Source organism: Hipposideros armiger, unplaced genomic scaffold (genome assembly GCF_001890085.2).
Source record: "Hipposideros armiger isolate ML-2016 unplaced genomic scaffold, ASM189008v1 scaffold_137, whole genome shotgun sequence".
Lineage (NCBI taxonomy): Eukaryota > Metazoa > Chordata > Mammalia > Chiroptera > Hipposideridae > Hipposideros > Hipposideros armiger.
In genome coordinates this window covers 655062-706734 of record NW_017731487.1, presented here as the reverse complement: position 1 = coordinate 706734, position 51673 = coordinate 655062, and the positions used below count along the sequence as shown (strand labels likewise).

Below are 51673 nucleotides of genomic sequence, written 5' to 3'. Positions count from 1 at the left end.
AGGAGGGAGGGAGGGAGAGAAGGAACTATTGATTAGTTCCTGAATTTAGGAAAAGTGTATTCTAGTTAGAAAGATACACAGACAAACCAATTATTTCAATATAATAAGATAGATGCCATAAATGATATAATGACTCACTGGTAAGATGCAGAGAGGAAGGACATTTAGCTGCGTGTGGGGACCCAGGGAAACTTCTTCAAGTCATAATACTGGAGCAGGGCTCGGAAGGCCAATAGAATGGGCAGAAGAAAGAATGTTTACATATTAAATAGTACATGTTGGATTGATTGAATAAATAATGAATGATTGATTAAATGGATGAGTAAGTAAATGGATGGAGGAATCAAAAATGTCTAAATGTGATTTCTCACCTCTAGACTTTTCATTGCTCATTGGAAAAATGAGACAGAGACACAGGAAGGTTGATTACTTTTCCAGAACAAATCTGAAGAGAACTTTTCTGTTAGAATGCTTTTGGCTGCATGTAACAGAATATGTGACTAAAACACAGCATAAGTAATAATGTTCACAAGTGAATCTAACCATGTGAATTCTCAACATTGGAGGCTGGTTATTTCACAGCTGATTCATTCCACCAGGTCTCTGGGCAGCTTCTCTCCAGTTCTCTTATGTAAAGGGAAAAAAATAACACTCCTGGTATGTATTTCCTGTACTCTTACACTATTCTACTATAACACTAACTTATTTCTGACTTTTCCACACATGGAGTGATTCTGTGACATCAGCAGAGTGTCGCACTATTTAACTCAATTCTGACACTACCTACCTACCTGGAGGTAGTCAGACCCCACAGGGTAAGGGCTCAGTCCCACCAGACTGGCCCCACTTTGGGTAATAATTGACGTTCAGGTTGTTTCCTGTGCTTCTGACCAATGACCATAAATTGGAGGCTCCCAAGAACCCTCCCCTCCACCCCCCCGCTAAAGTTCCATTACTTTGCTAGAGCGTCCCACAGAACTCAGGAAACCAGTCTGCTTCCCAGATTATGGTTTATTACGAAGGATATTAAGGGGTACAAATGAGCAGCCCGATGGAGATGCGCAGGGCGAGGTCCACAGGGGTCCTGAGTACAGGAGCTTCTGTCCCTGCAGAGTTTAGGGTGCAGCGCCCTCAAGGCACATGGATGCTTTCTGGCTCACCCACCGGGAACCTCTCTGAACCCCATCCTTGTGGGTTTTTATGGAGGCTTCAATACATAGCATGTTTGATGATACCATTGGCCTGTGGTGATTACACTCAACCTCCAGCCCCTCTCCCTCAATGGAGGTTGGGGAGAGGGCTGAAAGTTCCAACCCTGTAATCAGAGTTGGTTCTTCTGGCAACCAGCCCCCATCCTGATGGGACTTGCCAAAAGTCACCTCATTAACATAAACTCAGGTGTAATTGAAAGGGGTTTGATGTGAATAACAAAATACACCATTTCACTTTTATTGCTCTGGAACTATTTCAGGAGCTGAGGATAAAATAAAATATTCTAATAAAAGGTGCCCCTATGGCTCTTATATAGGAAATTACAAGAATTTTAGGAGCTGTGTTCCAGGAACAGTGGAGAAAGACCAAATATAGATTTCTTATGATAAATCACAGTATCACGGCTTTCCCTTTGTGGCCTCAAGATGCTGTTAAAGCCTCAAGCCTCATGTCCTCACATAATTATTTCAAAGCAAGATGAGGCTTCCTCCCATGAAGTTCTCTCTCTTTTTTTTTTTTACGAGGTGGAAAGGAAAATCTTTCCCCAAATATTTGCAAGTCTATCTTCCTCAGTCCCATTGGACAGGATTGTGTCACGTGGCCTTGCTTAGGTGCAAGGAAAGCTGGGGAAAAACGTGTCTGGCATTTCAGCCTCTGTGGAGGGCACTGGATTTGACTGTCATAGAAGGAAGGTGGGAGGATGGCTGCTGGTTATACAAACAGCAGTGTCTGCACATGAGCTAGATGACTACAAAAGGGAACTGCCAACACACGCCTGTGGCGATTCTCCATATACTAAGATGACACATGTCAACATCAGTTCTTAAATATGAACGATAAGTGATAAAAATTTAGATGCATTCTGTAAATTTTACTATTTCTTATGCTTGTCTTACACACAGGGTTGTCCCCATAATAAAAGAAGTGACTTTCTTCTAAATAGCATATATATATATAGCAATGCAGAAAACATCTTTTCTTGTCCTTGGTCTTGCATGTTACATCAACTCTAGAGAAATCAATGACTCCACTAGCAAGACAGAACTGAGAATAGGTGAATGTCTAGTACATGGTGGGCTCTTGATAGGAACTTGACACACATCATCTCATTCAGCCCCTACACTGGCCCGACAAGGCAGGCATAAAAGTGAAGTGAGGCTCACTAGGTCAAGTACTTATCTCATCAGAGAGCTGAGAGATGGCGTGGTTGGGTGCCCACCCTTGGCCTGTCTGACACTGAAGAGCATCCCTTTGTTAGAACCTCTACATGTCAGGTGGTTTTGTGAGTATTTAAATATGTCACACATTCCACTTTTGTAAGCACGCTTGCTGGTAAACCTCAGCCCTGACGATAGGCAGGAGATGTCTCTTTTAAGCCCTCTCTTGCATATTAATTCACTACATCATTTGGCCTCACATTGGACCTATTTCCATAGTCCAGGAAATCTACACAGATTGTGCAATGACAACCATAAATCATATTTGAAGCAGCTATGAGAACAAAAATACCAAGGGTTTGCCTGAGGTTTGCAGAACCTTTCATCCAAAAGATGATGTAATTTGTTTTGAACCTACACATTCATTATTCATTCAACAGATATTAACAGAGCATCCAGCATACATCATGCCCTGTACCCTTGTAGGTGTTTAGAAATCATGATTTGTGATCATCTTTTAAGTCAACAAATATTTCCTGACTCTCTCCTATACGTCAGACATTGTGATAGATCCTGATGGGTTAAAAAACTAAGCAAAACCTCATCCCTGCCCTCAGGAACTCTTATTTGAGAATCATTCTTCAATCATTCTAGAAGAAAAAAAAAAAGTGTTCCGCCCCTTCCCCTAACATAGCAGCATAGTAACATATATAAAGTCATGGTGCTGGTGTTTTTGTGCTTTTGTTTCTGCCCACACCAGATGCATTCTCTGCCCTCCTTTGCAGTGCTCTGTGCCATGTGAGGCCAATCCCCACATCCTGCTTCAGCTGGGCTCCCTTGCTGATGGCGTCCAGTTGGGTTTGATCAATGAGAGGGAGCAGTGGGAAATTGGAGGAGAGAAAGAATGAGAAACAGTTGAGGTTATTTCTTCTCTGCTCCCACCTTGTGTCAGCACTGTGAACCTGAGAGGGGCTGCGTCCCCCCTCCCAGAACTGTAGCACCCACTGGGTGGCCTCCCCCAGAGTTCTGGGTGGGTCTCCACCAGAATTCCCAGCTCTCATGGGCTCCTCTCCTTTTGTCCTCTTGGCCATGGGAGTCGTAATGGGTTCCTGCTTTTGCTAGTCTCTGGGAGTCTTACTCTCCTTTACTCGTTCCCCTAACCTGGCACACACATGTGTAAGGAGTCGCTTTATTAAAATTGCTTTATTTGAACCATCTGGGGCAAATTCTCCTTCTTACTGGGACCCTGGCTAATCAGAATATCAAAGGTGACAAAGCTTCAGAAGTCATCTGATCCGTCCTTTTCGTTTTGCAGGGACAGAAGCCAGGTCTAGAAAGGGCACCCCTTGCCTGAGGTCACTCGTCTGTGGGAAGAACGGGCACGTGCTCACTCACCTGCCTCAGTCGCCCATGCTCTTGAGACGCGCGCCTCAGACCACCTCCCCAGTGAGACCAGTTTTCCTCTGTGGGGTCTGATCTTCCAAGCTCTGGACAATGGCTCCTTCTGCAAGTTTTTATGCCAGCGAGCCAGGGATATGAATGAACTGAGTCAACCCCACAGAGCTTCATTAATTTTAAGGCAATGTAAGATTTCTGAGTCATAGGTTTCAGTCATTTAGACTTTCCCAGCTGGTGCTGTACTTGCCCACACACATTTTTCTTTAAAGATTGCATCTGTGTCTAGCTGTGTGGCTCTGCCCACTCTTCAACAGCTTCTGAGAGGAACCGGCCTCGTGGAGGGAGCCGGCGGGGATGTGCCTTTTCCACTTGCAGCGAGCGTTTTAGTCTTTGCATGAGGGCGTCCTGGAATTAGCCGTCTGCAGTCTGATCCAGGCTCTACCCCCCCAGAGACATACACAACTCCCCATCCTATGCCCAACGCTGTATTTTACCCAGCCTTCCACGGAAACTCGGTTATACCATATGGTGACTCCGCCGACTGAATAATATTTAGCAACTTGATGAACGAGGACTGAATCATATCTAAACCATCTTGGCCAAATATTGTTTTATATAGCAACGGTATTAGTAATATATATGTTTTATTTTTTTTCCACGAGCGCTTCCTGCTACACCCACTAAAGAGGAAGAGTTAGACCTCACTGGAAGTAGAATGCACAACAAAAGCGTTCTTGCTCATTAGCGATCTTCAGCTCAATATTGCATTGTATGCATGATACATTCAGAATGTCTGCTTTTTCTTTTCCTCCACAACAGCTGCTGGGGTTGAGCAATAGTCTCCCAGGGTAACGCAGCAGGGAATCCTGGGGCATTTGCCAGACACTGCAAACAAAGGATATGTATCCATGGGGAGGGCAGGGCTTCAGCTCTCTCCCTCCCACCAGGACAAGTCCCATACTCTCAGGATGTGGGGGAGACTGTCAGCAAACCTCTGTGTGGGGCCCCCTGTGTCTGGGTGATCTTAAGAAAGTCACTTTCTTCTCTGAACCACAGTTCAATTATTCAACAGGGATAATAATGAACAACCTTTATAAACTGCAATGCAGTGTGCAGGGCTGGTTCCGTCATTTATAATGGGGCAAGCACTGTTTAAGCCTTATGTATGCCACGTTGAGTAAGACTCAGCCCATGCTTTCAATGAACAAACAAGTTGAAAAGAGGAATACGCAGAGCTCCTTTCCATAAAATATGGCTTAGCTAAGAGGTATGCACAGCGGGGAGACCGTTAGTTCAACCCCAGAGTTCCTGAAAGAGCTGGCGCACAAGATGATGCTTATAAGATTTATGGAGGTGAGAAGGGTGTTCCAGACAGTGGAGATGAGCATCAGTTACTAGAGGATATAATGCATTGCACAGAGTGCAGGAAATAAGGCCATGCTTATAAATATTAAGACATATTAGTTATTATGACAGCATCAGTGTCTGTATAGGATTTCCTACAGCATAGGAAATCAAGAAGGGGATTCCTGGGACTGTCTTCATGCTTTGGCAGCAGCAGCTCACCTCTCCCCACCCCATGTCAACTATCGTGCCCACCTCCACGAGAAGTTGTTGGCTGTAAAATGCTGAATTTATTAGAATTAGGAGAAAGGAGCCAGCCTACTTCATGTGGATGCTCCTTAGCATGAAGACCCCGAAAGAAAGGAATCTGCTATCTTCATTCTCAGAGAAACATGTGTTGTGTCTTCCATGTCCTAGTGACGTTTTCTGTGGCAGCTGGGCTACCGGTGTTTGCAAAATGAATAGGTAAACACACGTCTCATTTGAACACTGAGTGTCAGAGAAGGGTCTTGGGTATCATTTATAATCTAATGTACTTATTTTACAGATGAAACGATTGAGGTCGAGTGAGGGAAACTAGTTGGATCACAGGCATCTGAGACCTTAGTGGCAGAGCAAGAGCAGATATGAGCCCCCTGAATGACACCCAAGTGTCTTCTAAAGACTGAAGAATTTCTAAAAGCTTCTAGAACAAATGCAACCATTGTTTTCTTAATGGATCTGTAATCTCTCAGCAGGCATAGGCACCCAACACTGTGACAAGTGCAGAGCAGAGGGGAAAGGAGAAGCAGATGAGCTCCTTGCCCTCAGGGAGCCCTTGATCCATGAGAAAGCAGTGCTGACCTCCCACAACCATGCCAGACTAATGCTGAAGAATCCATTGTGCAATCATGGTCAAGTATGCTGTGCACATCAGGACAGGCGACGTCCCCTTAGCCAGGAATGTCAGGGGGTGGGGGACTCGAGATTCATTTAACCTATGTTTGCTGAATATCACCTTACTATGGGAATATTTTTGGTCCTCTGGGTAAGAGCCCTATAGGAACTTGCCTAGAACACCAGGTAAGATGCCTAGACCACATTGTTCCAGTTTTCTATTACTGAGTAAAACACTAACTCGATACTTGATGGTATAAAACAAGCGCCACTTTCTTGGATCATGATTTCGTGGGGCAGGAGTTTGGACAGATGGCATAACTGGGGTCGCTCGGTGTTATTCTGTTGGCTGCCGGCCTGGTCTGGAGGGATCAAGATAGCTTCATTCTCACGCCTAGAGCCTTGTCAAGGTTTGGCTGGAAGGCTCAGCTGCACTGAGCCTCTCTCCCTCTCCACGTAGGCTTGAAGACTTTCTGTGTGTCTCCATCAGGATAGTTGACTGGACTTACTGCATCGCAGCTCGGCCCCAAGAGACTAAGGCAGTCCTTTGGAAGGCAAGGCCAAAAACTGGCCATGTGTCATATCTGCCATTGTTTATCGGTCCAAGCAGTCTCAGATCAGTCCATGTTCAAGGGGAGAAGAATGGACCCCACCTTTTCATGGGAGGAGTGTCAAAATTTTGTGGGCATCTTTAACCTGGCACATGAATCTCTACTGTGTTCACTTCATGTGTGTAAGAAAATCTTGGTGACTTACGGCCCAAGTAAAAAATGTGACAGGAAAAAGAAAGAAAAATCTCAGATGAGAAAACAGGGCAGTGTATGAAAGGCTTCTGTCCTTATATTGTGAGTCCCTGTGTGAACCCCTCCACTCTGCCCAACACCTAGCATGGTGCTTGAAACATAACAGGTGATCCATCAACGGAACTGAGCTAACTGACAGGCGGTTGTTACTATATTTGTTGTTATGTGAGTGAATTTCTCACACTAAACCTCCCAGGAAAGGTGCCAGGGCAATCTTATTGCAAAACTAGCAGTTTATTGGGTTGACAAAGAGAACATTCAATTAAGGAGATTTTCAGAACACAATGGAATCACTTTAGTTGTGAAATGTGGACTTAAAAAATAATCATTTAGGAATGTCCAGGAGGCACTTGAAGACTAGATGACAAGGTGCAGTCCCTTCACTCAAGCACAGACTGAGGGTCCTGGGTGGGAACAGAAGTGCAGAGACACAGACAGATTGGTGTCAAACCCTGGTCTCTCTGTCCCCCTCCAGAGTCCAGGCTCTTTCCATGATGCCAGGCTTCTCAGAGAATGTCACCCATTGATTGATCCAGAAAACCATAGCAAGCACCACGTGCCCATCACCTACCTACCACATGGGTACAGAGGGAAATAAAACACAGCCCTAGGTCTCAAAGGCCTCCTTGTCTCCCGAATGGGACATTCTTTGCCCATCCTTAGAGTGCAGGGAAGTGTTTGGGTGTCTTGAGGTAGATCAAGATGGTGGGGGGCAGAGAGGCTGAGATAGCCCATTGCCCAGCTATGGAGACACGATCTCAGAGTGAAGGACCCATGAAGAATATCAGAGAGACATCAACTCTCAGCATAAGTCAGTAGCTCTTAGCTCCCACCCCATCCTGTTAAACATAATAATTTCCACAATATGATTTGGATGTGCTGCTCTAGAGAATGCCAAGACAGGCCACTTCTGAAATGGCTCCCATGATCCCTGTCCCGTGGTACTCCTGCTCTTGTGCAATCCTCTCCTCTTGTGTTTGGGATGGTCTGGTGCTTGCTTCTAATGAGTACAGTATTGCAAAGTGATGTGGAATGTCACTTCCAAGATTAAGCTATGAAAGACCGTGACCTCCCTCTGGCATATCCCCTGTCTCTGGCTCTTCTCACATGTTCGCTGTAATGACGCAAGCGGCCATGTTGGGAGCTGCCCAATGGCGAGGTCCATGTGACTAAGAGCTGAAGGAGGCCTCCAGCCAACATCCAGAGAGAAAATGAGACCCTTAGTCCAACAACAGTCAAGGACCTGAATCCTGCCCATAACGATGTGAGTGACCTTGGAGTGGAAGCTTTGCCGGGGTACCGTAATTTGTTATGCAGCACTAGACAACTAATAAAAGTACATAAAAGAAAACGAAAATGAAGCTAGCTCAGCATCTAGTCTAGTGCACTTTCTACTACATCATGAGATTTTTGGGCCAGTAAAGATCTTTCACTGGCCAGGGAAGCATCTGGTCAATAGAATGAAGTTCTAGCATTTTACTGCCCCCATGGTGTGAGAACAACCTCACCTCTCATCCCTTCAGTCTCTGCTTCCGTCTCAGGTTACCTGACTGCCGTTTCTTATCCCTCCAGGACCTGGCGCAGCACCTTCTCTTAGAAACACTCTTTTATCTGGACCTGCTGATATTCTGCTCAGACTTCAAGGCCAACTCGAAGGCTCTCCTTTCTTCATTTCCTGGCTGGAAAGATTTTTTTTTCTTCTCTCGAACTTCTAAACATATTTTAGGCATATGCGAGTATATCTTCCCTAGTTTGTGCCAAGGACTACTCTAAAGGGTAAAATGGCAAACAAATCCCAGTCTTTAATTTTATAATTGTAGTTCCTATAGTTGACTTTATGACAGGATTACTCTATATAAATCTTCTGTGCCTCAACTCAATTGTAAATCCTGAGGGCGAGATGTGGTCTGAGTGTGTTCTGGGATGCTTGTAGCAACAAAACTCCAGAGCACAGCACTGTCTCCTCTTATGGAATGAGTTGTACCCCACCCCCTCCCCAAAATGTATATGTTGAAGCCAAACCCTCAGTGTGACTGTGTTTGGAGATGGGGCCCTTAAGGAGGTGATTAAGGTTAAATGAGGTCATGAGGGTAGGGCCCTGATCTAAGAGGACTTGTGTCCTTATAAGATGATGAAGAGACAGCAAGTGAGCGCACACTGAGAGAAGGTCGTGTGAGGACACAGCAAGAAGGTGGCCACCTGCAAGGCAAAGAGAGGGGTCTCAGGAGAAAGGAAACCTATTGACACCTTGATCTCCAGGCTCCAACACTGTGAAAGCACAAATTTCTATCATGTCAGCCACCTAGTCAGGGGTATTTTGTTGTGGCTACTGAAGAAGAGGAATATGAGACAGTCTTTTAAACAAGAACTCAGCCAAGTGGTACAGTAGATTGAGTAGATTTGTTGTGTAAAAAAGTCCAACACAGTGGGCTCAGGCTTATCGGAATTTGAATTTTTGAAGTTTTGCAGTCTCTCTCTACCCTGTACTAGTCAACAAGAGCAACTCACCCTTGTAAAGATTCAGTTTTTCCTCGCTGCAAATGGCAGAATTTGCCTGTATTTCACTGCGGCCATGAAGAGGATGAGGCAGTGTTTGCAAAGTGCTTGTCACAAACTGAATTCAGAAAAACAAAATTGTTTTCTTTCTCTTCTCCCCTCCTCTAGGGAAAGACATGGCCAGCAGCAGGGCTGGCCATTTGGAGCCTCCGGGAAAAGGAAACATCAGAAATACTGAGTTACTCTTTATTGAAAATTCGGATATATTCCTCATCATGGTTTTTTCTATTTTTTTTTTTGCTTTCACTTTTATTTTTAAAAATATTATGTGAAAATATGATTTTTCTTAATTACCTTTGGTGCCCCTTTAAAGTTTGTGCCTGGGGTAAGCACTTCTCTCTCGGTAACAGTTTGGGCCCTGCCTACATACCTCATCAGGAAAGCATCCTTCAGCCTGAGTAGAAAGTCCATCAAGACTCTTTTTGAATATCCCTATCTCTGACATGACACGCACCCCAGGTTCTGGCAGACTGTGTCTGCAAAGAGCACGCACTGTGGTCTGCAGTGAAGGCTGACTCTCTTATCATCTGGGGACTTTAAGGCTTCTTATAGGAGTCAGGGTAAAAGGTTTTTATTTGCTTGTTTGTTTTTTTCCTGAAATGAACTAGGAAGAATGCCTGTTTGTTTTTTTCCTGAGATGAACTAGGAAGAATGCCCTCAAAGGAGGAATGGTGAAGAACTAAGTAAAGGATTTTCTTTTTTCTTTCTTTCTTTTTAATTAAAATTGATTGGAGTGACAATTGTTAGTAAAGTTACATAGGTTTCCGGTGTACAATTCTGTAATACATCATCCATATATCACATTGTGTGCTCACCACCCAGAGTCAGTTCTCCTCCCATCACCATATATTTGATCCCTTTTACCCTCATCTACCAAACCCTGCTCCCTTACCCTCTGGTAACCACTAAACTATTATCTGTGTCTTTGAGTTTTGTTTCTTCATTTGTTTGTCTTGTTCCTTTGCTGTTTTCAGTTTTATATACCACATATCAGTGAAATCATATGGTTCTTGACTTTTTCTGTCTGATTTATTTCACTTAGCATAATAACCTTGTGATCTATCCATGTTGTTGCAAGTGGCACTGTTTCATCTTTCCTTAGGGCAGAATAGTATTCCACTGTGTATATATACCACACCTTCTTTATCCAATCATCTATCCAAGGACACTTTGGTTGTTTCCATGTCTTGGCCACTGTAAATAAAGCTGCAATGAACATTGGAGCACATATATCTTTAGGGATAAATGTTTTCAGATTTTTTTGGTAGATACCCAGGAGAGGGATTGCTGGGTCATATGGTAATTCTATTCTTAATTTTTTGAGGAACCTCCACACTGCCTTCCGTAGCGGCTGTACCAATCTCCATTCCCACCAACAGTGAAAAGGATTTTCAAAATGTGTCCTTTTGCCAGTTTTACCTGTGTTTCCAGAGGAATTTTAATGAGCTTTGAGAAAAGGAATGTGTGACAGCACCTGAGTCTGAGATGGTGAGGCTTTGCAAGCTCCTGATGGCTCCTGGATTTCTGGCTGGGGGACCCACCAGTGTCTCTGTCTTATGCACCTGTGCCTTCAAGGTCCTGCCTCTGGCCACCAGGCTGAGAGCAGCTGGGAGGGAGGCAGGACCTTAGCATATCTTCCTGGCACAGGGTCAGTGAGGGGAGAGAGGAGAGAAAGACGCAGCGAGAGGAGTAGGGGGAAGAGAAGGGGAGGAGGAGGAGGAGGAGGCATTAATATGGGTAGTGGTAAGAATAGTGGTGGTGGTGGTGGTATTGCTGTTGTTGGTGGTGGTATTGCTGTTGTTGGTGTTGTTGTTGGTGGTGGTGGTAGTGGTAAGGGCTACTACCCTCACTACCTTCCAGGCACGATATTCAGCACTTCACCTACTGTTATTGAATCCTCACACCTCTGTGAGATCTGTACTAATATCATGCCATTTTGAAGAAGCAGAAACTAAGGTTTAGGGAGCATCTTTAATTACCTAAGGTCACAGAGACACTGAACTTCAGAGTTAGTGCTCCATAAACATTTTCTTGACCTGTTGCATGATGATTGGTTGACTTTCATATTTAACTCTTTTCTAGAAGCAGTTTTCTGAATCTGTCAGGGATCAAGCCCTGGGATCACTGAGCAATTGTACTGTTTAGAAAAGGGCTTACTTCCCAGTGGCAAAACCCCATAGAAGTCATATTTGTTAGCAGGCTCTTTTATGATGCAAATGAAGAGAATGAAGTCTGAGGCTCTAGCCTCCTGTTTAGAAAAAGGGACATTATGACATTATTCCCTGAACCTTTCCCCCAGTTTACACAACCGGGACTATACGCCATCCCCCCCTCCCCAACCCACACACATAAGGACTGTTTTTCTAAAGTGCTGGATTAATTGCCAGGAACTCTCCATCCAGTGAAGAACAAGCCTGAACCTTTCTGAGTACTGGGTGGGACCCAATTTAAATGACATAAAATTTCATGTTGTCCTAAGTGATACCAATTACACTTAGACATATATTTTTAATTGCCTAAGTGAAAAAAACAAAAAACAAACCAATGTTATGAAACCAGCTATTTGTTTACACTTTTGTATTTTATTAACCACAAGTGCATGTATGCATATTTGAAAGTGAATTGCATGGGTATGGGTGGCGCATATTTTTTATTCCATCTATAGCCTACTGAGCAGCTTGTCCCATGTACAGCTGCCTTTCTGTGCTATCTACGCACGTGTGACTGAACTCAAGGGGCTTGTTTTCACTGCCCACATCAAAGCCAAAGGAGACACAAGCAGGGGTTCTCAGCAAAGAAAGTAAAGGTTTATTTAAGGAAATGATGCCAAGTTTAGAGACATAGGTAAGCCAGTGCTCAAAAGCCCAAACACCCTGATGGCATGTAGGTTACAGATTCCATGCGGCAAAGTCACAGGACACCGTGGGTTAGGGGCTCGGGGTCGCGCTGGGAGCTGATTGGTCGGAGGTGATGTGAGGGTAACGAATCATCTCTGCAGGCCTTGAGGACAGTTCTGAGGTCTGTTCTGGAGTCCCTCTGTCCGGTCTCACGGGGAAAGCAGCCAGGGGGCCGCTCCACCTTAGGGCTCAGGAGCTGGAACGTAACTTCGGTGAGATGTTATCTCTGTCCCGCCAGAGGGCTCACCGTGTGACCATTAGTCAGGTCCGGCTACTGTCTTCTGCCGCCTCGGGGGTGCTGGTTATGGGGGGAAAGGCTAGATCTCTGGAGGGGTATATAGAGAGGGATATGATTTTTAGAGCTAGGATTTAAAACTAAATTTAATCAAAGTCATACGGACCCTCGGTTTCACGCCCTGAGCTCTAAGCCCACCTGAGGATCCAGGGCTCTCAAGTTGGAAACTATTATTCTGTAGATATCACACTTGTGTTCACACAAGTTTTTCTGGTTTGCACCTATTATTGTTGTATTTAAATGAAATTCTATGCAAGGAGCCCCAATGCATGACCCCCAAATTGGTTTAGATTTACAGTGATGTTTGCACACAGAAGGAATTAGAGAGGAAAGCGAGACGGGAGGAAAGGGGACAAAGCAGGCAAGGACACGGGGAGCTGGGTCACAAAATGAGCAGATTTGTGCTCAGAAATGCTCTGTGCCCGTGAGCCAGTGTAATTTAACTTCCTTGAGACGGTGTTTCTCCGACTGAGGCTAATAATGAAACGTCCTTCATGGAGCTGTTGTGAGGATTAAATGGGACCAAATACAGACGAGTGCTTTGTAAATCGGCAAGCCTGCTGCACATATTAATTCTTATTAACCTTAATCTGAGCAACCAGGGCCGTCCAAGGCCATGTTCCTAGCTGGGACCCAAATGGGATGGAAACTCAATGCATTATTGTTCAGAAACGGATCTACTGCTGACAACCCTGCTTTTCCCATACCGAAAGTTGGATCCTAAACGCTGAAGGGGGATGTAAGTGATCATTCGATTTCGCCTATTCCCTTTGTAAGGAAGGGATTATTATTTCCATTCCACAAAGGGCAGGGGAGTTAAGTGTCATTTACAGTCCTGAAGTTTGTGAAACAGAGGGGCCGAGGACCTGGACCGAGGTCCGCCTTCTCCCTCGAGGTCTGTCTGGGTGCCAGGTATGGAAACACACACTAGATTTCCCAGAACACCCTTCAAACTGAACCTATTTTTACAGTAATCGAGCACTCTAGATAATATGTAAATGTGCAGCACTTCCTGGACGAGCTGGTTCATTTTACCTGTTTTTACTTTTTTCTGTTAGCGGCTCAGCAATGCGTAACAGGATGGTAGACAATTTACAATACCCAGAAAATTCCTGTATGCTGAGGTTCCCACCGTCCTCTAATTTAAGGGCAACAAGAAAATGTCTCCTGCGTTCACTTCACTTGTAAGCACTCAACAGCTATTTCCCTGTATGAGAAAAAAAGCTACAAAACAAGCGCCTGGGAAAAACATGGGTCCACACGGCAATTTCTTCTGTATTTATATCCTGGACTTCTCCCAGTAGACTGGACCATTTATAAAAAATAAGGAAAACACATCTCCTGTGTATCCATGGTAAAACAAACAAACAAACAAACAAACAAACAAACAAACAAACAAGTGTCTTTTAATAGATCTCCTAGGAATCATCTTGTCAATAAACAACTACTTTCCAAACCACGAACTGTTTAAAACAAATTGAGAAAAGAATGACTGTTATGGGAGGGCTTTCAGTGGGCATAGCGGTGGAGACTGGAGTCCACAAAATGATGAGCAGCTGGTTGGGTGTGTAACTGAGAAGAGTGGGAGGTGAAGTTGTTGGGAAGTTTCTGAACTCCAGCTCAATGTGTCTATAAACTCAAGGTTCCACGTATGGCCAAGAAGATTGCGCTTTGCACCAGTCTGGGGGTGCCATGCACAGAGACCTCAATGGGAATGAAATAGCCTGGAGCTGTGCAGTCCACAGCCTGCATATCAGCATGAGGCACATTCTCTGCGTTTGTGCTGGAAGTTTGTTGCCGATGTTTGAGCCTAGGTATGGCTTGCTGTAGAGGTGTATAAGAAAGAATGAATGTCATCACTTGTGGTCCATATCAGCCTGAAGTGAAACAGTCGTCTTAGAAATTGTTCTCAAAAACCACTTCTTTGATCAACAAACCCAGAGCTTAGCTTAGAGATTTATACTTAGTAGATACCTATTGTTATGTTTGTTAAATTAATAAACTAATGAGAAATGCAGTAGATGAAGGGGCAGCTAAATACATTTCGAGATAGAGAATGATCTGGAAACCATGCACAGCAGGCCAGTGACCTAAAACAACTGCATCTGACTGTCCAATAGAGAGGACTGGTTTAAATGTTTCCTGTAATTATATAATTTTTGTTTTAATTGCCACATAATATTGTATCAGTTACATATTGTCGTTAACCATTCTTACAACACTGTGTTTCACAACTCCATACATTTTATTGATACTGTTAGAATTTTGTAAATTATTATTATTAGTAGTATATGGTGGATTGCTTTCTGTGGATGTATTCCAATATTAATAGCAATAATAAAAATAATGGTAAAAAAGTACCATATTTCCCCATGTATAAGACGCACCCTTTTTCAAAAAATTTGGGATCTAAAAACTGGGTGTGTCTTATACAGTGGTTGTAGATTTTTTTTTTACTTGCATTTCCTGCTTTTTTCACTCTGCTTTTGCGCTCATACAACCACTGTATAAGACGCACCCAGTTTTTAGATCCCAAATTTTTCGAAAAAGGGTGAGTCTCATACATAAGGAAATATGGTATTTATTTATAATATACAAAACATTGTGCTCTTGCTGTATACATTTTCCATAATTTTCATGTGTTCGGTAAAATTCAGAATACCTTAATTCTACTTTATAAATAAAATATTCTAAATGCACCTAAGGTCATATCGCTAAAAAGTGAATGAATGAAGATTCCCACCCAGATCTTCCTACTACGTGTTTGTTTGTTTGTTTGTTTTCCCAACCTGAGAGTTATGTCAATATGCGTAAAAATGTTTAAGGCACTTGGTGTAAATTATCTAATTCATCCTGCACTGCAATAGCTTCCGAAGGTCATACATTTGACCTTTGAGAATGGGCAGCTCAGTGGCTACTGTATAATTTCATCAGAAGTAATAAATACACTTCAGTCAGGGATAGCATCACTTTCACATCACAGTAAGTTTATAGTTTGTGTGATCTCTCCAGGCTACAGTGCTCTCTCTTTCTTTGGAACTCACTGGTATTTACGTTAGGTGACCTCCAGCGTGACCTTTCTTAAACCCCAATCCAACCATCAGCCTTGACCCTACTTTCTCCTCTGCTACTATGCCCATGGTGTCTAGCTGGTCTATCCAACCCTTCCCATTCTAACCCCAATCTGCTCTGCCAGCCACATGCTTCACTAACGCTCCGAAGCTGCCAACACTGGAGCCATGGTGAGTTACTAGAAATTTCAGAACATCCCACTCCTTTGCTCTTGCACATTCTTTCTCCCTGCCTGAAATGCCAACGACAATCTCTTATTCATGTTATTCTATGACTCAGAACTTTGTCAAGATCCACAAAGACAAATATATTTTTTAAATCATTCTACCTCTATACCCAGTGTCTGGTACATAGTAGGTTTCAAAAATATTTGCTCTGGATTAATTCAAAGTAAAAAAATAACATTTTCTGGGAAAACTTCCTGAAGGCCAGGAAAAGTTACTTCTCCTCTGTGCTCCCTTGATGCCTTGAAATTCTAATTGCCACATTGTTACACAATGAGATTATGTTTTTCATGTTTTCCTCTGGGGCTACACTCTGAGCTCCTGGGTGGCAGAGATCAAAGCTTACTCATACTTGGGTCCTTAACACCCAGCACAGGGCTCGGCTTATAGTAAGCCTTCATAGATTTCCTGGAATTGAAAATATAATTCTAAAGCAATCACGAGAGCTGAGCAAGGCTGGTGTTATGCTTCTTATTTTATAGCTGAAGAAATGGGGACCCAGGGAGGAAAAAAAAAAAGTGTCTTGACTCAATTTTCATTTGAGCTCAGGGACCCAGGTAGGGCTAGAACAAGGGTCTCCCAGCCCTACTTATAAAGCGTCATTGGTGGCCACTGTAGAGAAGAGGGCTGGGCCTGTCTTCTGAACCATCAGCAGAGGCTGCCTTAGGTCTGTTTCTGAGACAAACAGGAGCACATAATGTGTCTACGGAACACGATGGGATTCAGGGTCCCTGCTCAGCAGTCACAGTGATAGCTTGGGGAACAGATGACTGAGTCCTATGCAGATTTGCGAGGATAGGCTGATGAGCTGTGCCAGGAGGCATGAGGCCACTTTTTGACTTTCTTTTCAAATGTTGGTCCTGTGGCAGCAAGCTGTAGTGTCCTCTCTGGCTAACTTCCCAGGAACTCCTTATCACTAGAGGAACTTGGTTGTGCATAATTATAAATATGCAGGAGTGGGCATAATTGGAAATAGCTCTCCTTTTTAGTCAAACATGTCCTACTGTGGGCAATACATTTTATGGTCCCCTTTTTCTCCCCCGCTGGAAAATATGGATAAATGCATGTAAAAGCTGAAAGGGCTCCCAGTCTTCTGAACTCCCCGCCTCCCAGTTCCTGGCTGTTATTAATTAATTTATGTATGTATGTATGTATGTATGTATGTATGTATGTATGTATGTATTTATTTAGAGTCTGTTCCCCAACCAGATTGATTCTGATTTACCAGGATACATTAAATTAAGGCCTGGATGGAGTTCCATGCCTCTTTCCTGTTGTGTTTCTGCCCAGACCAGAGGACTGGGCCCTCCAGAGGAAGTTGAGAAAAAAATGGGGGTGGGAGCGGGGCGCGAAACATCAGCCTTACATGACTCTCAATGTGGACTTCGTTTGTGATCCATGTGGGTGTAGGGGTGGGGGTGCGCTGAAAGAAGAGGACCATGCATTCCCGCACTGGCTGGCAGCCAGGAGCCCTGGTGTGACCTGTGGGCGCAGAGGTTTGCTTCACTCTGCCACCAAAGCCCTCTGGGCACTGTCCTGGGAAGGGAAGAGTTAGTGATTAAATGTGGTCAGTCAAAAGGTGACTTCAGCTGGTCTGCGGAAACTACTCAGAGCCCTGGGGGTGGGGTGGGGCGGGTGACACCAACTAAAAGCAAGCAAGCAATTTCTTTTTAAATTTGGAGGAGGGTGTTGGAAAAAGATAATGAAACTAATGTTTGAAAGCCCATGCAGCACCACTGATAACAACACACCCTCGCTCGCGCAACGTCTGAGCAGCCTGATGCTCAGAGGGTGCCTGGCTTTCTGGGAAAAAAGCGCCGGGAAGATGAACTAGGTGTGAAGAAGTACATTAGGCACTGCAGGAGCTGCGTGCTCGGGGGAGACCGGGGGGCAGTGGCGGCGCCACTTCCACCTTCCCGTTCCGAACCCAGTGCGCTCACTCCGTAGCCCCGGGCCGCGGAAGGATATTGCACGTTGTTTACAGAGTCCGGCCCCAGCCCTCGAGCCGCCAGGCCAGCGCCCGCGCCCCGGGCCCGGAGCTGCAATGGCAGGGGCAGCCGCCCGCGCCGCCGGCGGGCGAGGGGAGCCGCCCGAGGACTGGCAGCCGCGAGCCTGATTGACGGGCGCCCGGCTCAATGAGGGGGGCCCGGGCGAGGAGGGGCGGGGGCGGAGGCTCCGTGGAAATGTGTCGGTGACATTGAATGGGGAGACCGAGCGCGAGCGAGGCGCGCGCGCGCACACACGCGCACACCCGGCCCCGCTCGCTCCGAGATCCCCGGCCACGTAAGTAACTATTAATACCGCCTCGCCGGGAGATGCGGGCGTGCTGAGCTCGGGGATTGGCCTCGGGCACCGTCGGCCATCCCCTTCAATTTTAAATACACATTCCTCTTACCTCCGAGGGGGGAAGAAACAAATAAAAGAAGAAGAAAAGCCCTCAATTTCTTCCAAAAACCTACCCGGCCAGGCAATCGGGTGTAGGGTAGGGAGAGACCGAGTGGTTGCACATTCTTCCAAGGCGAGATCCAGTTGTCCAGCGGGAAAGGAACGCCGCGGGTTAGCAGGGCTGGGGGCGCATCCCCTTCCAGCGCCTGGAGGATCCCCGGAAGCTCGGGCTGGGGAAATCGGAGACCACTGATCTGCCCTGGTCCCTGCCCGCACTTCTCCCATTATTCGGAGGACGACCCGGAGCGCGAGCGAGCGAGCGAGCGGCGACAGCATGAGCCTGTGCTGACCTCCGCCCGGCCCGCCGAGCCCCGGGCTTTGTCGCGGTACCTGCGCCTGGCCCGCGCCACAACTCTGCACCCAGCTTGTGCGATCTTTTGTTGGCAGCGTTGACCGCTCCAAGTTAAATGCTCTCTTGCTATTTTTTTTTTTGTCTGTTTGTTTAATTTTGGGAGAGCTCTTGCGATCTTGGAAAAGCCTCAGACGCCATCTACAGTTAAATCGTAGGTAACTACCCTCTCCGGCAACCCCCCCGCCTTCCACGCCCCCCACCCTTTCCACCAAAAAAGGGGGTGCAGCGCGGATTCCGTCTGCCGAGCGGCGCGAGCCGGCAGACCCGTGCTGATTTCCTTTTTCTTTTTGTTGGGTTCCTAACGCGCGGAGAGCGAGCCGCAGCCGTGCGCTCGGCGAAGGTTGCGCCAACCAGAGCAGGGCTCCGCCGCCTCGCCTGCGAGTCGGAAGCCTGCGTGGGGATCGCTCCGGGGGACCCGGCGCTGCAGCTCCCACCTTAGCAATCCGGTTCCTCGTCTACATCCACGTCGGGAAGAGAGGGAGAGAGAGAAACTAAAAGTGCGGAGGTTGTGCACATCGCTGGCTGCTTTGGGGTAACAAAAGGACCCGAGCTGCCGCCGACCGAGTACCCCCGGGAGCCGGGCTCGGAGCAGACCAGTTGCCCGGCGGCGCCCTTTTGGGGGATTCTAACTCTTTCTCCACGTAGCCCCCTTGCCGTCCCTTCCCCTCGCGTCCCCTTTTAAAATCCGTGGCACGGAGGCGCCTGCAGCTGCACTCGCCAGCGACTCATCCCTCCAGAGGGTTTTTTTTGTTTGTCGTGTGCGATCCCACACTCATGAACATACACAGGTCTACCCCCATCACAATTGCACGCTATGGGAGATCGCGGAACAAAACCCAGGATTTCGAAGAGTTGTCGTCTATAAGGTCCGCGGAGCCCAGCCAGAGTTTCAGCCCGAACCTCGGCTCCCCGAGCCCGCCCGAGACTCCGAACTTGTCGCATTGCGTTTCTTGCATCGGGAAATACTTATTGTTGGAACCTCTGGAGGGAGACCACGTTTTCCGTGCGGTGCATCTGCACAGTGGAGAGGAGCTGGTGTGCAAGGTAAGGAGCCCGGGGTTTGGTTTTGCTTTTTGTCTTGTGAAAAGATTCCTCGGCGGTGTGGAGGGTGCGGGAGGTCGCGGAGCCCAGGAGTCTGGGCGAGGGAGATTCGCGGGGTAATCATCCGTGGCCTCGTTAAGTAGATACATGTATTTATTTTGTTCATGTGCGACTAGTTGTGAAGTTTTTAGAGCGTTGCAGACAATGGGGCGGGCGGTGGCGGGGCCGTTTTGGGGAGAGCCGGGGGCGGGGAGGGCGGCGGAACCGCGCGGGGGCCGCAGACACGCGTGCTCCCAGAGTCTCGTGGAGCGCCTCCGCGCGAGGCGAGGCCAGGTTTCGCTGCCCAGGGGATTTGTCCCGGTGTCTGGCCCCCTCCCCTTCCAACATGGAGCAGGGAATCCCCCGGTAATTTTAAGGCACTGATGGTTTGGTTCCCTTTGCAGCCATTGTTCTTAGCTGCGTGCAGGTGTTAAACCTTTGTTCGGAAGGTGCCCTTTAAAAGAGACACACAAAGGTGTCCCCTCTGGCTGAGCCCAGGGGCCCAGCGCGGGGCAGGAGTTTACAAAGAGCTTTCTTGTGCCTGGAGCTTTGAAAGGAGGGTTGGAGGTGGAAATCAAAGCCGCCTGCGCACCTTGGGGTGTAGGAAATAGTGACTCCTTTGGGTCTTTCTGTCTTGTCTCGGTTTCTTCTCATCCTCAGACTTCCGTGCTGTAACCCCCCTCGTCCCCTCTCGCCCGCCAACCCAACACACACCTTTGCGTGACCGATTCGGAGCCCCAGGGATACGCAGTGTTAATACAGAACTGAACACTGCAATTTCCTTTTTGTCTTTGACCCTAAAGAGTAACCGGTTTTGTGTGTGTCTGTGTGTCTTTGTGCACGCCCGCAGGGTTCCAGACAAGAGGGTGAGAGCACTTGCAAAAAAAAGAGAAGGCAGTAGAGCCTACCGCTACCCAGGAATTGGACATAGATCAAGAATTCATTGTCACTTAATTTTAGATTTTGCTCACTGTTGTTTTTTCCTGGGGGGAATGTAAAGGGGGGGGGGGTCCTGAGTAGTGGGGACCCCTGCTGTCTTTGAAATGGGCACTCAGCACAGCTTTGCTACAAATAATGTATGACACTTTTACCATTCACCACAGGCTGCTTTGTGGAATTTATTTGCTAGGGCACTGGAGTATTTCATTGTAAAACATGGGTTTTGTGGAGGTCTGCAGCCAGTTTTGCAATTGTTCAGTTTCATACCTTAGGGGAAAATAAGACTCTTTTAAATATTACTCTCTGCTTGTACTGAGCATTTGGTATTTTGCATCTTCTCCAAGTTATTGACACCCAGACCCACTGTGCCTGGTTAACCAAAATGCAGTAGGCTATTCAGAGCCGGATTGAATTCTCAGAAGACCTACACGTTGCACAATAGGATAGTCATCCTTTGAAATGAATGAATTCCACAGAGCTGCCACTCTTGGATGAAATATGCACAATCACCCAGCAGTGAGCGATTTCACTGCTTTTGCTCAACTTCAGTGCAGCATTTTCATATTTTTCTAAGGCTGGAGATGCTTTTCAGTGCAGGGACTCTACCGCCAAATTCTACAGGGACATCTTGCTGTTATTTCTTTGTTTAAAAGCAGAGGTGACGCTGGCCCTTGCTCTTTTTTTCTCCTTTCAGATTCTTAAAGACATATTTCACTTTGGGCTGACCTCACAGTGTCATTTGCAGACTTGCTCTGTGGCCTGAATCTGCCGGTTTAGTTATTGCAAAGAGTGAATCAGCCCCTCCCCAATTACTGTGTGGCTGCAAGTGGATTTAAGTGCAGTATCATTGTTCTGCTTGACAGAGGTCATCCCTTTAAGACACAGCAGCTTCTGTTTTCCTGCCTTTTTTTACCAGAGGTGACGTGGGTGGCTTCTTAAGCAAGCATAGTTGTGTATATCCTAGGAAGCCCCAAGTGATTTTATAAGGCTGCTTCTACAAACTACCCTCAGATGGTTCTTGTGGTCTCTTCGCTTACTGCTGGGCTCAGTGAAACCTACACATTGGTCAAGTTCCTTTGGATGTCTTAGAATATAGAGTTCTTGTCTCCTAGTTATATGTTGGCCCAAGAAAAAAGTCTTTGCCATAACAGCTCAAATGTAAAGATTCCAGTTAGCAGAGAAGACAGAGAATTCTATAGGACACTACTTGGGGGGGGGCAGGGGGGGAATTTGGGGGTCATTTAACCAAAATAATCAAGCCTGCTTATTGTCTTCGTGTGACCACTTTAAGCTAGGCAAAGGAAGAAAGGGGGTCTTTAGCTTATTGTTTTCATGGCAGTATTGGTAGCTACTGTGTAGGTTGACATAATTATACTATCTTGGCAGACTGGGCACTTTTTTTTTTTTCAAATGTTATTAAAGATAGCCCAATCTTACTGCTTTATCTGAACTGTCACATTATATAACTAAGGCTCCAAATTAAACATTTAAAAGAAACTGGCAACCAGGCTTATGACTTGATTTTGCACTTGAAAGTGATGGTTTAAATACCAATCCAAGCCCATAAATGCCTGTTACAAGCTACTAGTAAAAGTTTGGTTCCTATCCATTTGGGAAAACATAAGTCCCGGCTTTATTTTTCATACTCTGTCCACCATCTTGGAATTGGGCCTCTTCTACAAAGGGGATGACTACATTTTGAAGCTGCCATGAATAGGTTTGATTTTTCTTCTTTTTTTTTTTTTTTAAATGCTAATGTCCATTCAGTTTTTCAGCAGTGGGGCAGGATAATAGATGGAAGGTGTGAGCAAAAATCCCCTTTGATTTTTTTTTTTTAAATGCACTTGAAGCAGGAAGTATGTTATACATAATCCTACTCCATGAGCACTGGCCACAGAGCCGGCTGCCTGGTGCTTCAGAATTCGTCGTACCGTTATATAACACAGTGTTTACATTAGCCACTGCAAAGCGTTTATTACTCTCTGTGAAATTTTTGAGGCTTTCCTAGGCTGCTGCCTGCAAGTCTGGGTGTTAACGTGGACTCAAACATTTCAGATTCTTAATTGAACGGCCCTCGGAGGTCACTGCTGGGAGGTCATCGTTTGACAGTATCAGGGTGTGATTTGTGGTCTCTGGAGATGCTGAGCGACTCATTCTTAAATTCTAGTTTGTAGTGGCAAGCAGCTGTGCCGCTTTCCTGAGATGCCTCATGGTTCATTCACAACGCGACTGCCTCCTTACCCTGGGTGTAGCTCCAGCTCTCCTCAGGCTCTTGCTGACCCTGTCGGATGCACAAGTTTAATTTTTTTTGAAGCAAAGTGCGACTTTAACTTATGGATTCTTACATGGCAGCCTGTATCCCATGGGTTTCAGAAGGCCTGGGAATCCCCTTAAATCTAAAACCGTGCATGCCTTCGAGGTTGGGCATTGTCTGCTAAGGCGGCAGAGCTTTCATCAGATTCTCAGGTGGGATCCGGACCCAGAAAGGTCCACAGGGTTTGAAATCAACATCTTCAGTTTATGAAGAGGTGGGAGGTCCAGTGGCCCTGAGTGCTTTATCCACCTCATCCAGATTAGCGATGACTGAGCCTGGATTAGGGCCTCAAATTTGGTGCTTTCTAGGCCAGCGTTTTCCCCACCACCCTGCAAAAGGATGAGCAAGGAGAGTGTGTTCTAACTAATGAAAAAGAGGTTTGAGACGCTGAATGATGGTGAGCTGATACGATGACCCGTGTTGTTGTCAGCATTCTGGCCTTACGCGCTTTCCAGCAAAGCGCCCCCACACCTGCCCTCTCTCAGGCAGGCGCAGAGCAGAGCCACATTCCCAAGCAGATAGTAAAACCACATTCCAAGCCCAAGGGTTTGCAGTCCTGATTTAGCAGAGGTCTGCAAATGAATGAAAGCTTTTCATTTTAACCTCAAAAAATTCTCTGTAGGCTAATACCTCTTCGGTCTGTTTCAAAAAGGTGTGGAGGGTGGTTTTCTCTTTCAATAACCCCCGCAATGAGGTGGCATTTCACAGGCTGATTTTGATTCATAGAAAAATCATTGCATAACTGATTCATTGAGCTAGTATCTGTGGAGGGAATAGAAAAAAAAAAGAAGCAAGTCTTGGCTTTCCTCCTAACAAGCACTGCGTCCTGTTTCCAGCTCTGCCACGCGGGCCTTGATTTGCCTTGTGCTCTGAGCCTCAATTTCCACATCTATAAAATGAAGGCATTGAATGAGATCACCGTTAGGCAAAGCCTAGATATTTAATCTATTAATTGCTAATATGTTGTATGATGCTACACATCACAATAGTATAGCACAGAGTACGTTGGCTATAGTTGTATTATTGATGTACATTTTTGTTCTTTTTTGTTTTTGCAGGTAAATAAAGTGTTGTCTGTATAGCTTGGGGTAGGTCACCCTCAATTTTTGCCTTAGTTCGTCTATAAACAGAGGCAACTGGGCTAGAGAGAAAAATAATAAAACTTAACTGTTTGTGCACTGTGTTGCATCTTGCAAAGCACTTTCTACCTTCATATTCTCATAGCCTCCCAACACTGGGAGTCACGTATCATTGTTGCATTTTATACCTGAGGACTTGGAGGCTCAGAAAGGTCAAGCGACTAATTCAAGGCCACACAGCTGGTCGGACGCAGGGCCACCGTGACTCGGTTCAAGTTCAGCATACCTTCAGTCATCACAGAAGCCCTTCCCTGTGGAAAGAGACTGCATTCTGTGATTTGGTTGTCAGAAACACCGCTGATTCTCAGTCTTACTGTCAATCCTGCCCTAGGTGTTTGATATCAGCTGCTACCAGGAGTCCCTGGCCCCGTGTTTCTGCCTGTCTGCCCACAGCAACATCAACCAAATCGCCGAGATTCTCCTGGGGGAGACCAAAGCCTATGTGTTCTTCGAGCGCAGCTATGGGGACATGCACTCCTTTGTCCGCACATGCAAGAAGCTGAGGGAGGAGGAGGCAGCCAGACTGTTTTACCAGATCGCGTCGGCCGTGGCCCACTGCCACGACGGGGGGCTGGTGCTGCGCGACCTCAAGCTGCGGAAATTCATCTTCAAGGACGAAGAAAGGTGAGTCTCATTCCCGCCCAGGCCCACGCGCTATAGCAGGCTGCTTGCAGCAGCTTGTTTGAGAGCTTGGGATGGAGACTGGTGTGCTGCCTGTTGCCCAGGTGGGGAGAGGAACCATGGAGGGACAGAGGGAGGTGAGTGTCGCCGTGTGTGAAGTGCCCCTGGAAAACAGATCTCCACTGCTCTGAAAGTGTTATCAAATGCCCCAAGGACAGGCGCAGGAATCTGTGACCTGGTAACTATTTGTGTTTTGGTGGTGTGAACTCCGAAGGTGGCTGCAAGCAGGTGTGGCCTTTTCAACGTGCGTAAAGCAAGAGTTTGAAAATCCTACTTTCAGAACGCCCAGTGCCTGACATCAGTCATGGATCATTCATTCATTCGCTCACTCATTCACGCACTCATTCAGTAGATATTTCCCAACTATATATTAAGCGTTAATCACACTTGTCAGTACTATGAATGGCAAGATGCATTAGCTAGTAAACTGACCTATAAAGAAAGCGTAAAATGTCCTAAATAAAGGTATGGATGGGTTAAGTGGGAACTGGGGGCTGGGTTTCAGTTATAACTCGGGTTCAGAGAGTCGAGAAGAGGCGATTTTGGAGCCAAGACTTGGACGATGGACACGTTGCAGTCAAGGTGGGAAGGCCCCAGTGTCCAGGTGAGGCAACTGCCAGTGCAGATGCTCGGCATGTGAAGGGCTCGTTGTGTGAGGAGGCAGCTGGGACGGGTGCTGGGCGTCTGGCTTCCATTCACGGTTCTTCCATTAACTCATTACATCCTATTTAGCAGACTCCACTGGGGCACTGCTTTCTCCTCCAGCTGATTTTGATTGTTAAAAACTCTTTCAAGTTACTTTTTTCCTTTTTAATAATGTGCTTTTGTAGTGGGGGGAAGGCAACTGTTTTATATTCATTGTTGACTATTCCAAGAATTGTTCCGGAGGCTCTACATACATGATATCCTGCAAGTCTCATGACTGCCTGGGCAGGCCTCATATCCTGTTAGGAAGTGGAGAGTCCACTGTCACAGCTATAAGGGACGATCTGAATACAAGTCTAGTACACGTCATTCATTCCCTCTCTCAGCACACGTTGCTGGGATACCTGGTGTTGTCTTGCTCTCAAACCTCCCTGCCTTCCAGTTACGTGTCCCTGCATCCTAGGGGCCTGTGACATTTTTAGGCTACTGCTTATAGAAGTCTGATGGCATCCAAATCAGACAGAGCTCAGGGTGTGTGTTTTGGTGTTTCCATCTTCGTGGTTTCAGCTATTTGGGATTTTTTATATATATATATATATATAATCTCCCAACAGAACACTCACAAAGGTATCTTTTTTGCCCTCTGTGTCCCACTGTCCTTGGAGATCTAATAACTAACTACAGCTATAAGAGGTAATATTTGGTGACCTCTATAAGGTTATCGTTGAACTTACTGTTCTACAAATGGGAGAGGTGAGTGTTTCCATGTCCATGTTATCCATGAGGGCTCTGAAGTGCAGCATGGTGAAGTCTGAAAGTCACAGACAGGAAAGAGCCGAAATACAGACATATCCTCCATTAAGTCAACTCTCCAGAAATGCATTTGCCCTCTCTCACGGGGGTCTAAATTTTCCAACATCGGCCTAGGTCCTGTCTCCTTCGAGAGGAATTTCAGGCATCAGTGAGTAGATGGGGCGGCACGTACCCCACACCCCTGGTAAGTGCGTATTTGGGAAGTGAGTCAGAGTAGGGCGGAGGTCCACAGGTCCCAGAACATGGGTGCAGGAGTGGACTCTAGAGCTTCCCAAGGGTCCATGCTTCAGTCCGCTTGTTTTGCCGCGGGGGAGCAGAGCCCCCGAGGCGAAGGTGCCTGCCCCGGACCCCACAGCTAGCTGGAAACGAGTAAGGGGCTGAGTGAGACCTCACACTGCTGTGGTAGGCTTTTCCCCAGGTCTGGCCTGTTCTTCGTGACAACGGGTATGAGAGTGCTGAGGAGAGCAGTATGGCAAAGCCAGAATCCCGGATGTCCTGGGGCCTGAGGAGGAAGCCCCAAGACATAAACTTCCGATATGAGGACTATGCGTTGCTGGTGTTCAGTCTAGAGTTATGTTTGACTTTGACAAAAAAGCTTGACCCTTTCCAGAAAAGACTAGAAAGAAGTATCTCCCCTGTGAATGTGAAAGCAGAACAATTCAAAGAGCAAACATGTCAAAGCTAAATCCTTTTTAATTTTAAGGAGCACTGTCCACTTAAAAAAGAAAACATGAAGTTACCAATAGGCAGCTGGTCATCATCTGTTCCTGGCATGTCTGGGGGCACCTGAGTCCCTGCTTTCCATGAGGGACCCCTGGAGAGGAGGATGTCTCTCCATTTGATGGGGGAGGTGATGACTGTGCAGGAGTGCAGTGACCTTGCTCAAGGTCACACAGCCCATTTGATGATGGAGCTAGCCTGGAAATAGTTTGTCATTTCACTCCAGAGCCCCACCCTGTGCTGTGGTCCCAGTGGACTTCCTGTTCCGAACATGACAAGTGTCTCTGTTTGGGCAGCTCTGAGAAGGTGGCTTCCATTTTCAGGGACGTAAATGTTCTCATCCATTGCTGGTAGGAACTGTTTTTGTTTGTTTTTTTTTTCATGCACCTATCAACTTTTGGTAAAAAGGAGGTAATGCTTAGTAGCTTTTTTTTTCTTTTTGCTGTTTTGAGTGTTTTTCCTTTAGAGTGTGAGACCCTGGGTTTGTCCCCCAGCGTTATTTCTCCCTCTGTGTTACCCTGCAGCCACTGAGTTTTATAGCATAGCCTCTCCTTGTTGGCCTTTAAAGTGGCCTGAGGGGAACAGTAGTCCTGGCTCTGGGATCTCCTTGGAGCTTGTGATGCTGGGAGCCTTCCTTCTAGCCTAAGGAATAGGACCTGATCGATAGGCATTTTAATAGGACTAAAGCTTTTCCCCCTACACCACTGAAAACTTGAGGGAACAATGGGTTGAATCCGAAAGGCTTTGGGAAGTTCAATGATGGCCTCTGCCCATTTTCTGAACCTTCATGCATTGGTCCTATGGGGGGAAAGCGTAAAAGAGACTTTGAAGTACTGCTTTATTAAGCTTCACATCACCAGACACCTTTTGCGTGTCAGTCTTCTCTCAAGGATGTGTTTCTTGTTCTTTGAATTTGAAAGTGAAGGTGAAAGCATTGCCTAGTGAGACTGGCTGAGCCCTACCTGGTTCAGAGCGAGACTTGCCTGTGGGCTGACTCCTTGTGCATAGATTTTAGATTCTGGACCATCTGTAGCTCCGAAGCCATGGCCATCCATGAAAGCATTCTTAGTGGAACTGTCAGCACCGTAAGCCCAGTTTCCCACAAGCAGCTTTGTAGACATTGCATGAAGATGACACTCAGCATCGGCTAGACCCCATGCCACTGTGCCTTCTGCCTGTGTTGAATCATTGGCACCTCAGGTACTTCCGCTTCTCTTTCTTCTGTTTTGATTTGGGTTCTAGATTCAGCTTCTGGCTCTCCCACTTACTGGTTCCCAGGTCTTAGATAAATCACCGAATGCTTCTGAGCTGCATTTTCCTCAAAGCAGAAATCATAATTGCTTCCCTGTAGGTTGTGAAAGTTAAATAAGATGTTTTTGTGACTCACGGAGCAGGGCGGGCACCCACTAATGGACATCTGGTTCTAGAGTCATTGATAAAACGGTCCCGTACGGAGGAGCAGTTCCCAGGGCTCTGAGTTCATGGAGAATGTGGTCCATCTCTTGGGCAGGCTTAGCCATGAAGACTGGAGTCCTTGTGATGTAAGGGCTTGGATTTAAGCCACACCTTCTTCTCTGTTTTGATTAATTATAATCACTGAACCAGTACTGAGAGGGCCACTGGTAGGTCAAGTGCATGTGGTGTGGAACCTGCAGCTTGCAAAGGCCAGAAGGTTGACAAGATGTGCGCCGGGCTCACCTGGGCGTGAGGGGGTCTCATCGTCTGGACCGGCCACTGAGTTTTCTGCCCTGTGCTGCTGCTCCTCTTCTCTCTGTCCCAGGATGAGGATGTTTCTTCAGAGCCAATCCTCCTTTTGTTTTCACTTTGAGGAAGTTGAACCTTACCCTGATTGAGTTCACCCTTCACTGGGCGCACACCCTGTGGCCCTTTGCATCCACAGTTTCTGTAGGAAAGGCTGAGTAGGAGGGGCCCCCTGTGGATTGAGGCCCGGAATCTGATAGAGGGCAGTGTCCAGATCCCCAAAGGGTGTGCCCATGTCCTCCAGCCTCCCTCGCCCTGCTGTGGTATGAGAGAGCTGCATGGTCAGTTGTTCTTTGAGGCCCTGAATTTCAGGGAAGGGCTGCGCGTTGGAGAAGGCGGGTTACTCCCGTGTGGAGCCAGTCACCGTCTTGGTACCGATAAGTTCTTGCACTTATTAATAACCTTAACCTGGATGAGTTACTGAACCTTTTCTGCTCAGATTCCCTCTTCTGTAAAGTGGAGATAACAAGACCTTCCTCTTGGAATTAAATTAGTTAGTGCAAGTGAACCCCGTGTTTGGCACGTGATCAACCGTCAGCGCACAGTAGCTCTGCTGTGCTTAGCGTCCCCTGCACTTACGGCTGGCCCTCTGGGTGGCGTCCGGCCAGCTTGCTGGCTCAGGATGTGGGGTCCTTAACTGGTGCACAGCACCCTTGGGCTGCAGTCAGGGCCACCTAAGGAAAGTTCCTACAGCACCCCCTGTTTTGATTTCTCATCTCCCTTGAGATAGGACTCCTTGCTATCCAGTCGAGGTTCAGTGTTGACATTTCTTGCACAGAAATACCCCATGTGAACCGAGAGACATGCCTCTGTACATGTTTCTTCTTTGGTTAGATCCTTATCTTTTGACGTCAGAGGTTTCATTTCCCCTGCTTTCTGGAAGCTGTTCGGTGCCGCTTCTGCTGGAGGGAGCTGAGACCCTTTGCAGGAACCCAGCAGCCAGGGCTTTCAGGGTAACAAAAGCCATCTGCCTAGTTCCCAGACCTGCACCCCCCAGTGGGGTGGGCTGAAGGCCCTGTCCCTCCCTCACAGCCGGAGTCAGCTCTCTCTTTGTCAGGTATTAGGATCTCTGTTGGCTCTTCCCTGAGAGCTCTAGGTTGTCCGGCCCCCATTGAAGCGGCAGTATCTGAAGCAGTACAGAGGGCAGGCATGGGCGCCCTGGAGACCACACTCTGCTTGCTTTCATTAGTAGCGATTTACATCATTTCAAGCTGCAGGCTCATTGTATTCCAGGAAAACACCTTGCCTTTTTCCTTTGAAGGAGACAGAGGTCCTGGAATTCCCTTATTTTTGTTGACCACTCTTAGGTACTGCAGGCACTGCCAACCCTTGGGGAAGGCTCACCTCCACGCCCCTTTCTTCCCAGGATAGTGAGAGACCTCCTCCCGTAGCACCCACACTCACCTCTGTCACCGCACGTCTCCCCTCTATTCTCATTGTCCACGTGTGCGTCTTGAGGCTGCCCTCATCTCCGCCTGGACGGGAAGCTTCTTGGGCACAGAGGCTGTGTTGTGTTCGCTGGAATGTGACGGGCATTGAATCAATGAAAATCTCCTTTATTGAGTAGGAGCGCCTTGATGGGATTCCAGTGATAGAAGGAGAGAAGCAGGAGTAAGTACAATCATTAGCCTCCGGGCCATTGCCCAGAATGTGGGCCCTGAAAGATGAAAGCTTAGGAATCTGCCGTGTGGACGCCTTTTCAAAGGCGTGACTCTCAAAGTTCCACATCAAATGAGAAATGAACCCATCGTCCCCATTTTGGTTTAATGATGTATGCTAAAGGACTCTTATTTAAGACATGGTTATCAATGTCTGGTGGGGTGTAATTTCATCTATGAAGATCTTTTCTAATCACAGTTAGAAGGGATCGCTTCCTCAGAGTTCTGTGTTCAGGATTATTGGCTGGGCTGGTTACTATTTGTTCTTAATAAATTAGCTGATGGGCTGGACTTGGGCCTGAGGCAAATGGAACTCAAGGCACAGTGGCAGGAATTTTGATCTCCCCACTTAGCTGTTTGACCTTGGCTACCTTCTCTGTCACCAGTTGGACATGATGAACTTAAAGTATCCAGCATGGTGCCTGGTGCACTGCAGGGACTTAAAAACATAGCTGTCATGATTGCTCTTGGTCATCATCTGATGGCTTTGGGCCTCATAACCCAACAACCGGGAGATTCATTTATTCATTCAACAAATATTTATCGAGCCCCTATTTTATGCCAGTCACTCTCCTAGGTGCTGGAGATACTGCAATGACAAATGAGACAGAAACCCTTGCCCTCGTGGGAATTACATTTTAGGGAAGTAGTATTTAGGGTCCACCAAGTGCCAGGCCCTGTCCTGTGACACTTAAATTCATTTAATCTGAGTTAACTACTATATTTACATTAATTTAAAACCGGTAAGTAAGGTAGTGTTGTTAACAAATCACCATTGTATGGATGAGAAAATTGAGGATTAAGCATTGTAAATACTTGGTGAATGTGTGACAATTGACTAAATGGGTATACAGATAGCCCCATATGCTCTGGAGGCATAAATACTATCAGAAAAATCCCCTAGATATATCGATGATAGAAGGTAGGGGATGGAAACACATTTTAAATGTCCTTTACCCAGCAGTCTTAGAAGTTTCTCTAAACCATGAAATAGAGTCCAGCCTGTGTGAAATGTCCTTAGACACTAGACATTGCAGTTCTCAGGTAGAATTGTGCCTTGATGCCCTAAACTCTAGACACCTGGCTAGACATGGGAGTCACTATCTTGCAGACATTTATTAAGCACCTATTACGCACGACTCTCAGTGCTAACTACTGGGCTTGCCAGTATCGATACTGGGAGTCCTTGACTAATGGAAGACACGGTGTAGAGGTTATTTTTCACACCATGTTGCAGAGGACAAGTGTGCATTAGAGAGCTACCTGGGACAGGAAGAGAATGTTCCAACAGTGGAGTGGGGTCTAGAGAGTGATTGGGTCAAGGAGGAGGTGGGCTACTTCATGGTTTGGTCTGAGTGATATAGGAGGGGCGGGGAGGGGGTCCAGAAAGTGTGAGCAAAAGCTAAGAGGCCCCGAGCAGGTCTGGTAGGGAGGGAAATGCTGTGCAGGAGACAGGTGAGGCCTGAAGAGCATAGCAGAGATCTAGGGCCTTAGATACATGACCTTGAACTTGACCTGAAATCCAAGAGGAGCCCTGGGAGGGTTTTTCAGGACAGGGCGGGGGTGGGGTCAGGTTGTAGTTCCGGAAGCATGTGTGAAGGATGAACTCAGGGTGGGCATTGACTTCAGGCTGAACCAGGACTGAGGCAGTAGGGTTGGGGGTTGTGAGTAAGAGGAGAATTTAAACCCAACCGTTTTATCTTTACAGATAGAGACATTGGGAGGGAAGGTCCTTCCCCAAAGTCTTACAACATGTTAGTGGCACGGCCAAAAGCAGAAGGCAAGTGTTGTGACTCCCTGGGCTTGTTCAGTGTGTGTCTGGGGCATCTCTGGGGAGCCCCCGTTTAGGGCTCTCTGCTAAAGGGGCCACCCCTGTCTGGCCCAGTGTGTGGACCGACCAGTGGCTCACAGTGCTCCCTGGAGTGGCGGAGTGGGAAGGACTGGCCTGAATGCTGCTCCCACCTTACCCACAGGGCATGGAAGGAACATTCTGGACCCCGAATCAGCCAAATCAGCTCCCTGGAAGAACCGGGACTAGGTGGGCCCTCCGCTGTTCAGCCCTGAGTGGTAGATTGTGTAGAGCAGCTTTTCAGAGAGACCAAATCAGTTGATGATTGATTTGGAGCCGAGGGAGCCAGGAGGAAATGCTTGGGAGCAGGCAAGAGGCGACTGGCGTGTTGATGAGGAGCCTGGCGCTGCCTTGTCTCTCTTGGATTCCCTGTCTGTTCCTCTGGAGACAGCAGGGTGGCTGCATCATGTGTGGTGTCTCCCTGCAGTGGGAAGGCGTTGGAGGTGGCATGGCTTCCCCGTTCTCCCATCGGCCAGGTGGCCATGATGAGTCAGGTGACTGTGCAGACAGACAACGCGGGCGTTCGCGTGGCTGGGCAGCTGGTGCTGTGCAAACACCTGGGTCCTTGAGTGGGCTTGAGTTTCTCATCCCAACTATGGGATTTCCTCGCAAGTTACTTCATCTTTCTACGCTGTGTTTTCTCCTTCATCAATCCTGCGCACGAACCCCCACCTCCTGGGTTGTGTAAGGTGCTGAGAGGACATACCGCCCTGTAGAACTAAGCAGTCTCTCCCCGGTGGCCCCTCAGCCCTGCGCCGGCTTGGACACACCCCATAGCTTGGCCTTCAGTTACTTCTCCGGATTCCGCTGACCTCAGGCCACCGGACTTCCCAGCCTGGCCAGGCCCACTTCATCTGGCTGGACTCCCAGCCTGGCCCTACCCTGGCCCACCCTGTCCTGCTCTCTTCCTGCCGAGAGCCCTGGGCGGTGTTTAAAGGTTTAAAAGCAAAGCATGATGTGCTCGTGTAGGCCAGTTTTCATATTTTGGATGGAGCACTAAACTTGGGGGTTGAACACTTGGGTTTAAGTCCCAGCTGTGCCGCTCCCTGGTTAGATGGCCTTGGACAAGTCACATCTGCGCTCTGTACCTCAGTTTCTTCATCTAGCAAATGGGCAGGTGCAGCTTCCTGCATCCACCTCATGAGCTGCAGCAATCAGACCACGTATGTGATGGTTCTGCATGTGATTTAGTGCTGAATAAACCGGGGGCCATATTTGTCTTTGTGCACCCAGGGTCTTCTTTTCAAAGTTCCTGTCTTTGACACTAAGTAAATCTGTGACGTCGGTGCGAGGGTGTATTTTGGAAAGGGTACCCACATGAGAGCCCTCCCCATGTGGATTCAGAGCTCAGATTTTTTCAGTTACCTTATAGAGGACCTAAGACATTTAATTCTGTGCCTCAGTTTCCACATATTTTAGGAAATTTTCACATCTAACATTTGCCTTTCAGTTTTGTCACAAGAAATAGGGATGTAGACTGAAAAAAGCGTTTACATGGGTATTATTTGCCATGTCTGTACCCTCAGGGCCTAGTTGAAATGCCTGAATGATTAGAGGGGCATTTGGGTAGCTAGGCAACCGCCGATGCTTCTGTTGTCTTTTATGAACATCGTTTTCTTTGCCTGGACCGTTATCGTCCCCAGACTCTTCAGGGGACCTGAGAGGTTGAAATAGTACTTAGTAGGGGTTTAATTCATGGCTGCTGTTGTTGTCACTATAACTATTATCATAGCAAGGATGTCATATAGGAAATGTTGCAATCCTTATAGTTTAAAAATTAAAACCAGGAGTTTTGGAGCTAGACAAGCCCTCGTCAGCCCATGTAGCCATAGGCTCTCACTTCACAGAAGGGAAACTGAGGCTTAAAGAGCCTGAGGTCACACTGCACGCTCGACGAAGTGGCCCACAGGGAGCCCTTGGCGCCTCTGCTGAGAGTGGGCGGGGCCTCGGGGCATTCAGAGGCAGGGAGTGTATCCTGCTGGTTCTGGCGTCCTCACCTGGCTCCTGTCCGATGGCACAGGCCTGGCACAGGGCTGGGCAGGCACCGAGTACACAGGCTGCCCCATGGAAGCCTTGTTCATTCAGAGGCTGAAAGCGAAGCAGGCTGTTCTGCCCATGCCAGGGACAGGTTGCAGGATGCATGCTGGGATGCAGCATCTGGGCCAAATCCGCCCTGCTCTGGGCGTGTGGCTCTTTCTTCCGAGAAACTGCAGTCGATAGCCACGGTCCTTGACTGTTTTTTTGGTCACAAAAATCCCCACCATCCCCCGTGTCACTTTTAGGAACCTGTCTTGGCCAGGTACCATCTCTAGTCCTACCACCTCCATGAACCCCATCCTGGGGACCTTAGCAGGACTGAACGAAATGAGCAGCAGTGAGCCGGACGGACACATTGCGGGAAGAACATTCCAGGCTGGGGGAGGAACAAATGCAAAGAGCCCAGGAAGGAGCGAGGCACAGAAGTCACACCCACTTCAACTGGCCTGAGGCTTGTCTGTCTGTCTTCTCCCCTAGTCTGCAGGGTTGAAGATGGGGCCTTACCTTAATCCTAAAATCCATCACAGCTGCCACAGCTGTTGCTAGGTTCTTCCATAGGTAACGGACTGTACAAGTACTGTGCGAGTCTTGTTCTTTTAATGCTCACAGAAACGGAGAAGATGGGTGTTACTTGTCATGTCTGTACCCCCGGCGCCTAGTTTAAATGCCTGAGTGATTAGTGGGACATTGGATTACTAGAACCACTCACTCAGGTTTCTGTTGATTTTGAGGAACATCGATTTCTTTACCTGGAAATTTTTTTTTTTTAAAGATTTTTTTTTTTATTGGGTAATTGGGGGGTTGGGAACAGTACTGGGAAATTAGGGGAAGGGGAACAGACAAGTTGCTGTCGTTTTGCTCCTCAATCCAGTCGCGGAGGACGCTGCCTCACTGGCCCAAGTTGGCACCATCACCGCGCTCTTCCCTGGCGAGGCAGATCAGTCGCCGGCCCCTGGACGGCCGCTCACTGCAGCCGCTGGCCGCTCACGCTGGCTGCCGGCTACACACGGCAGCCCATGGCAACCCACTGCCACAGGGACTGCAGCCTACGCCGTCGCCAGTGACTCACGGCAGCCCAGCTCCAGGTTGAGCTGCCGCCCAGCATCTCAGCTGTAGAGGGCAGCGTCACTGGCCCTCATATGTGGGATCCGAACCGGGGCCCTCTGGCATCCCAAGTGAGCCCTCAACCATCGCGCCACTCGGCCGGCCCTCTTTACCTGGAAATTGATAAACCCCAGCCTCTTCAGGAGACCTCAGATGTTGAAAGCACCCACGTTCATTCATTTCCTCCTATTTGGACACGTGCACGCGCTTTTGAGAGGAGAGGGCCGTGGCCCCCATTCCCTGAGAGGGGGGCCGAGCCCCAGAGACCTTCCTTGCGAAACAAGCCCATGGGGACTGGAGCCGGAACGCCAGCCAGGCCTCGGGCCCCTGACTTGTGTGCGCCCTGGAAGGTCCTTGTTTAAAGACGCAATCCAGACCTCTTGCCTAGGAGCGATGTAAACAAGTTCAGGATGTTCCCAGAAGCCAGCAAGGTCAGAAGAATGCCTGCGATGCGGTTTCCTCCCGTCCTTTTCCAGGCTTCTCTTCCCCTTCCCCCTCCTCAGCCGGGCCAGCTCTCCCTGACCCGGGTGCACGTGGGTGCACGTGTGTTACCCACTGTGATGGAGCCTGATTGATTGCGTCGCCCTGGGTGAGGTTTCAGGGGCTGTGAGGTGGTGAGGGGGCCTGAGATCCAGGTGCTCACAGCCCAGAGAGAGGTGAGTGCTCCGTCCCCAACTGGCCTTATAGCCTCGCCAACTGAGCTCACGTACCTACCCTCTCTAAGCATCAGCGTCTACGCGAAGGAATGATTAATTCCTACTTTGGAAGTTGATTTTATGAACTTTAAAGAGAAACTATATGCAGACACCTAGCACACGTTTAGGTCCACAGATGGCGTTGGATATTTGGTGCTTGGTAATTTTCAAAGGCAGAATTTGAACCCAGCTTTCTCTGACTTCATGACGGAACTGGCCGGGTGTCTGGGTGGCTGCCCTGCCCCAGCACACACTGCATCGGAAGTGACAAGCAGGTGGGGACACTGAAGGCCCAGCCTCTGCAGAGGGGAGGATGATGTGGCAGATGGGCAGCTGAGGGGCAGCTGAGCCACCACAAGTAGCAAGTCTTTTTATTTCACACCTTCCTTAGGTGTTTGCATAGCTGCCGAGTCCTGCAGCGGGGTCGGGGAGGAGCCAGGTGAGCTAATGGATAAGGTACAAAACATTCACCATTTTCTATGATCTGGAGAAGGATTCCAGAAGAGGGGTTAGAATGCAGGTGTGGGCACTGCTGTCTGGAAGCAGGAGGGGATGGGGGGCAGGGGAGGAACTGGGTGAAGGAGACAGTCCCTAGGGTTGTGACCTGGAAGGGGATAAGAATGAAAACAGGGCTTTCGATTTGGCTTAGCATAAAGGGCCGAGGGGGTGAAGTCTGTCCCCTGAAAGGGCTGTGTCACATCTCCCTGGGGCGCTCATTGAAGAAGCTGCCCGAGGCTTTGTAACTCACAAAGCCTGTGCTCCATGGTTCCTTCACTTGACCTCCACTTAATCCTGGCCAGGTGGGCCGAGCAAGGGCCCTGGTTCCCTGAAAGGTGAGCACACGGAAGCTCCCAGGAGTTCGCAGTGTGACTGTCCCTTTCACTCTCGGATTCAGCGTCTGCCGTGCGCTCGGTACTAGTTTAGATGCTTCAGGTATGGCAGTAAACAGGTGGTGCTCTAGACCTGCAAAGTGACCTCAGCCTCCCGCCCATGAGCTCCTGGAGGTGAGGAATGAGGCGAACCCCTGCGAAGAGCACCAGAGTAAACGTGCATCACTGGAAATGCAGTGTTCTGTGTGGTCATGGGGCGGATGGGGGTACTGGGGTGCTACTTTATATAGGATGGTCGTGCAAGGCCCCTTTAATCAAGTTCACCTGAGCAGAGACCTGAAAAAAGGGAGCAGGAAGGAACTGTGCAGGTACGTGTGTCTTGGGGGAGAGCTTTCCAGGTGGGGGGTTGAGGGGAGGAGGGAGAACCTGTGCAAAGGCCCCCGGAGGGACGGAGGTCAGCAGGCATATTTGAGAAACGGTGAAGAGTCTGGAATGGAGAGGCGGGAAATGTGGCTGAAAATGTGGTTGAAAGGTCTGGGGTCACCCTGCAGCCTTGGCAAAGACATTGACCCCCCACTTGGGTGAGCTGACACGTCACTGCAGGGTTTTGGCAGAGGAACCCAGCCCCGAACCTGATCCTTTGCTGGACGGTCCCTTGTCACACAGACGGGTGGGCTTATTATTATTTCCACTGCTGTAATTACTCCATAGTTACTCTGCTTCCAAGGCAGTGGACTTGGAGGTGAGGAGTCTGCCTGGCTCCTGAGGCTCGAGTTTTAAGGGTGAGGGGGGGGGGAGGAAGCAGGGGAGAGCACTGTGCCTGTGGTTGTGTCGCCCTCCCCTCCCCTCTGCCCCTTGGGGTTCACTGACTCACCCCTCCAATCTCAGGACATCTAGTGAGGCCGGAGTGGGTCAGCGCCACCTGTCACCTTAGACGAGAAAAAGCAAAAAGAAGGTGATTTGTGTTTAATCAGCTCCATTCCAGATTAGACTCTTCCTGTTTTTATACATCATTAGCTGTAGGGGGAGGAGAAGAACATGTGTGCTCTAGACTATAATGGAATATGCGAGAACAAATAAAGTGACTCTCTGTGCCTTGATGTCCTTATCTGTAAAGTGGGGTAGTTAAATCTTCCATATCTAACCAAAGCACTGGCGTGAGGCCAAAATGCAATGAGTAACGTGGAAGGTCCTTGAGCCTGTGATATATCACGTTAGCCAGAAGTGGCAGAGTTTCTGCGAGCTTCCCCGTTGGTTGGATCTGAGTTCAAATCCTGGGAATCCCCACCATTACTCAGATGTGACTCTGAGAAAATGACTTAATCTCGTGTTCCCTCAGCACCAAGACAGGGCAGTAATGTGACTTACGGTTTCTTTACTTGCTGAAGGTTTAAGTCCCCCGATAGCTTCCTGCAAAGTCCTTGTCAGTCTTGTTTACTCCTGTGTCCCCTGCCCTGGAATGGTGCCCGGCACCTAGAAGGTGCTCAGTAAGCAGCGTTTGGCTGGTTGAAGGAATGAATGGATGGTCATTGGAAACGTAGCAGGAGCTATGACATAATGACAGGATTCCTGTGTTTCAGAGCACCCTTAGGAGCTCACGTTCTCCTGCCTTTCTTTCAGGACTCGGGTCAAGCTGGAAAGCCTGGAAGATGCCTACATCCTGCGGGGAGACGATGACTCCCTCTCTGACAAGCACGGCTGCCCAGCTTACGTGAGCCCAGAGATCTTGAACACCAGTGGCAGCTACTCGGGCAAAGCAGCCGACGTGTGGAGCCTGGGAGTGATGCTGTACACCATGTTGGTAGGGCGGTACCCTTTCCATGACATTGAGCCCAGTTCCCTCTTCAGCAAGATCCGGCGCGGCCAGTTCAACATTCCAGAGACTCTGTCCCCCAAGGCCAAGTGCCTCATCCGAAGCATCCTGCGGCGGGAGCCCTCAGAGCGGCTGACCTCGCAGGAAATTCTGGACCATCCTTGGTTTTCGACAGATTTTAGCGTCTCGAATTCAGGATACGGTGCTAAGGAAGCGTCTGATCAGCTGGTGCCGGATGTCAACATGGAAGAGAACTTGGACCCTTTCTTTAACTGAGCTCATGCCTACAGAGACTGAGCAGGTGCCAGGAGTGAGAGAGGGCAGCAGGAAGGCGTTCTTCCAGGGAACCCATGTCACCTGGCTTGGTAGCAAGAAAGACACTGATGCTCAAAAGTTTCTTGGTTCGAAGAAGGAGAACCTTCAAGGAGTGGACTGACCATGTAGCATGGAGGCAGGGGATGTGGGGTTGGGGTCGGGCTCTAGTCGGGTCAGATGGGCGGGAGCCCCCTGGAGCCTCTCTTCCCTGATGGAACCCCAGAGACCACCCCTGTCAGTTGGGCCACTTCCGCCTACCCCACTTTTCATTTTGTTCAAAAATAGTAGATCCTGACAGAATTGAAACTCTCTGCCTCAAACACACATCTTGGCATCGCACTGTTAGCATTTAACTTCTTGTCATGATTCAGGGAAGGTACAATTGGCCAAGGGTTTTTTTTTTTCTTTTCTTTTTAAACAAGCCAACCACCTATCTGATAATTAATGGGGTTCACTTACAAAAATTCGGTGCACACAGACTGACACGATCCTGGGTGCTAAAGTAAAAGAAAATAAAGTCCAGTTTGTGTCTCTTAATCGCTCTCTTCAACTCCTTTCTTCTAAACAGACTATTTCATATCCTCTCAATGACATGCTAATGCTTTGCTCCCTGAAGGGGGTGGGGGGGATCTGTCCTTTAATAAGCTACTCTGTTTTGTGTCAATTGGTTTGTGGCAGGAAGCTATTAGAAGTCCAACTTCCAGATGCATTACTGCTATCATAGTTTAAAGAAAGAGAAAAAAAAAGAAGAATGGAAAAGAGAACGCGAGCTTCTTAATTTTCTTCTTTTGAATGATGAGGCTTGCATTACAAGCATTCCTCTTGGCTGAGAAGATAGCAGTGGACTGAGATAGCAGGAAGCTTCTGGAAAAGTCTAAGCTTTTGCAACCCTCTGCTCTCAGCTAAACATTTGTGTTTTATTGGAAACTAGTGAAACAAAGCAGGTTGTCCCACGTGTATAAAATACAGGGCAGCTATTCAGTTTTCTTTATGAAGAATGACCCTTTTGTCTTCGAAGGCCCTCTGGTTTGGACAAAAACCCTCAGTAGAGACAAGTGGGAAAGAAAATAAGCTGAAAGCTAGGACAATATAAATAAAAACAGCTCTCTATCCCAATACGCACCTTCGTATCTTCAAGGATTCTTCTATTTATTAAGGAAAATGTCACATTGTGATGTATTAAGCCAGTACTTCAATTACGGGTTGACTCGGGATGACATGTTACATGCTGTCGTTAACATTTTTATATATATATTTTTTCTTGTTTGAGTATTTCTGTCCCTGAAATAACCTTTTCTTTAGCTTCTCTAGGTAGCTTCATTTGATTTCGAGTGGCCAATGTTTTTTTGTTTTTGTTTTCTTTTTTTATTAACGGCTTTTCTATTGCTGTATGATACAGAACTCTTTTGGCATAAATATTTGTGTTTCCAGTACCTCAGTTGTTTGGATTTTACTGCCTGTATACGTTTTGTGAAATGGTCATGTTTTTGGGTAGGTAACACGTGGACTCTAGTATGTAAATGTTACTTGAATCTGTGCTTCATTATAGTACGTGGCATGTGTGTGCAGATCTTGGATGCCCTATGCCTGCTCAGCAGGAGTCCAGCCTTCACCTTCCCACGAGGGCGGCTTAAACATTCATGTCAGGTGACAAGGCGGCCATGGATTTACCCTGGATTCTATTTTGATATTGGAAGATATAAAGGAGAGAGGTTTTTTTACATTCTGAAGATGTTGCTGTGTCAAGAAGGACCTGTTTTGCTTCCCTCTCCCCTATTTTTTAATTCCCCCGGAGGAGGAAAGATTGGTGACATGCATGGCGGGAATCTATGGCCTCTGGTGCTTTGTCCTGTATTTGGTTTAATGTTTTTGTCCTAATCTCTTCAGTCAATAAAATTGTGCGTATTTAACTAAAATTCTGGGGTCCAGCAAATGATTATTTTTCTGCCATCTGTGGTCTGTGGCCACAGCACACCAGCCAGAAGCTCACACGTTCTCTTAGGCCTTCACTCATTCAGGGTGAACCATGCCTACTATTTATACAAGGCAAAAGTCACCTTCGGTCGTAGTTGAGCACATGCTGGCCAATTTATGTAATGTAATAGCGCACTGAAGTCATTGTCACCGCCACCTTTGGAGGTGCTGGTTACATTCCTGTTACAGATTAGGAAATAAGCCCAGAAACGTGTATATTGAACTTGCCCGAAGTTCAACCATCTGTAAGTGATAGAGTCTGGAGTAGACCCCAAGCCTGTTGAATCCAGAAGCCTGTTACTCCTTCTGTGCTTTTCGAGCTCAGAGGTTCTCAGGGTGAGCATAATAAAAAGCTCTGGAGTAGCCAGGCTTACCTGGGACTCGGTCATCCAGGCTTCTGCACGATTCCCCAGGAAGAGCAGCATCTACCGCAAACCTGATTGGAAACCTCCAAGGAGGCGATCACCCAACTCCCAGGAAGGAACCTCCTCCCAGGAGCCCTTCTCGGTCAGATCCATGGAGTGTCAGAGCTGAGTGGGTTCCATTTGCAATCCCATCCATTGTGCACCTCACTTAATAGAAGTAACTACAGCCCAAGGAGTCAAAGCAATCCCGAAATTTTAAGTAAGTGCTTCCTGCGTCACTTCAGCGCAGGTTGGGAAACCTACATGGATAGAGACTAAGGCAGTGGGCAGAATGGAGTGGTGGGTAGGCAATGGAATCATGGAAGCCTGTAGGATGGGCACGCACCTGCTGAAGTCTGTCAGGCAGTGTCCTGGACTCAGAGTCCAGAGAGAAATGGCTTTGGGAATGAAGGAAGAAGCAGCAGAGACTAACTGTGTGAAAAGTATCTAGAGACTTGCTCAGGTGAATGCCATTGGTGCCAAGCTGTGGATAGAGCTCATCCAAGTCCTTGCAAAGGAGGGTTTGTGACGGAGGAGGACATGGTGAAATGGAGGCTTTCTAGCTGATTGGACCAGGCTTCTAAATTCACAAAATGCGTATCGTCCAGTTACACCATCTCTGTATCCCTAGCATCGCACAGCCCCGTGCCTGGCACATGGGAGGTTTTCAGTAAACAACTGTTAATTGATGTATAATTCACGCCAGAGGACTCTATATGCCGTTAAATTTCCTTCCGATCCCAGGTTTCTAAGGGGTACATCATTAGAAAACAGCCTTTGCGAGGCTTAAAGCCCACCAGTGGCTTTTGCTAGGGCACAGATAGGCTGAGCCAATTTCTTTGCTCTTTCACTGCCTGTGATTAAGCAGCAATGGGCCTGCTGCCTAATGAGTGCCTGTTTGAATTGCGTTCTCTCAAACCTTTGCATGTTTGGTTGCTGGGGAGAGGGAGTTGTTGGCACACACACCCCCAGCCCCTCTGTCAGGAGCGTCCATATTGCTGGGGACCCAGCATCAGAAGCTCCTTTCCCCCCTTAACGTCTCAAGGCTTAGCCAGCAGCAGTCTCTTCTTTCCTGACCCCTGTGGGGGTAGGTGCTTCACTCACTTGCTACTTAGTCTGGACCTGGAGCAGGGCAAGGGGCCTGGGCTCCTGAGAGTGAGGCAGGGGTTGGGGTGGGAGGTGGCCTAGGCGCTGAATCCTTACCCTCATCAGCTGTGACCTGCAGCCGGGCAAATCACTTAACTCCCATAAGGACCAAGGCTGTTGAGAGGATTAACTGAGTTCAGGTGTGTGAGCTTAATCCTGGGCCAGGCTGGAAGAGTGGTTTACTGTGCTCAGCCAAGGGCACGGCAGGGTGGAAGTCTTTTGACTGGGGAATGGTACTGGAGTTGAGAATTGATCAAGCACGTTCATAGAGAGGTGAGAGGGCCCCGCTGAGACCCTTCTCCTGCCATAACGAAAGGAGTTCCACTTCTACAGTTTTACGTGTGTAGTTTTAATGTAGATTTATAGGGAGGAAGATAAAGCTCTGTTGCTAGATACGTTGGAAAACTATTGATCAAGTCCGACTCTTGATAGAGTTGATAAAGCAACCAAGGTCCAGAGAAATGAAAGGTGGCCCAGAGAGCAGCTAATGGACTCTGAATGGAGGACGGAAGGGTACAGGAGCTTTGTAAGTGGGTGACCCTATACACACTTCAGGGGTTTTGTTCACACGGCTCCTTTCCACGGTGGCAATCTTCCCCGACCCAATCTATTCTCTTTGGTGACTAGCCTGATAGCCAGCCTTTAATGGGTGTCAGGTGATAATCTGCAATAATTATGAATTATATACCAATAAATCAAAGTGTTCTTATTGTTTGTGGCTTTTAGATGCTCTCATTTATACAAGCCGGACAATTGTATAAGTATTGCAAGAGCAGACAAAGACCAGTAACTCAACTTTGGAGACTGAGCCCATGGATGACCTCTGTCAGGTCTGTGTCATTTCTGTGCACTTGAATTGCAGGAGATTGTGTGTGTGTGTGTGTGTGTGTGTGTGTGTGTGTGTGTGTGTGTGTGTACTGTCACACTGGGAAACCAAACTTTGAAACAAAACCTGGTCTAAAAGATGAAGGGAAAGAGGAAATAGGAACCAACATCTATTTAATCCATCGATCAGTTTATCAGGGCAGGTAGCAAATTTTACAAATGAGTAAAGTGAATCTCCAGGAGATTAAGTCAATTGAAGAACACCATCCAGCTGAGGTCAAATCCTCTGTTTGAACCCTGTTTCGCAGTGCAGTCTCTAAAGCCCTTCTTCACTGCCAAGGGGAAAGGCTGATGCCTCTCAGCATAGGGACCTAAATACTAAAACTTGAGAGCTGTGACCAAGGCCGTCTCTCCCATCCTGAGAATGTTTTCTGTAGCTCACAGGAATTAAGCAAGGAATTAGAGGGGTTGCCTAGAAAACCCTTATAGTCCGCACTTATTTGGGTCATGCTGCTGGACTGTGCGGCTACTTAATACAAGTTAGTGACTTGGCATCCACAAAGGGACTCTGGTCCTCCGTGTCTTCCCCCACTGGTAGGGTGCCAGTTCTGAATAGAAGAGGAGGGCCACTTCAGAATTTGAGGCATCGGGATTCTGGGGAGCCAAAATCTTTGGGTGAGTCCGCCAAGATGCATCAGGTACTCAGGTTTTCCCACCCGGGACCTTGACTTTTGTATAACAGACATGCCTCAGGGCACATTCCATTGTCTCTGAGGCTCGACACCAGGTATTAAATCCTGAGTTTGAACCTCAGTGTTTTGTGTTCTCCCACTGAACTAGATAAGAGCTTCTTGGTGAGCTACCCAAGTGGCCCTCTGGTCTTTGCACTCCATTTAAAACTGTGCTTACTGCCCTCAACTTTTCACTGCCCCTCTGTACTGCGATGCAGTCCTATTGTCCTATGCATTCCTCTCCCACACTTCCCAAAGACTTGAGTCAGTGCATTGGCCAGGGTGTATCCCTTCAGACATTTTCCTTAAGTTGCCACTACTGAAAGTTTTAGCCATCGGGCCGCCAATTTGTACTAGAAGCTACCTGTGCTCCACGTACCACCTGGTATGGAGTCCCCAGTGTAGGCGGGCTGACGAGTAATCTGGTCCCCAAACCCCACTTTACCACCTGTTTTCTTGGATCACCCCACTTCTAGTATCACTGATTCATTTGTGTCATCACGAAGCAGAAGCTAGGCTGGAATCGCATATGCAAAAGATCTACTGGGGAGAAAGCCCTGTGGAAGGAGGCTGGAGGCAGCAGGGTTGGGCAGCCCGCACGCAGCAATGACTGCCACTTAGAGGCTGGGCTTAATGCTCCCATCTGAGTCCCGGGCCGGGCCACCCTGAGATGAGCGTGACTTCAGCTCCAAAGCTGAGGTGGACTTAAAAGAGTTCCCAGCTGCAGGCTGCCCACCAGCCACCCTCAAGGAATCCTTTCCCAAAGGGGGTTCTGAGAGGCACCTTCCTGCGTACCCTACCTCCATCCACACCATCTGTGGGGTAGGTCAAGCAGATAACACTTAGGAAAATGGAAATCCCACTCCAAAGATTTGATTTCTCCATTTAAACGTGTCCTGATCCCTTCTGCGTGAGGCTGGTGGGAGACATGGCTCATGCTGTGAAAGAGCTCCTTAGCTTGTTGGGGAGACACAAGTTTAAGGCATTACCTTCTCAGAGCCAATGGGGTTCCCAGTTCTCTGATTATTCCTTATTAAAAAGAAATACATTCAGACTTCAAAGGGAAGCGCACATCCTCTGTGGAACAGCCCGGCCCGTAGGAAGGAGAAACAATGGGGTTACATCCTTAGGGCAGCTTTTCCTTTCCTGCGAAGGAAGAGGCCATCTCGGGGGCCTGGCAGGAACCTAATGCTCCAGGCCGCCCTCCACCCTGCCGCGGAGTCAGAGGCCTGGGGAAGCTGGAAAGGTGGCCTGGGAGGGAGGGAGGCCCACCCGCCTCGGGAGACTCGCTGATGTTTATCTCCTGCTGCCAGGACTGCTGTTCCCACAGAGCCCTGGGGAGCAGAGACGGGGAGATGAAGAGATTTGCACTGTGAGGTCGCATCTCGGACACTGATTAGCATCTTTTCCTAAGACTACAGAGCCAGGGCCAAGGTCAGGGCTCGGGTCTTTAGACATCTCGTATGATGGTCACCTAGTTGGACCAGACCTAGGGCATGAAGAGGAATTTAAAAACATAAGCTCCTGTTAATTATAAAAACAAACACATGCCTTACGTCCTCCGTGTGCCTCACAACGTACAAGCACTCTCTTTAGATACGTGCTACTTGGATGGTAAAGAAATTTGAGACTCACCTAGTTTGGTCCCCATTTATGTGGATGAGGACACTAAAGGTGAGGGAGGGAAGGAAACGTAGTAGCTGTCCTTACAACAGTGTCCTTCAAGGCACAGCGCTAGAGTCACCTCTTCCCAAAAGCCGTGCTTGAACTGCTACCCGCCCAGGAGCCCCGCTGCACCCCTGGCCTGGGTCTCCTGAAGGCAGGGTCCATCTAATGTGTCTCTCGGTTCCCAGGGGCCCACACAGGTCCCAGCCCAGGGTCCGCATTCACTAAGAGTACGTTGAATGTATAAGGATAGAGCAGAAGCATTGTCGGGGTTGAATCCGAGAAATGTGTTTAACACAGTTTTTCAGAGCACAGGAGGCTGAGAAGAATCTCACAGCTGAGATGACTGTGCCACGGCGGAAAGACAGTCTCAGGGAGGAGGCCAGAAGTCCTGGTGAGCTAAAGAAAGCAGCCTTTCTAAAAATGACCCACAATTTTCTTCATGATGTAGAACGCTTTGTCGTGTTTAATATATTGGCTGCAGCTGGCAGCTGGGTGGTGTACACAGTAAGTACTGAGAACGGCCATGATCTGCTTGTGTGTCTCAACTCTTTATGCCATTTAAGGGTCTGAAACCAAGACGATATAGGCTTCTTGAGCAGGAACCATGTTATATTTATTCTTGAACCCTCATACAGGGTCTGGGAAAGGGCTGGCCATCGACAAATATTTGCAGAAAGAAAGAACACTGGGTTTAATGGGCTGTTGTTTCTTTACAAAGGTGATACAGCTTGATGCCTTATTGCCAGGAATGCTATTCCGAAGAGCAATGTAGAAATTGCCTCGATGTGAGGGAGATTTCTTAATACGATATTTACAATGCTCTCCAGTGTCAGTATGAAATTTATCAAGGTACATAGAGGGATGGCCTGGGGATGCTCAGTGCAGTGTACCTCTGGGGTAGATAAACCCCCAAAAGGACAGTCAGGGTTCCTTTGGATGAGCTGGGCCATTTCTGCACCTCACCCATCGAGCTGGATTTTCTGATATTTCCCCCAAGAGCTTATCTTCAGTTTATGTTCATGAGGAGACTTTTGTTAAACTACATTTTCTGCAGTTCATACTTTTGTAATGCATAGCTCTCATTTTCTCTAAGTATAAACTTGCTATGTTATTAAACATGTTTTTTTAAGCCCCACGCATGCTATTCACCCCAAATGAGATTCTGACCCTCACCTGCAGGGAACGCCTCCATGAGTCTTAACCCACCAGGTCATCACAGCAGACCACTGGACTCCGTAATCAGCATCATTAAGTCCTACAGAGAGTTCAGCTGGCCCTTGGCAATTAAAAAGCAGTGTGATGAATGAGAAACGAGAAAATCTGGTTCAAATTTCAAATCCTGCCATGCTTTCAATAGGTAAATTTGGCCAAATCACTTAGACTCTTTGAGCCCTAATGTGATTTACAAAACCAGAATATTGACAATTGTTTTGCTAATTTTTAAAATACTCTGTAGTAAGAGTTAGCATGGTGGGATTGGTGGGTGGAATTGCAGACATTACGGGCAGGGGTGAGGGTGGGGGCGAGGCTGACAAGTGGCCTGGCCTTGCCGTGTAGTTTGTGGCAGACTGTCCCTTGGGATAGTCTCAATGAGGGACAGTCTTAAAGGTGTCACCCTTCCCACTGGCTTTCAAATGCCTTTTTAGGGAGAAGGGCCTGGAAATTGCATCTTTGATATAAGATGCATTTTGTGGTCTGACCCATAAAGGTTATTGACTCAGTTTCCCTGTGTCCCATTTACCTCCGATGACACAGATGCACCAACAATTCACTTCTGAGTGATTCTGAGTTGTGGTGAGTTCTGAGTTAGCGAAATTGTCAGCCATAGTGGTATTATTACAGCTAGGTCATCTCACAGAGATCTTATGCATATTTATAAATTTACTAAGGTCGCTTTACTTCTTTCTTGATGAAATAATTATATGCAACTTTAAGGACAGAAACCAAAGGAAGGGAAAGGAGGAAAAGGTAAATAGCTTAAAAATTCAGGGTGATAATCTTTATAATTGAACATAAATTTAGTTCCAATCTCCCTCTATCTTTATTTCCTCCCTCCCTCCTTTCCTCCCTTCTGTTGTGTATTTATTCAGTCAGACATTAAATCAGCAAATACTCCTGATAACATTTTCTGCATCACACATTGTTCAGGAAATGCAGTCATGAAGGACCCATCATTCCAGCCCATAAAGACTTCAGAGAAAAATGGCGAAAGCTGACAAGAAACTAGACCCTCACAATGTTCCACGAGAATGGCTGTGACACAGGTAAGCTTGAGGAGTCACGGGGCCATCTGACCCAGCCTTGGGGAGGTAAAGAAGGACTCATTGAAAAACAGTGTGGCTACACTGGGTTCTGAAGAATGAGTAAAAATCTGTGAAGCAAAATGGTAGACAAGTATTTTTAGAAAGAGTGGTCAGAAAGTCCATCGGTGTGAGACTATGGCACGTTCCCAGCCACCACTTTCCAAAGCCAAACACAATTGGTTATGAAATGCAGCATGTTTGAGTAAATAACATTTATTAATTAGCAAAAACACACTTTTCCTGTCATCAAACCCTGAGAAAAAACTTCCCTCTGGCGTTGTGAGCAACAAACAGCATGATAAGCAGTGTTTTCAGGATCCATTTTGTTATAGACATTGATATCAATTGTACCTGATTATATTGAACAGTCCCATGCAAGATCCCCAAAATTGTGTGCTTAGCATGGAAATAGGTAACTAGAGGAATCTCCACAGAATATATAGCTTAATGAGGGGAGATAGCTCCATGGGTACTGAGGCCATCTCAAAAGACTCTCTGGAAGGATGCCTCTAGAACTTGAGTCTTGATCGATTTCCCAGGATTGAAATTTCTGCCGACAGGGATTACGAACGGCTCTTGTTGCTGGGTTTGCTGTGAGCTGGGCCTCAGCCTCTAGTTGTGGGATGCTCATGTTGTAGAGCAACCCAGGAGGACAGCTCAGGTTTGGACAGTGCCAAATCAACACAGGAACACTTACAGCCAATTCCAACCCATGCCACCGCTCAGGTAGTCAAGGAGAACTTTGTCCACTCAGGCCATTTTTCCTTCTGGACCCCAAATCTAACACCATGACCTGCCTTCACCAAGACTCACAGTGTATATGGACAGTATTGTAGCAGCTGAAGAAAAGAATTTCATCCTATTTTTCAAAAAGCTTACTTTCTCACGTTTACTAAAGGCAAACATAGCTTCACATGTCCGTAGACATAACACGGGTTGAAAACTAAGGAAGAGAGTAAGATACTCTTGGTCTGAGTTCTGGTTCTGCCTCTGAAGTGGAATGGTATTGTCTAAGTTACTTAACTTTTCTGTGTTGCAGTTTCTTCATCTGTAATCTGGGGAGGATAATACCTACCTCATCCATCTATTGTGACATTTGTGTGGGATAGTACATTTAAGAGATGCAATAATGTCTTCCTTTCATTATTAGATGGCTGGTGTCACTCTCTGTCTTAATTTGCTTCCTTTGAATTCTGGGAACCTCTGGGACAAACATTTTCTTAGAGGACAGAGAAAGGAATCATAATTACCAACTGGTAGCAGCTGAGTCCCTGGTCTCCCTGGGAGGCCTTTGGAAGAGAGTCCGTCCATCCCATGTGCCCAGTCAGCCTTTGTGTGGCACTGTGCAAAGGGTGTCCTGGGCCGGGTGGGACCAGGGCCAGGGTTGGAGGTGACCTCAGGTGTCCTCATGCATAGCAGTTAAATCACTCAGGAGAGATCCTATGGAAACACGGATAGGAATGCCAGGAGGTGTTGCAATATTATTTTAGAGGATTCATCTGCTTAGTATTATAGTTCCCCTCACTTAACCCTCAGAGGTTTTGGACTCTGTCTGGTGTGAAAATTTTTTTCTGTTTAGAAAGAGTTCCGCTCATTGCTCATTACTTTAGCAGACTGCACATTGGGAGAACTTGTTTATCCTGCTGAGTGAGTCATCAATATCCTGCTCTATACTAAGCCACGGAATGGCAGACTTGGGAGGATCTCAGGGCTCCTCTCGCTTAGCTCCCCTCATTTTACTGATGGGGTACTAGAGCCCCAAAGAAGAGTAGGGCTTACATGATGGACCTGGGCTTACAAAACAGGTCCCCTGATTCTAAGTCTTGTGTGTGATCAATTAAGTGTAACAGACGTCTACAAGGTTTTGGAGGAGCTCGGTGGAAAGGAAACCATGCTAAATTTCATACACGTCATGTTCCAACTCCACCTCTCAGCAGCTATGGAAGAAATTCATATTTTAGAAGGACAATATGGTGCTTAGTTAAGGAGGCACAAATAGACAATAATGCCATCCTTCATTCTATGTAAAATTTATACGTTCACTTGCTTCCCAGCCACTGAGCTAAGCACTGGGATATGGAAAAGAATAAAACACATACAGATATGGTCCCTGCCCCACTGAGTTCATAATCTAGTGAGCTCTAGAGTCTATACTACTCGGGTGGTTTTAAAATCGGTTGCTTGAAGCACTAGGGTCCCACAGAGGTGACTTAAGGTCTACCGTGAGCTACAAAAGCGATTGAGTTGGGCTCCCCACTTCTCCCACACCTATCCCTACATCAACTACAGAGGAGCCATTTTGCCTCTTTCTCTTAAATTGATGTAATATAGTCCTTGATAACCTATCACCTTATTCTACTTTTTTTTTTTTTAAATATTGACTGCTTGCAACAATGATTCCAGGCAGCTCAAAATAAAGCCTAGGAAAGATAAAACTCAGATCCTTGATCTCAAGTTAAAAGGCAAAAATGAAATGATCATCACATTATTTCTAGAAGCCCTCACTGGGAGAAGACATAAATATTAAGAAGAAAATTTTAGCCTTGAGTTTCTGGTACTCCTGTCAAAAACGGGAAAAATGGGTGCGTGATCAGCACTGTCTGATATTAGAATCTAAATAGTTGCCAACAGGTAACAAACTTTTTTCTAACACTGTGATCTGAGTTTCATTTGTCACAGACACTTTTGTCTGTGAGGCATTTGTGTAGTTTTTTTTGTTTTTGATGTTTAAATCAGTAGGTAATTCTTCTGCTCAATCTCTGCCACCCTGGATGGTTCTTCTCTAAGCCTTTTGTGAAACATAAGCAGAGCCAGCATCTGTTAAATTGATTTTATTTAAAAGAGAGCTCCGTGCTATGGAGAGAGACAGAGCATGGAGGAAGTTTGTGCTAAGGACCAACTGAGGTGTTTCAGGGCCACGGGAAAAGCCGCTACAACCAGCTTCTCTTCAAAGGAAATGGTTCCTTTGTGTCTCATTATAAGAACATGGAAACCATGAGAACTCATTGGAAATAAGGTCAGTTTCCTTGAGTAAGTCACTACAAAGGAGTCCTTTCCAGAAAATTTTGACATCCACGGTGGTCCTGCTGGGTCAGTTCTTACTTCATGATCATTCTGTGGACATGAAATGCCAGCAAGAAGCAATCTGTCAATTTTCCACGTAGGGGGATGCATGCAGAGTCTACGCAAGTCAGAGCCCAGCACACCTGAAAAGTCATGATCCTGAGAGCCAGGCGGCCTTGATTCTGTTTCTGGCTCTGCCCTCATTTGCTACGTGGCCTTGTCAAAATCTGTTCTTATTTGGACTTTGTTTTCAAAATCGGCAAAATGCAAGTCATGGTTTACACGATAACTAAGATTTCTTCTGGCTCTGAGTGTCCCTATCTAGATGATATTTTTAAGAATACAGCTTCTACAAAACTATGCCTACCTATTTGATTATTAAGCGACAATACTGTTTTCTACACGGAGCTTTTGGAAGTTGGTCTTGTGAATTGGCAATAAACTCTCATATTTCCAAAATACTCTTGTTTTCCAGTTTTTCTTAACAAAAGTGACATTTCGCTGAGAAAGATTTTGAATGTCTCTTGCTCTTAAT

General features: G+C 47.2%; 2 protein-coding genes across 2 annotated transcripts; one reads left to right on the top strand and one right to left on the bottom strand.

The window, feature by feature from the left end:
• Positions 1 to 12575: 12575 nt before the first annotated feature.
• LOC109386666 (uncharacterized) lies at positions 12576 to 19077 on the bottom strand. The gene is made up of 4 exons (XM_019650040.1): positions 18925 to 19077; positions 18294 to 18786; positions 17201 to 17370; positions 12576 to 14362 (listed from the first exon to the last, which is right to left on the bottom strand). Exons 2-4 carry the CDS (start codon positions 18553 to 18555, stop codon positions 14168 to 14170), a joined length of 627 nt encoding a protein of 208 aa, XP_019505585.1. The 5' UTR covers positions 18556 to 18786; positions 18925 to 19077; the 3' UTR covers positions 12576 to 14167.
• TRIB2 (tribbles pseudokinase 2) lies at positions 17982 to 40940 on the top strand. Its single transcript, XM_019650039.1, has 3 exons — positions 17982 to 19675; positions 24435 to 24727; positions 38517 to 40940. The coding sequence occupies exons 1-3, from the start codon at positions 19406 to 19408 to the stop codon at positions 38983 to 38985; spliced, it is 1032 nt and encodes a 343-aa protein (XP_019505584.1). The 5' UTR covers positions 17982 to 19405; the 3' UTR covers positions 38986 to 40940.
• Positions 40941 to 51673: the final 10733 nt, after the last annotated feature.

What these genes read in the sequence shown, in the direction of transcription:
- LOC109386666 (XM_019650040.1), bottom strand. Translation starts at nt 18,555, where the DNA reads ATGCTGTCGCCGCTCGCTCGCTCGCTCGCGCTCCGGGTCGTCCTCCGA. An exon ending in ACACCCGATTGCCTGGCCGG is followed by an intron (nt 17,371 to 18,293) that starts GTAGGTTTTTGG and finishes TTCCCTTCCCAG; the next exon opens with GACAGTGCCCAGAGGGCTTT. An exon ending in AAGTCCACATTGAGAGTCAT is followed by an intron (nt 14,363 to 17,200) that starts GTAAGGCTGATG and finishes ACACCTCTACAG; the next exon opens with CAAGCCATACCTAGGCTCAA.
- TRIB2 (XM_019650039.1), top strand. Translation starts at nt 19,406, where the DNA reads ATGAACATACACAGGTCTACCCCCATCACAATTGCACGCTATGGGAGA. An exon ending in GAGAGGAGCTGGTGTGCAAG is followed by an intron (nt 19,676 to 24,434) that starts GTAAGGAGCCCG and finishes ATCCTGCCCTAG; the next exon opens with GTGTTTGATATCAGCTGCTA. An exon ending in ATCTTCAAGGACGAAGAAAG is followed by an intron (nt 24,728 to 38,516) that starts GTGAGTCTCATT and finishes CCTTTCTTTCAG; the next exon opens with GACTCGGGTCAAGCTGGAAA.